The sequence below is a fragment of the Rattus rattus genome, chromosome 1 (genome assembly GCF_011064425.1).
Source record: "Rattus rattus isolate New Zealand chromosome 1, Rrattus_CSIRO_v1, whole genome shotgun sequence".
Lineage (NCBI taxonomy): Eukaryota > Metazoa > Chordata > Mammalia > Rodentia > Muridae > Rattus > Rattus rattus.
The window spans coordinates 148,224,589-148,293,303 of NC_046154.1; the positions used below are offsets into that span (position 1 = coordinate 148,224,589).

A 68,715-nucleotide genomic window follows, 5' to 3' on the forward strand; every position below is an offset into this window, starting at 1 on the left:
GAATTATTAATTATTATTAACTCCCCCACCCACTCCATCACCCTTTGAGATTACATAATTTCTTCGAGTATATACGCTGCAACTTAGGATGCAGTGTTGTCACTGCGGATCAGACTGGCAGGGGATGACACAGACGGGGAGGTGGACCCAACAACTGAACAAGCACACTGACTGCTGTGTTCACGGAAAGCACGGGATACCCTGGCTCTGACCTCCCCACTGGGGTAGTCTGAAACCCCGAAGCTTATGGAACCTTAACTCAAAATGGAGTTTTTAAAAACCTTACTAAGTGCCCCAGGACTGAGTTAATGTTTCTCTGATGAGAGAGCAGTTTTACAAAGTGATGAATAGCAGAGAAAGGAAAACAGGAAGTGTAGACAAACGCTTTTAAGAGGTTTATCTTCAGGTGGATGAGATGGCTCAGTGCGTAAAGGAAGGTGGAACACAAACCTGGAGACCCAGTCAATTCCCAGAACCCATGTAGAGGTGGATGGGGAGAGTGGAGTCCACAAAGCTCTTCTGGTTTGCACACGCACACGGTGGCAGTGTTCAGTCCCTAGCCCAGCGTTGGTTGACAGGTTTTGATTGGTTCTTGCATTTTACTGGTGACATTGAATTGGGTTGGGGTTTGTTTACCTGGGGTCTCCAGGTGCTGGAAGCAGCACAGGTTAATGGCTTCCTGAGTGTGTCGGGAGAGTCCAAAGAACAGTGCCTGTAAGAAGGGGAAAGGAAGAAGGCCGGAAGGGCAGGGATGATCATGTGGAGATCACAGAATGGTTTGGAGAGGGAGGAATCTGTCAGCCATACCCCAGACAGTAAGACCTCAAGGTAGCCCAAGTTTGAGAGACAGGAGCAGTATTCATTCAACAGGGACAAAGGAGACTGATACTTGACTGGAGGCCCAGGACACGGTAGGGACATCTTGGAAGTAAGTTTTGGTGTACTGGTGGAGGACAGAGAGGACACAGTTTTCTTCTTCTTTTCTCGATGGCCTAGGTTATTTTGGTTGCAATCCCTTTAGCTGTGACTGAAAGGGGCAGATATTGGACCAAAATTTAGGAGTCAAAAGAAAAGCTGCAGGAGCCAGGATGTATTATGGATTTCGAGAATTAGAACACTACATTTGAACTCACCTAGCTCTCTCGCTCCTCCCTTCTCACTTCCCTCTCTTTTCTCAGGTCTCTCTTTCCATTTGGCTTCATTTTTATCCCTGTATAGACTTTATTTACATAGCAGAATATAAAATCACTTTGGAGCGCCATCAAGCATTTAAAGGCTTGCACTTCTTTGGCCTGAGGTGTGGCTGACTGGAACAGCATCTGGTTGATTTATTCTGTCACTTTTTCCCCTGGCTTCATAGAAGCCACTCTTGCAATACATTTTCTTTTGGGATTAAGTTCCTCAAAACAATTATTGTCCCTTTCTTCTTCCCATCTTACTACTTGACTTATCCAATACGTCTTTAATGCATTTCAGATTCAGAGGACATGACTTGTATTAACACTGTCATTTGGACTAAGCACAATGACATTGGAGCCAAAAATAAACCAGTTGTTAGGATTCTAGCAGGAAAGACTATTGTAGCTTTAAGGAGCTTGACCATCCAGGCTTTTGGAGATTTATAAGAATCTATTGTTTGAAAATAATTGCTATTAAAGTGCCACACACATGATTAAGCACCCACAACATGGTGCACTAACCTCATCGCTTTTCTTTCTCTTTTCACCCCATCAAGAGCTGCCGCCGTTCATATTAGTGGCGTTGAGTATATTGCTGGGCGGAGCCATGTCCACATGTGTACCATGGGTCTGGAATCGCTCATCAGCGCCCTGGGCCTAGAGCTTATGCCTGCTCTCTCCAGGGCCCCTTTGTTCGGCTGGCTTCTAACACCAGACAGAAGCATGAGGAAACCCAGTCCCCTTAAAACCGAAATCTTGGAGGTAGCTAGAGGGTAAGGGTGATTTCCATGGTTAGGGGTGACTGCCGCCACACCTCACAACCTGGGTTCAGTCCCTGGAACTTACGTGGTTGAAAGGACTGACTCTTAGAAGTCGTCTCCTGACCTCCACAGGAGGCACCGTGGTGCGCGCACCTTCCTACCCCACTAAATAGATAACTTAATTTTTTAAAATGGAAATCTTTAGCTTACCCCACCATCTCATGTCCCTGAACCTGTCTTTGGGGCCACGCTGTTGGATAGATGGTACTCAGGGATGTTCCACATCTCCGGCTCAGCTAGTTTTCCAGGAGGCACACTTCGCTGAGGTGGCTGATCATATTATGTGAAGATGGAGGCTGAAGGCAGTTTCCAAGGTAACGCTGGAGGGCGTGGCTGACGGATGAGGGTGGTACACACCTGGAGGACTGAAAATGGCCCCACAGTGGCCAGACCTGTGGTTTTCTCAGCTTGGAGGGTTTACTTCTGTTCTTCTCTAAGCTAGTACTTTTTTTTTCCAACAAGAGAACATGGATTTATTTGAGACTAAACCAACCAGTCCACCTTTGCTTTTCAAAAAGCTCCTAATAGATTGAGGAAGGCGAATGGCCCTTTCTTATTAAGATAGACTACAACTTTAGCAGTCCCCTGTTAGTTCCTTACTGTGGTTTCAATTATCTGACGTCAACAGCAGTTTGAAAATACTACATGGAAAACCCCAGAAGTTAAAAAAAAAACAAAACAAAAACAAAAACCTTTAAGTATTTAGCTGGATCCATTCCGACTAAGTTGAAGTAACTTTGTGCTGCTGTACACGCTGGGGACGTCTGACGGGTGTGAGTCATTTTTGTGCAGTGTTTCCATGCAGTACACACTACTCATCCATCAGTGACTCGGCTCTTCTGTTCATCAGATCATCAGAACTTGTGCTCAAGTAGCCCTAAGTTTGTTTTCTAACGGCCCTAATTTGCATGAGAAATAATTCTGGGAGTTTAGATATTCCACAGGAAAGTCAACTGCCACCATCCCTGCAACAGGCAAGAGGGTAAAAGAAACGTGTGCTAGTGTTGCTGAGTCAGGACAGCAGAGCTGTGGCTCTAGTGTGTGAGAAGAGCTTATGAAGATGGAAAACATGTGAGGCCTTTCGCTTCCTATGCAAACTACAATAATACTTGAGCGCTCTTTTTCTACAAATGAGGGATTGATTTGCCAGATACTGTTACTAACCAGGTACCACGGTTACCATGATGAATGCTACGCAAAGGGAAATAAATCATACAAAAGTCCAATTTATCATAGGGGATATGTTACAAGAATTCAGTGTATACCTGTAACCATGGATGGTTTGGAGTGCTTTGTCCCCAGATGGTCCTTAGTGCTGTGGGTAGGATACAGATCAGTGGGCCGATAAGTTCATTAGAATATGGGGCCCGCTTGGAGGAAGTATGCCATTGGGCTGTGCCTTTGAAAGGAAGGTCTACCTTGTCTTTGGTCCCATGCCCTGTTTTTCTGCGTCCTTGCTGCCATAAGATGAGACCCTCTGCTGCTCTGCCTCAGCTCAGCCACACACAGTCATGAGCCCGGGCCACCAATGGACTGAAGCCTTTGAAACCAGGGGCCAAGATACAGGTCTCCTCTTTTAGTTTTCTCAAGAAAAACTAATGCAGAAAACTGGTACCAGAAGTAGGGTCGCTGCTGTGACCAGACAGTGTCTTGTGTGGGTCAGAAGATTTTCAAATTTGGAAAGGCCTGGGGAAACCGGATAGGAAAATATAAAAATGTTGTAGGCGACTCTTAGTGAGTTGCTCTGAGCGAGCTCAGATGCACACAGGACTACAGATGCTGAGGCCCTGACTGTGAGGTGTCAGACAGGTGGCTGCTTTTGCCTGGATTAATGGAGAAAACCACAGCCTCAGAAACAGCATGGAATGCTTCGTAAAGCTTGTGCTGGTTGGAGGACAAGCACGTTTAAAGCAAAGAATCCTGGGGCTACTGAGATTAGTGCCAGCAAAGACCACAGCTTACAAACACACCAGGAAGCCCTGCCAGGCTCAGGCGCCAGGGTTCAGTGGAAGAAGGAAACTCTGTCTTCTGCCTGTTTGCTCTCACGCTCCCTAGCAAGTCCATGTGCCTTCTTGCTCAGCCATTCCTTCCCCTATGTTACTAGAATTGAGTGCCTCAGGATTTCAGCACAGACCGAAGACCAGCAGCGCTCCATGGATCCTCCAGGCCTACAGCAGCAGATTAGGGCTGATGAGACATCCAGCCTAGTGAGCTGAACACTGGCTTCTCAGACTCCCCAGTGCAGGCAGCCATTGTTGGATTACTCAGACTACATGTGTAAGCCAGTCTAACAAATCCCCCTTTAAGACAAAAGGATGAGTGTTGTGTCTTACAAAAAGATGAGGACAGAGAGAATATGTTTGGTGGATGTGCAGTCAGGTGTGGGGGAAGGGGTGCCTCTGCGAGAGAGAGAGAGAGAGAGAGAGAGAGAGAGAGAGAGAGAGAGAGAGAGAGAGAGAGGCTGGCCATGAACATGTGGAGAGAGAGGGGGAAGGGAAAAGGGAGAGGGGGTGTGGCAGAGGACAGGGCTGGAGCAAGAAGGCAAGAGCAAGAGAGAGAGGAGGGGCCAAGCAGCCCCTTTGATGGTGAGTCAGGCAAACCTGGCTGTTGCCAGGTAACAGTGGGGCAGAGCTTAGACAAAATGCTAACATTCCCCTGTTTCAGTTTAATTAAAAAAGGGAAAAAATTAGAAAGAGGTATTGGTGGAGCAGAAATATGGTCATCATGATCTTTAGCTGCTTCCTGCTGACTTAGGGGTGACGTGTCTCTAGGAAACCTAGGCAAATGGATATGGCCCATCTTAGGAGGGTCGCCTGTTTCCTTGCTGTCCAGGGTCTGCTGACCATGGAGGATAGATCAGAAGGAGCAGGTGCAGCAGAAGTGTCCGTGTCTGTGAGAGAAGATTAGAGCAACTGCAGGTTGCTTCTCTGGAGCCGTCCTGGATGCAATAAATGCCTAGGCTTGACAAGATGCTAACACACACACACACACACACACACACACACACACACACACACACACAATTATAGGTAGAGAATAAAGGTCAGACGTTTGGGAGAAAAAATTTCTTAGGTGTACACTTGGAAGTTTAGGTGTGCATTTGAAAGTACATTTGAAACTCTTAGGTCTTAGTGGTTGGGTAGGGGCACGGGAGAGGAACCCCACCCTCTGGGATGGGTAGTAAGTCGGAACTAGGCTATTGATTGGCAGGTGTACTTAGCTGGATGGAGTCTGTTTGGTCCATGAGAGGAAGATCTGAGTGGGTGTCTTGTAACAAAAGGGATACATTTGTAACAGTCCTTAAGATGAGGTTAGGCAAGACAAAAACCTTTCACGGAGCAGAAGGAACAAGCAGGACTTTTTCCTTTTGTCTGGGAGACTGAATACATATCACTTTAAATTTAGTTAAAAGACAAAGGAAACTTAAATTTTAAATTTGTGCTTATATAGTTGGATCGTATAGGGGAAATGTTTATTAGAGTTAGACAAATTTATAAGAACTTAACTAATGTTGGGACAGTGGCACAGCAAGAAGAGGAAACGTGAAGCATTTAGTTGCTGGAAACCGAATCTAGGTAAGGAAGTAACAGGCTACATCTGTGAAAGCTTCCATCTGAACTAGTGTATCGGTTATTATGAGGTCCGGAAGAAATCAGGCAGTCTTAGCCAGGGAACAAATTGACCAGTGAGTTAATACAGGGGGAGATCACCTCAGGGTAAGGAACTAGGTCTGTTTGCTAGCTGTCAAGCCACAGTTACCTTAGCTGTCAATGTACTCAGAATCTGGGGAAGAATAAATTATAATCTAGGAGTCATGTATTAATTAAAAACGACAAAGTTCATCTGTAGTCCACTACCTAAACAGTTCCCAGGTCCCTGTGGTCTCCATGGCAACTTGGGCAGAGTCAGTCTGGCTTTCAAGCCCAGAAGATGAAAAGCCTTTTCTCTGTGGAATAGATACATGAGAAATGAGAAATGACTCACCTTGATTTAGACAATGTGAGTCATTTGACTCTTAGGGTATCCAGTTTTATCCACCAGGTAGACCAAGCCCAGACAGGGCAATGGTGGTGCTCTCAGTGGTTTTCAAACCACAATCCATGTAGTCTCTTGTAGCTGTGTCTATTATCTTCTGAGACCTTTGTAAACTGTTAGGCTTTGAGAGTGTGTCTGTTATAAGCTTAAATATATTAGCAGACTTCTGACAAGATTGAGAGCTGTGTCTATTGTTCATATCTGAGTTAGACAATACACACTATAATTTAATGGCAGTAGCAAAAATCATTATTTACCAAGGCAGGATAGTAACAAAAATCTTAATTGTTAAGTGACTTTGACAGGTTCCATTCATTAGTAGAGAAGAACACATTTTTGCACTTGCGTTAGCAGAGAAACACTTGTCTTAGAGTTGGCATGAAGCAGAATGGAAAGCGATCAGAGAGCTAACAGAGGTGGTATGAGACGGTGGTGACATTAAGTAGGTCTGAACAGGTTCAGGCCTGTGCCGTGAACTGAGCAGGCAAGCACGCAGCTGTGAGAACAGGCAAGGGCTGTGTTGTGGCATACATGGGAGTCCTGATGCGTCATCGTTGTTTCTGTGCTGTGGGGCCCTGAGGTTGCAGGATCAAGGGAGCGCAGTGCATGTAGCAAGCAAGTGGGGGGGGGCCCAGTAGCATAGCTTTCTGCCTCCACCCAGGTAGTGTGAGAGAACTCTGACACCAAACGCAGAAGGAGAAGCCGCACGAGACACCGGAGGCGAGTGCCTGCAGCAGTCCCATGAGAGAGAGAGAGATGGAGAGAGAGAGAGAGAGAGAGAGAGAGCGCTCCTGTGCGTATGTGTTTGTGGGGGAGGTGGGGGTAGGGGAAGCAGTGCAGCGTCTTTGTGCATGCGCATGAGAGAGCACAAGTGGAGGGGCAGATGGTTGCACATGTGCATGCAGGAAAGCAGAGTCTCAGCAGAGTCCCTGGCAGGACGCAAGGAGTGGGACCAGACCTGCTTTTCACGAGGATAACAGGGAGCAGAGCAAATGGTGAGAGAATGAGGGAAGGGGGAGGGGGAAGCTTACGCTACAGAACACTAACAAGAGAGTTGGTTTAAAATGCCAGTTTAGTGGCCATCTAGAGATACTGCCTGCTGTGTACTGTAAAGGAGATGGGGCGGTCCCTGTAAGTAGGGACAAGGTGGCGAAAACCAACCTGTCGGTGAGGGTAGAGTTATTATTTACCCCTACAAGCGTCCTGAGGATACAATTGATGTCCAGAGAGAATGACAGCCAGGCCAGATCACGAGGTCATCACGTGGTGATCTGAGGGCTAACTTCTGGACCAGTGCTCTAAGGCATGGAGGGAGAGCAGTTCATGTAGGCCTAGGATTTCACAGGAGCAAGAGAGGATCCACCACAGAGGAGAGAGGAAAATCTCGCCCAAGGGACAATGTCCTAGAACAAGGGTCAGTGAAAAGACTGAGTATCTCTCTTCTCAAGAGCATCACAGGGGTAGCTCTGAGCTCAAGAACTTTCTGCTGGGACCATGGGGACATTTACTCTGACCGGTGTGGGGGAGGGGGCTTACCAATTCTCTGAAGTTTGGGCTAGTGAGCAATGGCTCTCCCTGGGGTAGCCCTGGGGAAGTGAACCTGTGGAGTTTCTAAGTCCAAGTCTTGGCACTAAATGTTGTGTTTTATAAAAAGATAAGGAGAGAGAATATGTTTAGTGGATGTACAGACAGGTGGGGGGGGGAAGGGAGCACCCATGGTTTGAGTAGGCTTGGCTACTACTAAAGCTGGCAGCAGAACTTGGTGTTCTTTTTGCACACAGGCATAGGCAAGAGCTGAGGAGGCTTCCTCCCTGATCTCCGAGGGAGGGCTGGGATGCACAAGGCACAGAAAGGTTAGGAAACCTCTGGAAACAAAGCTGAGGCATCAGCAGAAACAGCAAGGAATAGCCCATGGAAGGAACATGTATATCTTCTAAGGGAAGCCACGGGCAGTAACCAGGACCATCCAAGACAAGTGGCCACGCGGGCTACAGTAACCGGCAAGTCTTTAGGGTGGGGTGGCCTGGAACTTGATCATGATGATGTGGTGGGTCCTGCTGTCCCACACAGAATGACAGGGGGTCTCAGTCTGCTCATTTCATGTTGGAAGCCTGCTACTTACGGCTGTTTTGAATTTTATAGGGACTATAACAATTTGCCTTGGGTCCCAGAGAGGCCTTGTTTAGACTTGGCAGTGTTGAGAACTGTTGGGCTGTTTGAGTTCCTCTTCCTGTTGCTGTGATAATATACTGTGCTTTGATGCTGGTGGCACTTTAGTGACGACATCAATGGATGAATCAAAGCATTCAAAGTGGAATGGTTGTTAGAGTTGGGAGGGGTGTGACTTTAGGAGGTGGATCCCCTGAGAATGCCTCTGCAGAGTAGAGCCTGTACTTGGGCCTTTCTCAGTGCTCTGCCCTGGCTCTCCCGAGGTGAGCAGCTTTCCTGCAGTACGTCTGTCCGTTCACTCTGCTGACTGTATTCCTCCACAGGACTAAGCAGCCAGAGAAGCTACCCCAACCCAGGGTTGAGACCTCTGAGACGAGCATGGAGCCTTTAACTCTTAAAGTGCTTCATTTCAGTGTTTACCACAAGGGTGAGAAGCTCACGGACCTCGCTTAATAAATATCGTATTAAATAGGCGGTTTCAGGTGCTTAGCATGGGCATCAGATGTTGACGTCACACTGTTTTTAACAGTGCATTCACATAGCCCTTTATGATAATTTCACTTTAACTTATGTAACTAACTGCCACGAAATATAATATTCACCTGTGTTGGGGTTGGGGATTTAGCTCAGTGGTAGAGCGCTTGCCTAGCAAGCACAAGGCCCTGAGTTCGGTCCCCAGCTCTGAAAAAAAGAAAAGAAAAAAAAAATATTCACCTGTGTTAGGGTTTACTGCTGTGAACAGGCACCATGACCAAGGCAAGTCTAACAAAGGACAACATTTAATTGGGCTGGCTTACAGGTTCACAGGTTCAGTCCAGTATCCTCAAGGTTGGACTAGGGCAGCATCTAGGCAGGTATGAGGCAGGCAGAGCTGAGAGTTCTACATCTTCATCTGAAGGCTGCTAGTGGAAGACTGGCTTCCAGGCAGCTAGGATGGAGGGTCTTAAGCCCATGCCCACAGTGGCACACTTAGTCCAACAAGGCTACACCTCCTGGACCAAGCAGACAGAAACCATCACACTACTGTTTCATAAAGTCCTACTGACCTTTACCAACTTGTACAAACTTCACATTCTTCATGCTGGAAGGTAAAAGTTAATACAATAGTTGTAAGGCCTTAAACAAGGGATTTCACTGTGCCTGTGCTCTTGTTTGAAACAGGGACAACAGTCTGTGACCATTCCATCCCTAACAACCTCCACATTGCCTGAAATAGGGGTGATATCAGGATACTGTGTCAAGTATTGTGGTCCACCCTAGTCATGAACTTGACTCGTTCAGTAAAATGTAGAGGAGGGAGTGTTGGGAAAATTAGAACAAGAGCATCATTGGTGTCTCAAGGAAAATGGGTTCCAGAGGGAAAGCAACAGTGAGAAGTAGGTAGATCAGGGAGTAAAATAGTTGCTGTAAAATGAACATGAGGAAGCCAAAGAAAGGAGTGAACAACTTAGATCTGAGGAAAATGGCAGAGGGAGTGGATGTACGTGGAAGGGTGGATCTGCAAGACAAAGGGCCATCACATAGACCTTAGTTTGATTTGGTTTCTTTTAAGAAAGCCCTGCATAGAGAAAACAGGAAAATGGTGGTGGATAATTGCTTCCTGTGGAGGCTGGCACATGCTGGAGGCAGCAGCAGCAGCTTCTAGAGAAGGTAAGTGAGCACTTGTTCCTGCCACAGAGGTTATCTCATAGGTCACCGTCATCCCAACTAACACGATGTGTATCATTCTCTGCAGAATGCTTCCCCAGACTGGCTCTGAAGTGAGGAGGAATTTTGCCTCTGGAACTTATGAGTTGTGGAATGAAGCAGATATCTTTTAATCATCAACAACAATAACCCCCTCCCCCACGCAACGGTACACAGCTCAGAGCCTAGTAGAAGTGAGGTCTTGGCAGCCCACATATTATTGGAATACTTCCCTTGTTCGCATCAGCCTGTGAGCTCTAAGACAAAACTCACAGCACACACACACACACACACACACACACACACACACACACACACACACACACAAACGAATTAAAGTACACTTGTTTCTTTGAAGAACATTTCATACACATCACTAGTTTTAAGCTCATTATCAATGTAGAATGTGTTATCCCCATCAAATGAGGGAATGTAGGGCTAAGTGTAGCATGTAATTATTAAAAAACAATCCATGCTATTGCCAGCTAGGCACCTGCGGTGTTGGTCTGTTTCCAGCCCGGTATACAGCCTGTGACTGAAACTGCATGTTTCTCCTAACCCACACCTTTCCCACAAACACTGACTCTGCCTCTTCAGAACTCTTTATTGCTCTCTAAGTCCCCATGGCCAGCCCAAGTTTATGAGTAGCTAGCTGGGGGCACACTCTCGCCAGCCCACACTCTGCTATGGTTACCTCTACCCTGGAGCTCAGTCCCTGCCCGATTTTCCCCTTCTAAAACCTGGCCACATTCCACCATGGCTAAATTCTTTCCCTCCAGCCTACCTGAGTCACCAAGAATGAAAAACACCAGACAATTTTAGTTTAAAATCAACCAATAACACAACCACTGGGCGCAGAATTTATCACCCTCAACCATTCTATGTTAGAAATCGTCATCCCAGGAATGCAAGGATGGTCCAATATATGGAAATTCATCACCGTAATCCACTAACTATATAAACAAACTCAAGGGAAAAAACGCCACATGATCATCTCATTAGATGCTGAGAGAGCATTTGACAAAATTCAACATCCCTTCATGTTAAAAGTCTTGGAAAGATCAGGAATTTAAGGCCCATACTTAAACATAGTAAAAGCAATATACAGCAAACCAGTAGCCAACATCAAATTAAATGAAGAGAAACTTGAAGCAATCCCACTAAAATCAGGGACTAGGCAAGGCTGCCCACTCTCTCCCTACTATTCAAAATAGTACCCCAAGTCCTAGCCAGAGCAATCAGACAGCAAAAGGAGGTCAAAGGGATACAGAAGTAAAAATTTCACTATTTGCTGATGATATGATTGTACACTTAAGTAGCCCCCAAAATTCCACCAGAGAACTCCTACAGTTGATAAACAACTTTAGCAAAGTGGCTGGATATAAAATTAACTCAAACAAATCAGTAGCTTTCCTCTACTCAAAGGATAAACAGACTGAGAAAGAAATTATGGAAACGGCACCCTTCACAATAGTCACAAACAATATAAAATACCTGACTCTAACCAAGCAAGTATCTATATGACAAGAACTTCAAGTCTCTGAAGAAAGTAATTGAAGAAGATCTCAGAAGGTAGAAAGATCTCTCATGCTCATGGGTTGGCAGGATTAATATAGTAAAGATGGCCATTTTGCCAAAGACAATCTACAGATTCAATGCAATCCCCAACAAAATTCCAACTCAATTCTTCATAGAATTAGAAAGAGCAATTTGCAAATTCATTTGGAATAGCAAAAAAGCCCAGGATAGTGAAAACTATTCTCAACAATGAAAATACTTTGGGGAAATCACCATACCTGACCTTAAGCAATCATGCATGGTATTGGTACAGAGACAGGCAGGTAGATAAATGGAATAAAATTGAAGACCCAGAAATGAACCCACACACCTATGGTCACTTGATCTTTGACAAAGGAGCTAAAACTACCCAAGGGAAAAAAGACAACATTTTGAACAAATGGTGCTGGTTCAACAGGTGGTCAGCATTTAGAAGAATGTAAATCTATCTATTTTTATCTCCTCAAGTCCAAGTGGATCAAAGACCTCCACGTAAAACCAGATACACTGAAACTAATAGAAGGAAAGCAGGGAAAAGCCTCAAACACATAGGCACAAGGGAAAATTTCCTGAATAGAACACAAATGGCTTCTACCATAAGATCAAAAATCAACAAATGGGACCTCATAAAATTGCAAAGCTTCTGTAAGGCAAAGGACACTGTCATTAGGACAAAAACAGCAACCAACATTGGGAAAATGTCTTTAAGAGGACTATTATCTAATATACAAAGAACTCAAGAAGTTAGACTCTAGAGAATCAAATAATCCTATTAAAAAAAATGGGAACACAGAGCTAAACAAAGAATTCTCAACTGAGGAATATTGAATGACTGAGAAGCACCTAAAGAAATGTTCAACATCCTTAGTCACCAGTGAAATGCAAATCAAGACAACCCTGAGATACCACCTCACACCAGTCAGAATGGCTAAGATCAAAATCTTAGGTGACAAGAGATGCTGGTGAGGATGTGGAGAAAGAGGAGCACTCTTCCCTTGGTGAGATTGCAGACTGGTACAATTATTCTGGAAATCAATCTGGAGGTTCCTTGGAAAATTGGACATAATACTACCTGAGGACCCAGCTAAACCACTCCTGGGCATATACCCAAAAGATTCTCCAACATATAACAAGGGAATATGCTCCACTATGTTCATAGCAGCCTTATTTATAATAGCCAGAAGCTGGAAACAACCCAGATGTCTTTCAACAGAGGAATGGATACAGAAAATGTGGTACATTTACACAATGGAGTACTACTCAACTATTAAAAACAATGACCACATGAAATTCTTAGGCAAATGGATGGAACTAGAAAATATCTTCCTGAGTGAGGTAACCCAGTCACAAAGGAACACACATGGTATGGACTCACTGATAAATGGATATTAGCCCAAAGGTTTGGAATAACTAAGAAAAAATTCACAGATCATATGAAGCCCAAGAAGAAGAAAGACCAAAATGTGGATTTTTCATTCCTTTTTAGAAGGGAGAACAAAATATTCACAGGAGGAAATACAGAGACAAAGAGTGGAGTGGGGACAGAAGGGAAGGTCATCCAGAGACTGCCCTATCTGGGGATCCATTCCATATGCAACCACTGAAGCCAGTCACTATTGCTGTTACCAAGAAGTGCTTGCTGACAGGAGCCTGACATGGGTGTCTCCTGAGAGGCTCTGCCCGAGCCCTACTGATACAGATGAGGATGGTTGCAGCTAACCATTGGACTGAACAAAGGGACGCCAAATGAGGAGTTAGAGAAAAGACTGAAGGAGCTGAAGGGGTTTGCAGCCCCATAGCTTCCTATGGGAATATAATTTCAACTGTTTTCCCTTGTATGTTCAAACAGACACCCTATTGCTTCACTCCTCTAATCCCTGGTGATCACCCTATTGCTTCACTCCTTTGAACCTTGGGGATCTCTCTTTGAAGCCCCCTTCCTCCTGCCTTAATCTGGATCTGACCAACCAGACCCCACCAGAGCTTCCAGGGACTAAATCACCAACCAATGAGTACACATGGAGGGACCTATGACTCTAGCCGCATATGTAGCAGAGAATGGCATTGTCCAGCATCAATAGAAGGATAAGTCTTTGGTTCTGTGAAGGCTCATTTCCCCAATGTAGGTAATACCAGGGTGTTGAGGTTGGAGTGGGTGGGAGTGAGAGCATCTTCATAGAAGCAGGGGTATGGGAGTAGGGAAAAGGGAATAACATTTGAAATGCAAATACATAAAATATCCAAGAAAAATAAAAAATAAAAAAGAAATCTTCCAGTGGTGGAATCCACCATCAGATTTAACAGTTTCCTATCTACATCTTGCTTGCTTCCTTGCCATACCAAAATACTCTCCCTTCCTCTGTGTCCCCTCTTCCTCTCTTGAACCTGGAGGCCCTCCTTCTCCTTCTTACCCAGTGACTGGCTTCTTGTTGTCTTTATTATCTAATTAATTAACTAGGGAAAAATTCTACTACACCACACCTTTTCTGTCAAAAAAATTCCCTCTTCTCTCAGATATGAGTGAAAAAAGTCATGACAAGTAAATTACATAGTATGAGGTACAAATGACATCCAGTCCATCAATCTGTCAGTTTAGGTAAAGCACTCTACCGTCTAACTTAAAAGGCTTATAATTTTACACTTGAGTTATGTGTTGGTTTTAGATTGTATACCTTCTGAAAACCATCCTCTCAAATCTATATCATCTTTCTCAATGCTATACAGATTGGGTTGGCTATAAGACTACAACCAGTCTTCAACCCCATCAGAAATCTGAAAACAAGTAATATTACCTGAAAATATAAGGAACACAAAATATAGCTTCCTAAACTTAGCCAATTTATAGAGACCACTGATCACCTCATTCCTCAAAACGTTGGAATATCAGTCTTCAGCCTTCTGGCCCAGGATCATCTGACAGATCTTTGTAATGCAGAATTCTGAAGGACTCATGACCCTGTCTTGGCAGAGATTATCAGTGGACTGTTCTGCACAGTGTGTCCTTTTTCTGGACAGTATTTGTCTGTAGATGAATTGAGGCTATTTCTGCCCAGTGACTACCTTGCCACCACGTACAACCTCACTTGGAGGTATAGATGCTCAGTTTCTTCTTTGAATCCAAGAATGTGGTACTGTCAGGAACAGATATGTCTCAACAACAAATGATTAAATAACATTAAATGTAATTTTCTGTGGACTTCTGATGTTTGAAAACTATCTATCTACGCAAAATAATCTGGTCCTTTACGTATTCTCAGCTATTTTTAATTAAAATATCTTGAAAACATGCTAACAATTAACTCAGAGCCCTGCATTTGCTATCTGGCTCTTAACTCCTATGCTTAGTCATCTAAAATCAGTTTGTAATGGCAATTAGAGGAGGACTGGGTCTAAGCTTGGTATTCTTAAAAGTTTTGTATCAATAGAAGAAATTTATACCAATGAAAACCTTAAATCTATATTGAAATAAATTCTGTACCAATGTAAGAAGTTATAACTTCAATTTATAAGATTTCTACCAAATGAGATTATGGCTACACAGTCAATTCTAGCTATTTCCTCCCTGTTCAAATCATGACTGTTTCTAAATTCTCCAGAAAGACAACCTAGAATAACCACCTCCAGACCCCCAAATCCAGGGAATCAGGATGATGACAATTATTAAATTTCTTCCTGCTGAATATGGGTGCTGAGAGATCTATGAATGGGGGAGGTTAGGGAAAATGGGGTAGCTGGTTTGGCCTTAAGAAGGCCATGCCAAGAGCTATTAGTCTCTGATGTCTGCATTCTGACTGAATACATCTGTACATCCACGACATCAGGAGTTTGAGCAGGTCAGGTAAGCATGTCTGACAATGAGTCTCACCAAAGCTGTGCACTCTGCAATATGCAAAGCTCAAAACAAAAGCTAAGGACCAGCAAGACAGCTGTATGGATTGTGTTAGTCTGTGTAGGGTGTACAGATGAAATTCTGCTCTTTGTTCAGGCTCGTGAAAGACAGCCTTTTTTATGAGCCAATTTTAATAATAACTGATCATAAGTCTTCATTCGTACCGTTTGATGGATGGAACAAAAATCTTTACCTTTTCTCTTCCATTCTCTTGAATCTAGTTCTTCAGGGGGTTTTCCTCTGTCATATCTGATCCATTTAACTCTGGAAGGTGTCCAGAGTCTAATCACCTATTCTAAAAACACAAAGACAAAGCCTTTCTCCCAAATCAGTATGCCCTTTGGCCAGTAACCAGGAACACTTTTAGCTTGACCTCTCTCTCAGGGGAATAGTAAAATAACCACAAAACTCAAAATCACCCACTTTGATAATCAAAACAATTTAAAAAATGAGGTAAACTGAACACATGTTGTATGAGTTTGCTTAGGCTTTCCTCATCTGTCACGCCAGGACATCAACCCAGAATTCCCGTGGAGCCCACGTTTGAAGAATGAGTTATCCTGCAGGACTTTTGTTTTTGATTTTTTAGTTTTCTAGAGAGTTTTTTTTTTTTACCATCTTTAAAATAATTAAATCAGATTTCTATTAATTAAGGGGAAATTAATTAGGTGAACATTCCACTTCAGCTAAGGAAATTCACTTGTTTAAGGTTTGGGAATGATTCTACTAAGTTTTCAATATGGTGACTGTACATTTTATATCATAAAGTGAGGATAAAATTTCACTGATGGCTAAATGTGTCACTTTGTAGCTTTTAGCTCCAACACAAATGGGAATCACCATCAGTGCACATGTTTATATAAGGCTAAGAATGAAGACAGAAGACAGGCAGCTAAACATTGTTAGGTACTGTGGGATGATGTCACGCAGGTGAGGCAGGTGCAAGATAGAACGAGGCCTGTCATTGGATGAGAAGGAAGGATGGGAAGGAGAAAACTTTGAGGGAAGAGGAGGAGACTGAAATGGAAGGAAATGCGGGAGGCAGAGAAGCCACGGAGAGAACATGGAGGCTGACATTGATTCCACTCTGTGTATTTACAGGTTGTTATGAAAATTCTTAAGGGATGGATGTTTCTTAAGGACCTTGTATGTTTAGGTGGGCAATTATTACTTATCAATTGGATCAGAGGTTATTGTGTTCTTTCATGTAGCAATTTAAGTTTAAGATAGTGTGTGGCGGTTAGAGACAGTAAATTGCCACGGAATTGGGATGTGTGTTTCTGGCAAGATATCTACCAGATATAGTGGGGCACATATGGTGCCGGATCTAGTGGGGGTAAAAGACAGCATTTTAATTTTTATAATTTTACAGCAACAAGGTACCAACCTCCTGGGCTAGTCACAGCAAGTTACTCCTCACAAACAACGAATTGTTGAAAGAAGTACTGTAGTTGGCTGTACTGTACAGGTGAGGAGTTGGCTGGACAGACAGATTGCCACTACTATGATAAGTAGTAACAGAAACAGGCTACATGAAGATTCACTGACCAGTCGTTTAGTTGGGAATGGAGCATTAGCCTAGGGAAGGAGAGAGGAAATACGTTAACTTTTAAGATATCTATCTATCTATCTATCTATCTATCTATCTATCTATCTATCTATCTACCTACCTACCTACCTACCTACCTACCTACCTACCTACCTACCTATCTCTATCTCTATCTATCTATCTATCTATCTATCTATCTATCTATCTATCTATCTATCTATCTATCCATCCTGGCACAATTTCACAGACTTGGGATCGTCCCTTTGTTAAAGTTTCTATTGCTGTGACAAAACACCAGGAACAAAAAGCAGGTTGGGGGAGGAAAGGGTTTACTTGGCTTTTACTTCCACATTGTAGTCCATCATTGAAGGAAGCTGAGGCAGGATCCTGGAGGCAGGAACTGGTGTAGAGGCCATGGAAGGTGCTGCTTCCTGGCTTGATCCCCCTAACTTGCTCAGCCTGCTTCCCTATAGAACCTGTGACCACCAGCCCAGGGATGGCACCACACACAATGGGAGGGTCCCATCGATCACTAATTGAGAAAACACCCCACTGGCTTGTCTACAGTCTACTCATATGAGGCATTTTCCCATTTGAGGTCCCCTCCTCTCTGCTGACTCTAGTTTGTGTCTTGTTGACACACAAGTATCCAACACAGAGAGATATAAATTTGCTTTTTAGTTCTGGAGGTCTGGAATTCTAGGCACATGGTGACGACTTCTTGCTAGCAGAGTTTAAAGGCAGGACAGGACATTACATTGCAAGGTGCTGTATGTATGTCTGTCTCTGGTCTCTCACCATAAATCCTTCACAGTCTGATGATGCGGATTCCACCCTAGTGAGCCGTGTCTCCAGTTCTAACAGCTATGTCTTGGTTTGCCAATTTTAGGCTTCCTATTATTATAGGAGATAATAAAAAATTACAAAACTCCATTTTTTGTAATAAAATCTTGTTATTTTATTGTTACTATTTTCCCTTGTATGTTCAAACAGACGCCCTCTAGCTTCACTCTTCTAACCCCTGGGGATCACCCTATTGCTTCACTCCTCTGAACCTTGGGGATCTCTCTTTGAAGCCCCTTCCTCCTGCCTTAATCTGGATCTGACTTTGGGCATGTGATGATGGGCTGAGAATGAAATTCCCCCAAAGGTCTACACACTGAGGGCTCAGCAGCCAATGGGGAGATGGTTGAGCCTTTATGACGTGGGGTCTACTGGGACAAAGTCAGATCACTTTTCCATTGAAAGCTGGGCCACAATCGGCCATTTCTTCTAACGGCTTAATCACAAAACGAGAACAATGGAGACCTGACACACGTTAGTGATCGTCCTCCTGACAAAACGCTTGCTTGCATATGTGCGTGCATATGTCTGTGTGCATGTATACATTGCTATTTTCTCTTTTCATCCAGGATCTAAAGAGATGGTGCATGACTGGTAGATCTTCTATTCCTTTCATTCACACATGATTAGCTAGTTGACTAAATATTTCTAGTATGCACGTAATTCTCCTTCTAAGAAAAGTAGCACCATCCTTATTATGCTTCTTTGTGATTCCAAGTCCCCAACTTAGAGTCTTCAACAGGCCTCTTCTTACTTAATTTCTTAACATTTTTAATGGTGTGACTTGGATGGATTGTGTCTTTCTGTCACATCACTGGATCCTACATAAACCCTTCTAGTTTAAAACCATGTTCTACAGTTCTGGGAAATGTCCTCATCCTTATTTTTCAGGTATTTCCATCTCTATTTTCAGGTGTTCCCCCAGGTGTGAAGTTCCTATCCCTTCAATGTTACTATTTGTTTTTCTCCTAAGGCTTTCTATCTTTTCTAGTTTTCACATCTTTTTTTCTTGTTCTAAATTTTGAAAAAAAATGCAACTTTATTTCCCAAAAATCTTATTCGTTTTGGTTAACTTTGCTTTCTAGTGATTTTTGAATGGAGCCATTTTTATACTATACTTCTTTTATGAATTTTTATACTTTTTTATACATTTTTATACTTCTTTTATGAATGTCTTTCACTCTGAAGGTACTAATTAAAATGTTCCTCTGCACTGTCAGTTTCACTTACAGCTTGTTTTATGTTTGTGTATCTGTTACTCTTTGGTTTTGCAATGCTAAAATTTTTATGGGGATTTCTGTCAACCGGTAGGTGTTCCTGTAGAGGAGTGGGGCATTCTATTAGAGAAGACATGACTGTATGTGAAGGAACACCCACTTTTGGTACAGGATTATTTTCTATATTCAATCTGGCATTCACATACTTGCAAGTCAATATTCTGGCCATTGGTAAATTAAGGAGAATGGAATTCTATTCTTCTTTCACAGTCTTTACTCACACCTTGTGTGGGTGTTTAAAGTGGTGTCGGTCAGTCCGCACAGCAGTGGTAAGGCGATGTGGAGATATGTTCTACACAGAGGCTTTCAAGAATCCTGCAGATCAGAATCATCTGCAGGGCGAGCGCCTCCGTGTTCGGATCTCCAGGCCTAGGTGGAGTGAGTTGTTCTCTTGTGGACCACAGGAATATGTCTTGTGTAAGGTAAGCAGTTCCTCTATCACGTGCTCCCCTACGAAGCATGGACTGAACCCTAAAACACTGCCACTTCTTCTTTTAATTTGAATGAACTTAGTTTACTGGTTACAGTGATGGGAAACTAATGCCATACCCATAACTTCTACTGCTGCTTTTTATATAAGTGCAAACCTTTATTTACTCACAGTTTCTTTTTGGTGGTGGTTGGGATTGAACCCAGAATCTCAAGCACTCCTGAGACCTCTGCCATGGAACTCTCGCCAAAGCCCACTGACTGACTGTTTTTGAGCAGATCTCAGACAGGAGTAATGATAAACATGTGACCAATCTGTTGTAAATAATCATTAGCAAAGAGTTGAAATTTCCAAGGAAAATGCCCAATAATTTATCTTTCTTCCCCAGACACCAGGTACACCTTGCTGCAGTTGCCTGGTCCCAGTTAAGTCTTTCTAAATCTCCCAGGGCTTTGCCTGCGTAGCCACTGCCAGACTGTCTACACGAACTCACCCATTACTTTAAGTGCAGTCCCATAATGCACTATCCCCTCGATCTCTGATCCAGAACTCTTTCATTGGCTTCTCAGTACCTCAATACCGTGTGTGTGTGTGTGTGTGTGTGTGTGTGTGTGTGTGTGTGCGCGTGCGCGCGCTCATGATCCATTTTCCCATAGGTCATGTACTTTCCCACTGCTGTGGATGAAGATCTTTTTCATTAGATTCCACAGAGCCAGGTGAAGGTAGGTGAAAGACCAGGCTAGAGCCTGTGATTGGACAGCAGAAAGGAGGGCAGGCTGAGGGGTTTGAGAGGCAGGAGAGATAGGAAGGAGAGAGGAAGGAAGGAGGGAAGGAAGAGAAAGTGATCCGGATTTTGCGTGGCTTTAAATAGCCACAGGTAGCTATGAATATCTTATAAGCAATGGATAATTTCAGGACAATTTGTCTTATCTAGGTGGGCAGTTTATATCAACATCAACTGGCTCTGAGTTTATTGTTTGAACATTTTGTGGGGTGAGAATTTTTTTCTTTTTCCTTTTATTGGATATTTTTTATTTATTTACATTTCAAATGTTATCCCCTTTCCTGGTTTCCTGTCCATAAACTCCCTACCCCATCCCTCTCCCCCTTCTTCTATAAGGCTGTTCCCCAACCCATCCACCCACCCCTTCCTGCCTCCTTACCCTGACATTCCCCTGCACTGGGGGGGTCGAGCCTTGGCAGGACCAAGGGCTTCTCCTCCCATTGATGCCCAGCAAGGTCATCCTCTGCTACATATGCAGCTGGAGCCATGTGTCTGTCCATGTGTACTCTTTGGATGGTTTAGTCCCTGGGAGTGCTGGTTGGTTGTTATTGTCCTTCTGGGGTTGCAAACACCTTTAGCTCCTTAAATCCTTTCTCTAGCTCCTCTAATGGGGACACAGTTCTTAGTTCAATGTTGACTGTGAGCTTCTGTGTCTGTATTTGTCGTGTTCTGGCAGAGCCTCTCAGGAGACAGCTACATAAGGCTCGGGCCAGCATTTACTTCTTGGCATCAGCAATATTGTCTAGGTTTGGTGGCTGTATGTATGTGTGTGTATATATGTGTGTGTGTGTGTGTGTGTGTGTGTGTGTGTGTGTGTGTGTGTATTTATGTGGTGGCGTAGGGTCTGAATGGCCATTTCTTCAATCTCTGCTCCAAACTTTGTCTCCATATCCCCTCCTATGAATATTTTTCCTCCTTATAAGAAGGAATGAAGCATCCACACTTTGGTCTCCCTTCTTCTTGAGCTTCATGTGGTCTGTAGATTGTATCTTGGGTAATCTGAGCTTTTGTGCTAATATCCACTTACCAGTGAGTGCATACCATGTGTGGTTTTTTGTGATTGGGTTACCTCACTCAGGATGATATTTTCCAGTTCCAACCATTTGCCTATGAATTTCATAAAGTCATTGTTTTTGATAGCTGAGTAATATTCCATTGTGTAGGTGTACTACATTTTCTGTATCCATTCCTCTGTTGAAGGGCATCTGGGTTCTTTCCAGCTTCTGGCTGTTATAAATAAGGCTGTTATGAAAATAGTGGAGCATGTGTCTTTGTTATATGTTGGGGCATCTTTTGGGTATATGTCCAAGAGAGGTATAGCTGGGTCCTCAGGCAGTTCAATGTCCAATTTTCAGAGGAAACTCCAGACTGATTTCCAGAATGGTTGTACAGTTTGCAATCCCACCAACAATGGAGGAATGTTCCTCTTTCTCAACATCCTCGATAGGATCTGCTGTCACCTGAGTTTTGACCTTAGCCATTCTCACTGGTGTGAGGTGGAATCTCAGGGTTGTTATGATTTGCACTTCCCTGATGACTAAGGATGTTGAACATTTCTTTAGGTGCTTCTCAGTCATTCAATATTCTTCAGTTGAGAACCCCATTTTTAATAGGGTTATTTGATTCTCTGGATTCTAACTTCTTGAGTTCTTTATATGTATTGGATATTAGCCGTTTATCAGATGTGGGATTGGTAAAGATCTTTTCCCAATCTGTTAATTGCTGTTTTTTCCTAATGACAGTGTCCTTTGCCTTATAGAAGGCAATTTTATGAGGTCCCATTTGTTGATTCTTGATCTTAGAGTATAAACCATTGATGTTCTGTTCAGGAAATTTTCCCCAGTGCCCATGTGTTTGAGGCTCTGCCCCACTCTTTCTTCTAATAGTTTGAGTGTATCTGGTTTTATTTGGAGGACCTTGATCCATTTGGACTTGAGCTTTGTTCAGGGCAATACGAATGGGTTGATTTCTATTCTTTTGCATGCTGACCTCCAGTTGAACCAGCACCATTTGTTGAAAATGCTGTGTTTTTTTCCATTGGATGGTTTTAGCTCCTTTGTCAAAGATCAGGTGACCATAGGTGTGTGGGTTGATTTCTGGGTCTTCAATTCTGTTCCACTGATCTATCTGCCTGTCTCTGTACCAATACCATACAGTTTTTATCACTATTGCTCTGTAATACTGCTTGAGTTCAGGGATAGTGATTCCCCAGAAGTTCTTTTATTGTTGAGGATAGTTGTCACTATCCTGGATTTTTTGTTATTCCAAATGAATTTGCAAATTGCTCTTTCTATCTCTATGAAGAATTGAGTTGGAATTTTGATGGGGATTGCATTGAATCTGTAGATTGCTTTTGGCAAGATGGCCATTTTTAATATGTTAATCCTGCCAATCCGTGAGCATGGGAGATCTTTCCATCTTCTGAGATCTTCTTTGACTTCTTTCTTCAGAGTTGAAGTTATTGTCATACAGATCTTTCACTTGCTTGGCTAAAGTCACACCGAGGTATTTTATATTATTTGTGACTATTGTGAAGGATGTCATTTCCCTAATTTCTGTCTCAGTCTGTTTATCCTTTGAGTAGAAGAAGGCTACTGATTTGTTTGAGTTAATTTTGTACCCAGTCACTTTGCTGAAGTTGTTTATTAGCTGTAGGAGTTCTCTGGTGGAACTTTTGGGGTTACTTAAGTATCCTACCATATTGTCTGCAAATAGTGACATTTTTATTTCTTCCTTTCCAATTTGTATCCCTTTGGCCTCCTTTCCTTGTCTGATTGCTCTGGCTATGACTTCGAGTACTATATTGAATAAGTAGGGAGAGAATGGGCAGCCTTGCCCAGTCCCTGATTTTAGTGGGATTGCTTCAAGTTTCTTTCCATTTAGTTTGATGTTAGCTACTGGTTTGCTGTATTTTGTTTTTACTATGTTTAGGTATGGGCCTTGAATTCCTGATCTTTCCAAGACTTTTAACATCAAGTGGCATTGGATTTTGTCAAATGCTTTCTCAGCATCTAATGAGATGATCATGTGGGTTTTCTCTTTGAGTTTGTTTATATAATGGATGGATATATATTGATGGATTTCCATATATTGTACCATCCCTCTATGACTGGGATGAAGCCTACTTGATCATGATGGATGATTGTTTTGATGTATTCTTGGATTCAGTTTGCAATAATTTTATTGAGTGTTTTTGCATCGATATTCATAAGGGAAATTGTTCTGAAGTCCTCTTTCTTTGTTGGGTCTTCCTGTGGTTTACGTATAAGGGTAATTAAGTATTACCCTTAATTATGTATAAGGGTGTAGCTTCATAGAAGGAATTGGGTAGTGCTCCTTCTGTTTCTATTTTGTGGAACAGTTTGGACAGGATTAGTGTTAGGTCTTCTATGAAGGTTTGATAGAATTCTGCACTAATCCCGTCTGGTCCTGGGCTACTTCTATTTTTTTTTGGGGGGGGGAGGAGTTATGGGCCTGTTCAAATGGTTTATCTGATCCTGATTTATCTTTGGTACTTGGCAAAGTATCTGCCTAGAAAATTGTCCATTTCCTTCAGATTTCTCAGTTTTGTTGAGTGTAGGATTTTGTAGTAGGATCTGATTTTTTGAAATTCCCCAGTTTCTCTTGTTGTCTCTTTCTTTTCATTCCTGATTTTGTTAATTTGGATACATTCTCTATGCCCTCTGGTTAGTTTGGCTAAGGTTTTATCTATCTTGTTGATTTTCTCAAAGAACCAGCTCCTGGTTTTGTTGATTCTTTGTATAGTTCTTTTTATTTCTACTTGGTTGATTTTAGCCCTGAGTTTGATTATTTCCTGTGGGCGTATTTGCTTCTTTTTGTTCTACAACTTTTAGGTGTGCTGTCAAGCTGCTAATGTATGCTCTCTCCAGTTTCTTTTTGGAGGCACTCAGAGCTACAAGTTTTCCTCTTAGCACTGCTTTCATTGTGTCCCATAAGTTTGGGTATATTGTGCCTTCATTATTATTAAATTCTAAAAAGTTTTTAATTTCTTTATTTCTTCCTTGACCAAGTTATCGTTTAGCAAAACATCTAGGTACAGAATCTGTGGGGTGAGAATTTACTGATATAAATCTGATTGACAAATTACAAGCCTCCACAGTTTTGATTTGACTGGGTTATGGGGATTTTTGACCCAACCACAAAGGGTGGATGTCTGGGAATGTGAGCATTGGTGGTTACTACATGGTGCTAGCCATGGAGGCGGTGGTACTACAGGGGCCAGAAGTAGCTAGTGTTAGTGTGGGTTGGTGCATTTTTATTTTATTTTATTTCCTGCTACAGTGGGTCGGTTTGTCTGCTTATTTAATAAAGTCTTATGTAGTAGTCACACTAGGCTCACTTGTGAGCTTCCTTCTCAGCCTCTGGAGTACTGACTGGGTGAAGCAGCCATTGTACCTGGATGTGCCTCTTATTTTGATTAAAATATGTTGATATTTATATTTTAAATATAAAATACACAAAACAATTAAAAATTGAAAATGCTAAACAAGTGTATGCTGTAAAGTTTCCAGTGCCACCTTCTTTCTTTTAGCTACCTGTAAGGTTTTCTGAGGTGTAACCAATGCTATTTTTCCTTGATAGTTTTGGTGGGTTTTCAAAGATAGTACTCATATAGAAGCAAATGCATCTGGCATGCATGGGGCCCTGGGTCTCATTCCGTCATGGCATAAAATTGGTGTGTTAGCACAGACATCTTCTAATGTAACCCTCGGGAGGTAGACACAGGAGGATCAGAAGATCAAGGTCATCCTCAGCTACATAGTATGTTCTCAAAGGCAAAACAAAACAAACAGCAAACACACTTAGTACCCCCCCCCCCACAAGGTTCTCATTTTCACTCCTAATTTGTCTGTTCATGTAGTATCTTTGCTAGGGTTTCTATTTCTGTAACGAGACACTATGACCAGGACAAGTGTTATAGAGAAAACCATCTAACTGGGGACTATCTTACAGTTTCAGAGGCTTATTGGTCTATGATACCATCATGGCAGGCAGCACGGCAGCATGCAGGTAGACATGCTGCTGGAGGAGGAGCTGAAACTTTGACATCTGGCTTGGCAGGCAGCAGGAAGAGAAAATGCCACGTGGGGCTTGGCTTGAGCATCTGAGACCTCAGATTGTGGCCCAGTGACATAACTGCCTTCAAGCATGTCACGCCTACCACAGCAAGACCATGTCTCCTAGCAGTGCACTCCCTGCGGGCCTGCGTGGGCCATTTTCTTTCTAACCCCCGCATGCAGAACTGATTTTCTTTTTTTTTTTTAAAAGGATGTTTATTTATGCCTGTGTGTGTGCCTGCATGTATGTCTGTGCAACTACAAGCACGCAGTGCCAGCAACGGCCAGACCAGGCCATCCGGTCACTCAGGACTGGAGTTACAGATGGTTGTGAGCCACCATATGGGTGCTAGTAATCAGAGCCTGTCCTCTTGTGCTTTTAACCACGGAGCCATTTCTCTGGTCTCAAGGTAAAACTGATTTTCTTGGTTAGTGCTTCAAATTCTGTACTGTTTTCCCAACTAAAAGAAAACACCCCAACACTATAAAAACCCGAATCCAGTAGAAAGACTGGTAACAATGAATCCTCAGTGGATTCCAACATTGCCTAGAAGCTGGTAGAAAGTTTCATTCTGGTTCGTCCCTTTGACCAGCATGCAGACTTGTGAGAGAGGGGCGTGGGTAACGGAGAGGATTCAGATTCATTACACATGCATCTCTCCTCATTGCTTTCAGGATTCTAGCTTTCCACTATCAGCCCTGTCACAGACTTTTCCTGAAGTGACAACCTAGACATAGACATGCTCAAAGTCCCTCAGAAGAGTAGAGTTGCCGAGCCAGGCCTGGTGACACACGCTTGTAGTCCAGTACTCAGAGGTTGAGTGAGGCCTGAGGAACAGTGTCTGGCCAGCCTCGGCCTGAACTCGAACAGTTCAAGATCAGCTGGCGTTACATAAATGACCCTGTCTTAAGAAAGGCTCAGGCTGCCTAGTCACTGAGCTACAGCATATGACTGACCTATGAAGTATTGTTCACACATTCAGAAAGGAAACCTACGAGGCAAGCATTGTTTCTGAGAGGGTGCCTTCCTCACTCCAGCCATAAGGCTGGGTGTGATGCTAAAATGGCACCTGTTTTCTTGGCCTCATGTGCTGACCTGAAGAATGGGTAGTGAGCCTATATAAACCACTGAATAGCTTCCATAAGACCTTTTCATACTGAAGCTGGAAAAGCCAGCCATTCCGGCTGGCAGGGTGGCCACAGCCAACACCCCAGTCTTGTGCATAAGCCCACTGGAGTCTTTGATGAGGAAAATAGCAAGGGAGGGGAGACAGACTCTGGTCTTCAGTCTGGCCGCCTCTCATCTCAGTGGTCAGTTACCCACACTGACCAACCTTTTGCCTGAACAATTTAACAAGAACATTCAGTCAGTAATAAGCTACACTTCGTCCACTTAATTCCGTTTCTAAATGCTTATGCTGCCTCAGGCCAGGGGTTCTCACGTACATTGGACTTGGGTCTGTAGTGAAATTCGTCTTTCCTCTCTTCCACACAGTATGCAGCAGGATTCGTTCTGTGCCTTCACCTACTGCGTATCAACAGCATCTTGGGGTCAAACCAGACATGGCAGTTTCCTTACACTTCTTTCTACCTGACTCCCACTTTCAGAGATCAAACAGGTGTTTGGGTACTATTTCTTCTATTTCTTTCTTTTTCTTTTCTTCTCTTCTCTCTTCTTCTCCCTCCACTTTTTCTTTTAATGTGTACCTAGGGTTGTCTGACCATATGGCAGCTAGAGGTTGGTTTTGGGCAAAACCCCCCACCCCCAACACACACACACAATCTGTTCTCTGTCCTATATCTCAGACATGGAGCCCAAAACTGAATAGACCTGCTAGCCAGTGGACTTTAAGGGGCTTTCTGCCTTTCTGTCTCCTTCAGTGCTGGGAGCTGCACACCACCATGCCTTCTTTTTTACGTAGCTGCTGGGGATCCAAATTCCAGGTTTCATGCTTTGCCGTTGAGCCGTGCCGCAACCTCCCTGGTGCAATTCCTCCTTTTATCCTTTTAAGTAGCGCTCATGTTTGCAGTTCTCCATTTAGAAATTCCTCTCTGCTTGTGTCTTTCCATGCTGCACTGCAAAATCAAATTGCAAAGCGTCACTATGCCCAGTGCTCCTGTTTATAAGATTCTGGGCAGATGGCTGCTCAGAACAGTTATTACAAGGGCTGGCCAATAACGTAAGAGAACATGGCAAAAACTCAGGGTAATTACCTGCTTAGGTGTTCCTCTCAGTTCCGTGTGAGACACAGAGAGCTGCTCACTGACACACACGCCTCGGTTGTAATAGCGAGAAGGCAGAGGTGCTGTCAGCGACTATGAAATCCTGAGGAAACAGAAAATGAGGAATTTAGAGCTACTGGGTATATTGAATGGGGGAATAAGGTTCTTGAAACAGAGGGATGGCATTTCTGTAACGGCAGGAGACGAACATTTGCTACTGAGGCAAAGTAATACTAGATAATTCTCCAAACCATGCTAGGCCCTGGGACCTGACCTGCATGCAGTTCTGAGTAATGAGGGAAACTGAAAATGTCATGTTCTGAGCAGCTCAGAGCATGAGTCATCCTGCACTCCATTGATGTGCACTGTGTGTGTCACGACTGTTACTCACTCAGGAGCCCTGGGGATCGTCAGCGCTACAGGAATGTGGCCAGCACTTGGATGCAGGTAACCTTTGGTTTTACTTAATCCTGTTCAAAGCACAAATGGAGTTATGTTGGCAACTCAGATATGACCAAGAGGAGCTGGACAGGGTGTCTCATGAGAAAACACACTAAGATACTTGGAGGAAGGGGACAGCGCACTTATTTTTTTCCTTCTTTTGAATAGGGCCTCATTATGTAGCCCTGGCTGGCCTGAACTCCATGGCGGCCTCAAACACAGAGATTGGTGTACCATTACCTGCAAGTGCTGGGATCAGAGGCATGTGTCATCGCAGCTGGCTGTGCACATAGCCCTTTTATCCTACGTGGGATTAGTGTATTGCTAGTCATTGCCAATGCCTTACTGTGTCTTTTATGAATCAAACTATTAGAGGTGTGTGTGTGTGTGTGTGTGTGTGTGTGTGTGTGTGTGTAGGATTTAATATCATCTGTGGTATCAGGTATCCACTGGAGGTACTGTATTCCCTAGAGCTAAAGATTACTCCATTGGGCAAAGCATGAGTGAAATTAATATGCACATAATTATCTATCTATCTATCTATCTATCTATCTATCTATCTATCTATCTATCTGACAACCCATCCCCATTTATTTATTTATTTATTTTTTGGTTCTTTTTTTCGGAGCTGGGGATCGAACCCAGGGACTTGCGCTTCCTAGGCAAGCGCCCTACCACTGAGCTAAATCCCCAACCCCTCCATTTATTTTTGAGATGAAGAATTCACTATATGCCCCAGGCTGGCCTAGAAGTAGAAATCCTCTAGCTTCGTACTCCTGAGTAGCCCTGGGGTTATAGCTAGGACCCCTTGTCTGTGACTCCAGTACACTGGTTCCTGCGTGATGTTAATGCTCTCATGAAGTTCCGATTAGCTCTGTGACTCAATCACAAGTACGAGATTCCGATGGTAGAAATAGTTCGCACAGGATGCTTTTCTCTGGTTAGGAGCACAGGCAGTTTATTCCAAGGGGAATAATTTTTCTCATCTAAACAAATACTGCATTTCCTTCTGGCTACCACTTCCTTTGTAAGACTGGGTGCGGGCTTCTGTCAGCCGACTACTATAGGCCAACTGGCTCGGAGAGTCTTCTTTACTCCCAACAAGCACGATGGTACGCACATCACCTTGTTAACAAGGCCGAGAGCTCGCTCATGCCCTGATGCTGCTTCGTTCACCATTGTGGTCTGTATCTGGCACAGTCCCCAGTGAAAAGCATTTAATATATGTCATAGCTTTTGTTATAGCTCTGTTGCTAGGCTTTTAAAATGACTAAGATTTAGTAGCTCCCCATCCTTCCCCTTCTTCGAAAAGATCTACTTGCAAAGTGCAGTATCTGAAGTGGGCTGTGGCAATGTCACAATTGCATGGCTTTTTATTTTATTAAAACTCTTTTTTATTTTCAAGACAGGGTCGCTCTGTATAACCCTGGCTGTCCTGAAATGTACTCTGTAGACCAGGCTGGCCTCAAACTCAGAGAGAGATGCCTGCCTCATCCTCCTGAGTGCTCGATGAAGGCGTGTGCCACCCCGCCTGGCTTTTCATGTATTTCTCTGAGATTTTCTCAGCTCAGAATGCCCTTTTTTTTTTTTTTTTTGGTTTTTTTTTTTCGGAGCTGGGGACCGAACCCAGGGCCTTGCCCTTCCTAGGTAAGCGCCCTACCACTGAGCTAAATCCCCAGCCCAGAATGCCCTTTTAAATCTTCGTCCCCACAAGAGGTAGCAGGCATTGTACTAGTTCAGGAGGGAAGGATGATGGCTAGGGCCAAGACTGGCTGAGGGTGATGAACTCTGGAGGTAGAATAGGGAACACTTGGACGGTAGATGAAGGCAAACCAAGAGGGATTATCTTTAATTTTCTGATTTGACCAACTGAATGGTGTTTGTATTCAACCCTCTGGGAAAGAAGAGAAGCTAAGAGGTAAGTTAATTTATTCACATGCCAATGAAATTAAAGACTCCAAATTTGATTATGTGTTCCATTTTTTAAAAAAATTTTTGGTGGTAGCATCATGGAAGACACTTACAGTTATTACTGATCACTTTAGGGACATGACTTGGCCTTAACGAAGCTTCCAGACTTAGTGTTTTTGTGATCAGCATCACCATTCATACCCAGAACTTTTTACACGGTTCCTTACTGGAACTTAAGTCTCCATTCCTTTTCCTCCAAATCACTGCATTCACAGTTCTTTTCGTCTATGAATTTCCCTATTGTAGGTGCTTCATATAAGTGCAACCATGGTGTTCATCTTTGCTGTCTTGACTCATGTAGCATTATGGAATTCATGCACCATCTGTCAGGTTTCCCTGTTTTTAAGATTTTTTTTTTTTTTAATCAGCCCCACAGATACCTGCTTAAGTCAGGTTTTCGGAATGATTCTCAGAAGTAGAACTGCTCGGTCACACTGTAATTGTTTTATTTTTCAGTTTATCAACTCACTGTAAAGGTTCATTTCTTGGTACCTCAGCAGCTGCCCTCTTCTTATTTTCAGAAAACAGCAGCTATCCAAATTGGCAGGAAGCCGGACCCTGTGGTTCTGATCTGTGCTTGGCTTTGTGTTGCTTTTCACTTAGGCATCCTCTTTGGAGAAACGTTCATTGTCCATTTGTGAACTGACTGGGTCATTGGCTTTTAATTGTTGAGTTTCTATAGTTATTTTGTAGTATGGAACATGTCTGGGTATATGCCATGTTTCCATGGAACAAGAAAAAATGTGTTAAGTTTGCATAAAAATGTATTACTGAAAAGCCCATTCCAGTGGGGGTGTTGACTCATGACAGCCATATTCCTGGAGCTCCCGTTATCACTTGTAGGCAGCTCAATAAGGTGAGAAAGTCCCTTCTCTCCAGCAATCAATATTGCTGGGATAACTTTGGAGAAGGACCTGGTGAATTATTTAAGTTTCAGGAACTTTTTGAGACTTGTGAGTTATTTATTTCCTGAGCCCCGTAAGTTTCATTTACTTCCCGAGTCTTAGGAGTCTCTCTCCAGGACTGAATGTTTTGATTTGGAGGAAATTACTATGCAGTACCAGGAATCTAACCATTATTTAAGAATGTTATTTATATATTTAAAAGACCTAGCTTGCCATCTTCAAATTAAAAGCCAACACTTCCTAGTATATATTCATATATAAATGGATGACTATTTCTATACCAAAATCTAAAATTGCAGAGCATGTCGTTGTGGGCTGGGGAGATGATTCAGCAGTTCAGAGCAATGACTGACTGTTCTTCTAGAGGACCTGGTTTGATTCTGGGCCCACACATGGTGACTAACATCTGTCACTCCAGTTCCAGGGGATCCAGCGCCCCCTTCTGGCCTCCATGCACACTGTATGCATGTAGTGCACAAATACTCTTATAGGCAAAATATTCATACACATCAAATAAAAACACATTTTAAAGAATTACTTATTATTAATCACATAATATTTCAAGTTAGTCTATTTAATATTTTTTAATGATCAACTTATGCATTGTTTATGGGATACCATTATAAGAAAATAAACAGCATAGAGTTGTAGAATCAATAAATGATATAATTGATAGAAAAGTGAAATAAACTTGGTATGTACAAGGTATAGACAAGGGTTGAAGAAAAGAAATGAGTATGCAGATATCCGTGCTGTGATTGAAGTAGCTAAAGAAAACAGTATTACTGGCAAATGCTAACAAATAACTGTGGGGTGTGAATTGGTGGCCCCCACACACTCCTGAGTTTGAATGCTTGGCTCACAGGAGTGGCACTGTTAGGAGGTGGCCTCCTTGGAGGAAGTGCGTCACTGTGGGGGTGGGCTCTGGAGGTCTCCTCCTTCGCTCAGGCTCCACCACATGTGGGGAGAGCTTCCTCTTGGCTTCCTGTAGAAGACAGTCTCTTTTTGACTGCCTTTGGATCAAGATGTAGAACTCTCAGCTCTTTCTCCAGCACCATTGATAGAAAGCCTGGATGCTGCCATGCTTGCCCACCTTGATGATAATGGACGGAACCTCTGAAACTGGAGCCTGCTCCAATTAAATGTTTTTCTTGTTAGAGTTGCCTTGGATGGTATTTTTACTGCACTAGAAACTCTAAGACAATAACCAAACTCTATAAAGTATTAACTGGTTTGAATTATTCAACATTTATTACCCTTAAGTAACCACTGTACTTAATCCCTAGGAAAGTGATAAAGTGCTAGATTCTGAATTTCTGGTAAAACCTTCCAAGACCAAGGTTAGATCAGTATCCTGTCCTACATACATAAAACGTAATTTACATATTTCACAAAGGTGTTAAAAGTTATTTTCAAAGTTGTACATTTGATATTTTCTATAAATACGTAATTTATAGCTAAAAGAAAATACCATCTTCTAAAAGCAAAACGAGAACTTTATTGATCTGAAACTAAAGGGAGGCTCTCCATTTCTTGGCAGGACTTGCGATGGAAACTGTAGGAAAAGAAACAGAGAGTAAAAACAAGATATAAGTATATCACTGGATTTCAAATTCTTTTATAGTAAGAAAAGGTGCACCTTCCATAAAAGAATTTTGTTGATGACGATAAAGTAGTTTCTTCTTGTAGGTAAACACATGGCTGGGGCTTCTAGACAAAATTCAAGCTTTGACTCACTTCTTGATTTTAAGGACTCGACTGCCTGATTTGACAAGTTCATCTACCCTTAGGAAATAGCTATCGAGCTCCTACTTTACTGTTTCTGACTTCACTGTTTCTATCAGCTTACGACCGTGCCTGTCCTCACGTCCCACAGCCAGTGTCCTTGGCCTTGGCATCCAGGAGAGGGCTGTCCTCCCAGGCACCGAGTCACTATGGCGCAGGGCGTGGACCCTACTTCTCCACCGAATGTGGTATTTAAGGAGACCTCAGATGAGCACTGTTCTACCTAAAAACAAACTCAAGCACCTGCACACGTTTAAATGCTGGTAGAAAGTGCATTAAAGTTCAGAAGGATACGTACATATTTTCCCATCTTTCTCTAGTTTCCTCAAGTGAAGCAAGAGATTATGCTCCGCCATCTTATGTAAATTCTCTGGAACGTTCTGAAAGGAGAAAGGATAACGGAGTCTTAGTTCTAAATACTTAATTGTTTAGAATCTTTAAAGCAAGACACAGCAGAGAAGAAGTTAACCTGAGCACACTACACTGCTAACCTAAGTCAGGCTGAGGCTCGGCTGACAGCCTTCCTACCTACAGCCCCACCCCGGCACATAAACTGGGAGAGCACAGGAAATCCAGGCACTCAGGAGCTGGAGGCAGGACGGCCACATGTTCAAGGTCATCCTTGGCCACTGTGAGTTTGAAACCAGCTTGTCATAATGAGATCCTGCCTCAAAAAAAGCAAAAATCAAATAAAAAATATAATACCAGCGTAAGCAATTTCTACCTTGAAAATGGTCTTGTTTTAGAATACTATTCTCTTATGTTTCTATAGATAAAATAGTTAAATGCCACAAATTTTGTTCACTATGGAATTCCTAGTGTTTAGCATACTGACACTCAGTAGAAACTCATTAATATTTATAAACAAGGAGTGAGTGTAAAGATTTAGTTCTGCATAATCGTAAATTGGCTTTATGCTCTTTTGGGTATATGATATCTGTATCTTATGACTTACAGCTTTCCTTTACTCTTGGATAAAATAATGTAATATTGACATGTTTCAATAAGGAGAAATTTCATTTTATTATTTAAATAAGGATTACAGTTCTGAAGCCAATTTTCTTGACTAAACTCACTTTGTCTGTGGCCTAGTTAGTTTTAATTGTCATGGTGACACAGTCCAGAGACATGGGACAGTAGAGGGTCAGTTGAAGAACTGCCTAAATCAGACTGTCCTGCAGGTGTGACTGTGGACAGTGTCTTGATTATTAATTGATCTAGAAGGGTCCAGCTTACTGTGAGGGGCACCATGCCTAGGCTTCTGTGTCTAGCACGACTCCATTTCTCTTCCAATCTGGCCTAGAAAGTGCTTACTCCTCCTTTAGATAAAACCCATCACTCTGTATCTTCTCTACGTAAAACTGACGTCAAATTTTGTGTCAGCATATGGTGTATAGAACCTGAAGGTAGGAGTGAAAAATATATGACTTGGATATTCCCAATGCTCCAACACGTGGGCCTTTGGAGTACTGGAGTGTTCTGGACTAAAGTACTCAACCTATAAAAACCATGTAGCGTGTATGGAGGTAATGGTCACGACAACCTGTCTTCACTAATCCTTGGATCCATTGAAGCCAAAGGCTTGTGCTTATGTATGTATTTCTGCACACACTGTAGCATGTGACTTATCAAATATTTAACGAGTGCTGAATGACTTACTCACTCTAGGCTGTCAGTCCACACGCAGGAGGTGTATATACAGTACCTCTGTGTACGCACAGAACACACTCCTGCTCTGTGTGTGCACAGGACACACTCCTGCTCTGTGTTTATAGAGAACACACTCCTGCTCTGTGTGCGCACAGGACACACTCCTGCTCTGTGTGCGCACAGGACACACTCCTGCTCTGTGTGCGCACAGGACACACTCCTGCTCTGTGTGTGCACAGAACACACTCCTGCTCTGTGTGTGCACAGAACACACTCATGGATGAAGAAGCACTGTTTGTTTAGGCATGAGCAGTTATGTAAGGAGTAAGCTGTGACAGGGTAGAGAGTTTTGCTGGCTGTTCTTAGGTTAGGGAAAGAAAGCCCTCAGTGTAGCAGTGTATAGGTTAGAGTGGCTACACACTAGTATTAGAGAGGTAATGAGCTCTTACACACAACTTTTAAGCTTTTTTTAGTGTGTGTGCACGCACACACATGCATACTGAAGCTACATGTTGACCTCGGGTATTTTACTTGATTGCTTTCCACCTTATGTTTTGAAAAAGGCTCCCTCAGTGACTCTAGAGCTCATGGATTCTTTGTCCCCAGCACTGGCACATAATATGACTTTTACCTGATGGAAATGGAATCTGTCCTCATGGGTGCACTGTGGGCACTCTAGTGACCGACCTATCTCTCAGTCCCAAAGAAAGAAAGTACTTGTATTAATTTTTCCAACGAGCTTTTCTCCTAGTAGTGCCAGGAATCCCAACCCAGAGGGTTGAATATGCTAGGCTGGCTAACTCTACTCCTGAGTCACCCCACCCGTCCCATCAGAGGTGACTGTCACCTATCATCTTTGTCTGCAGAGGTGAGGCACAGTGGAGTGTGACTTAGCAGTCTGCAGGGTACCCTAGGGTAGCCTCTAACTGGGTAAGTGCTGAGGCTGTGTGTGCTACTGTGTCCACCCTGGAGGGACTTGTAAAACTACTGAGCTACTCTAGCTGCACGGCAGACACTCGCTTTGCTAAAACCCGGAGCAACATTAACTGAGCCACACAGTGGGGCAGGAATGTGCCCAGAGGCCACACTGAGTCTGGAGTCCTTCCTGTAGAAAGGGTTCTATTCATGCGTTTTGATGCACATGTTCCCATTATTAGGCTACAATTTCCCATTGCTATGACCCTCAGGTGTTCTTTACTTTGTTTTTGCTTTAAGGTCACTCTCTTTGTCACCAGGTAACCAAGAGGGCTGGATGTCATTACAAACTAGGCAGGGCAGCTCTGGTGGAGTCACGTGTGGTTACAGTGGCTCAGCATGGCCACCTTCACTCTCTCTCTAGACACTTCTCTCTCCTAGCTGTTGGTCGTAGGTGTAGACAGCTGGCAGTACTTAGAGAATGAAAACGCTGGTACACCTGGGATGTATGCAGTTTACCGCCCCGCTTACTCAAGTGCACTGTACTAAAGAGTAGCCGTGCACAGATAAGATCTAAGACTCACCTTGTAAATCATCTTCCTGAGTTCGCTCACTGAGAATGATTCCTCGAGGTTATCACGGAATAAGGTGATAATTTGTTCTTCTCGGTTATTTCGGTGAGAAATATATTCCAGAATTTTAGCTTCGGCATTATGGATCACTGGGCCATGTCCTGAATTAAAAGAGGAATACAAATTAGTGAGACCATATAAGAAACACGAAGAAAAAGCTGAGCTACTCTACTTAAACATAGTTCATACGCTCACTAAAAAGCACTCTAAGTGCACACATATTCGTTGCCCGGAAAGAGCACAGGTCTAGCACATGAAGACTGCACACAGGGCCTTCCGTTGGGCCTGTCACAGAGAGTGATGGGAGGAGGTCTCCAGATTCCCACCTCTCCCTGAGGATCGGCCATGCTAAGGTTGCAGCAGAGGAAGAGGCAGCTCAGCTCAGTAGTGCAGCCACTCCGACTGCCGAGACTCCTCTTGTAAACAATTCTCACCCCTGCTCCTGTAAGCAACCCTGATAAACTCATTGGCTTACCGTAGAGAGACATTAAAGTAGAAAGGGGAGGGGTATTTGGGAAGAAGAAAGGGATCAGTGGGGATGGAAGGGGTATAAGAAATGTATTGGGTAAAAATAATCAATATTTATTGATTATTTTAAATATTTAATCCCTTCCACAGGTATGTGTGTCTGTGAATGGGTACATGGGTGCCTATAGAGCCAGAGAGGATAACTGGCTCTTTCTGGAGATGGTGTCACGGGTTCTTGGGAGCCACTAGACTGGGACTGGAACGTCCATCACTGAAAGAGCAGCACACACTCTTAACCACTGAGCCCTCTCTCCAGCCCTCAAACACACTACATAAGCCTATGGAAATGTCATAAGGAAACTGAGTATTATGTATAATTAACGTATGCTAATAAAAAGCACTACATTACAGACAGCCTGGGGAAAAATTAAGCTTTGATGGCAACAATGAAAAATTGTGTATAATGCCAAAAACCTTTAGCAAATTATATCAAATGAAAATATTATTATGTTCCTTAAAATACAAGATTGATTTAGCAATAGCATATGCACTCACACAGTAGCCACGGTAATAGCGGGTAACACATAAGTGCTCACCAGGCGCTCGACATTGTTTCTCATACATGAAGTACCCTGTGCTTACAAGGATCCCATGAGGTAGGTACTCTTACCACCCACAGGGAAGGAACATAACCTGCCTACAGCTATATAGCTAACAAGGGTGGAGCTGAGATTCCCACTAGGCAGTTCTAACCACTATGGGTGCGTCTTAACTGGCGCAGCGAGCTTACTAACAAAAGAGTGAGAAAGTACACAAAAGCAGGCTACGGCCCACAGTAGAACTGAAAGCTTACAGCCAATGCAGCAGCTCAGAACTTGCGACAACCCAGATGCAGTTCCACTGAGAATGCCTGCTCTTTAAACAGTGCATGCAGCATGGTGCAGAAGTCCACAAAAGGGACATTTAAAATGTTTGAGAACAAAGCATCCAGCAGCAGGCTAACCTAGGATCACATGACCAACACTGGACTTTGCTTTGTGACAGGCTGTCCTTTCTTATCCCTGTGAGGAAAAGTGTGAGTGTCTCTGACCTGTTCCTGCAGCTGTGCAGTCATGACATCCCTGCTTTACAGAGCTTTGTTAAGCACAGATATAAAGGCCTCTGTGTGATACCTGCAGGGATGCAGTCTTTACTATATGGTAACTATGGTGACAGCATAATTTACATAAAAACTGCGTCCTTGCTAACAATACAAGAGGTTTACTGGGTGAGAACACTCCAAGACCCTTTGTAGGGAGCCTTCTCGGTCTCTAGCTCACGAGGGCCCAAGCAGCTGCTCCTTGTATTACAGAGAGCCCTAAGTGCCTACTCTGCCCATGTCATGGTATTACACATGGCAGCCACATGGTGCATTTACTATTCCTGAGCATGGAGAGCTCATGGGAGACTGCAGGTGAGCTGACAGATCTTCCCATAGCTGTTTTGTTAGGAGCAAGTTAGATAACTAAGTAATTCCCCCTTCCCTCTGGGACTCTAGCTGGATTCCTCCTCGGCTCCTGTGACAGAAAGAACATCCACACTGTAACCAGTGCAGTGACATCTGACATATAACAGTTTCCTCTTCTGGAGATCAGATACGTACCAGTTCACAGTTACTATGGAAACGTGCATATCAACACTGTGAGTTAAAAGAGTTCAGAGGACAAGTGTTACCCAAGGTTTGACAGCTAAAATGTTGTTTATGAGAGAAGTCAGAGTGAGCTAATAAAGACGACAGACATTGAGGCATCTTCCTGTCCCCACGTAACCTTGCTTTGTTGCAACACTTTTGTCAACAGCTGTGTGGATGCTGAAGAAAACGCCTTACAGAAAACTCTATGGAGCGGAGGAACCTAGAGATGGTGTGGAGCGGCCAGCAGGAGCTCCGCCTCTTTAGCTTCCTGGGTGAGAAGTCAGGGTAACAGACCCAACTGCACTGAAGGAAAAGGAAGACAGGAGCCTGGACACTAAGAAAGAGGTAAGGACTTGTAAGACGCACGGACAGACACACAGGGAAGGGGCAGTCCTGATGTCAGCAGACTGGCAGGCCCAGCTGTAGGACAGATCCACAATTTACCGTAGGGATCTGGTGTGACTGAGACGTCTATGTTTTAGCCGATGGAGAAGCATCGGTCCACATTTTGAAGTGCTACAGCCCAGGGCAGTCTTGAGAGGGGCTTCCTGCTTGAGAATGAGCTATACCGGTGATGTCACAGTACATTCAGTGATGTCACAGCAGGATTTCCAAGACCCGTCCCCCTAAGAAGACCCTGTGGCCAGAAAACAGCCTTTCCATGTCAGAGTATGGCACAGTTTAAGAATCCCGAAGCTGTGCAGACCATGTCAGGTTACAGAGGAAACGTCAGGGTAAGAGCAGACTATCAGCAGGACCCGAGGCCTGCAACAGACTAAGTCACTGCCGTTCACATGAGCTTGTTATCACCCAGTGATGTGATCCTTTACAGAGTTCCCATTGCATTTCGAGCATGAACTAAAGCAATCCGCATCTCTTCAGGAGAAGTCACACAACAGCTATCAAAGCTCTACACTGAAAAGTCAGAGAGGAAGCCAGGTAGTGGTGGCACACAGCTTTAATCCCAGCATTCAGAAGGCGGAGGCAGGCAGATTTCGAGGCCAGCAGAGTTCGAGGCCAGCTTGGTCTACAGAAGGAGTTCTAGGTCAGCCAAGGTTACACAGAGAAACCTGGTCTCAAAAAACCAAAAAAACAAAACAAAACAAAACAAAAAAACAAAAACAAAAACAAAAACCAAAAACAAACAAACAAAACCAGAGAGGAGCTGGTAAGCTGGCTCAGTGCTCACTGGATAGTGGCACGTGACGTTAAGCCTGATAACCTGAGTTGAAGCCCCGGAGCCCACATGGTGGAAGGAGAGAACCAACCCCTGAAAGTTGTCCTCTGACCTCCACTTGTGTCACACACACACACACACACACACACACACACACACACACACACGAATGTAAAGAAACATAGAAAATCCATAGATTTAGATGAAATAAGCAAATTAAGTGCCCCAACATCTTAAAGTAAGAGTAAGTCACACCCAAGACTGATAAATTGAAGGAACAGTTCAGAGAGTAGTGAGTTCAGAGAGGACAGGACTGCAGCCACAGAACTGCCTTTCTATTTATTACAAGTGCATCCTATTGGGAACTAACTGAATTCGCCAGAATACTGAGATTAAAGTAGTGAAGATGTTACTATATATTGAAAACTACACTTATTACAAGCTCGTACTATTGGGAACTAACAGAATTTGCCAAGATCTGAGATTCCACTAGTGAACATTTTGTTATATCTTGAAACGTGCACTTATTACAAGTCTGTTCATGAAAATGTTGCTATATCTTGAAAAGGAGAGTTATTACAAGCACGTCCTATTGGGAACTAACTGAATTTGTCAAGAAGTTTAGATTATATTCGTGAAAATTTTTCTATATTTTGTAAAGTACACTTATCACAAGCATGTCCTATTGGGAACTAACTGAATTCGCCAAGTAACTGAGATTCTGTTCGTGAAATTTTGCTAAACCTTTAAAGGATAAGGTTCCCAAACTCTCAGCCAAACTAACCAAAAGGAGGAGAAAAGGATTTAACACAATTGAACACCAAAAAGAGAATACTGCAGGAGACTCCTGAACTTCAGATCACTGCACAGGATTCTGTAAATTCAGTCTGTTAAACTGGAACATCAAAAAGAAATGGATGAGTTTTCTAGTATATGTGACGTATCGACATTGAAACGAGAAGATAGAAACAAGCAAACATCTGTAGTGGGGAATAGGACTGAAGGACCACCATGGGCCTCCACAAAGAGGAGTCCAGCACCGGAATTCACGGCCGCAGAGCACCAGACGGTTAAGGAAAGAGGACCAATGATTCTCAGACTGTCCCACAAGGCAGAGGAGACCCAGGATGCTCATCTAGTGTTGCCTTGCTCCTGGTGTTGTTGGACAACGATCCAACAACAAAGGCAACAAGGCCCATGTCCTTGATGAATGTCTCATCAGAAGAAAGCAAGCTGACAAAATTCAGCGCCCTTCATGACAAAAGCTCTTCAGAATGCAGGCCGGGAGCATAATAAAGGCAATTATGACAGGTCTAGTGGCTAACCCACACACTGGGGAAAACAAAGCACGTCCTCTAAATTCAAGACCCTACTCTAATTCAATGCAGTCATTGAATTCTTTTGTTTGTTTGGTTTTTAGAAAGACTGGGTGTCTCTGTGTAGATTTGCCTGTCCTGAAACTCCCACTATGGAGCAGGCTGGCCTTGAACTCACAGAGATACGCCTGCCTCTGCCTTCCAAGTGCTGGGACTGAAGGCATAGCAGCACCACCTCCAGCTGGCCACAGTGTTTGAATTCTTAGCTGGGTCAGTAAGCAAAGAGAAAGCTATGCAGGTGAGATTTGAATGTGACATTCCCACAGGCTTGTCCTGTGAGCTCTGGTCTCCAGCTAGTGCTGCTTTCCTCGGGAGCACGAAGGATCTTTCAGAGGTGGGCTATGGAGCAGGAATCAGTCACTAGGAGGTGCCCCAGCCATTTATGGCTCATGGTTCTTGGCACCTTCTGCTTCCCAGGTGTGACTATTCTCTGCTGTACAGTCGTGTACGGGGAGGAGCTGGTATGTCAATAAAGATGGCAGAAGCCAATCGCTGGTCGAAGATACAGAGGTGGGATTTCCGGGTCCCAGGAGGAAGAGGAGGCCACCCCCGTGCCCCACCTCCAGCCGGGCTTTTCAGAGAGGAGGACAGGCGCCGTGTAAGGCCAACTAGAACCCATGGCGCTTCCGGGAAGAACAGCTGTTGGCAGCTTAGTAAAGCCAAAGGAAAGGAACTGGCGGAACTCTCGGGAAACGCCAGCTGGCAACATGGCCGCAGCTGTTCTCCGAGCATAGCCGGGATCTCGGGGAGAGCTCCCAAGAAAGAGTAAGCGTGTTATAAAATTACCCGCAACATGTTCTGGCTGCCATGGACTGAGTTGGCCCACTAGGTCTTCCCTGCCTTGATGGCCTAAAACCCTCTACAACTAGAAGTCAAAATAAGTCTTTATCTCTTGTTTCTGCCAGGTACCATGGTCCCAGTGCAACAAGTAAGTATGTGAAAGAACATGCAAACGTAAAGGAGGACCCCGCTTACCCTCCCTCGAAGACAATACGGATCAGATAAATAACCAGGAAAACAATCTCCTTCACAGTAACCGCTTCCCTGCTCTCGGTTGACAAAAACAGCAGCAGCAGCAGCAGCAGCAGCAGCAGCAGCAGCAGCAGCAGCAGCAGCAGCAGCAGCAAAAAGACAACAAAAACACACCAAACCCTAGGAATAAACCTAACGGAAGACATGAAAGATCTCTATAATGAAAACTATAAAGCACTGTAGAAATAACTGGAAAAAGATAGAAATCTGTGTTCATGGATTGGCAGAGTTAATACTGTGAAAACAGCCATATTACCCAAAATGGTAAACAGATTCAGTGCAAATCCCCATCAAAATTCTGATAACATCTTTTATCTAACCCGAAGGCATAGTTATCAAGATTATTAACAAAAGACCCAAATAATCAAAGCAACTTTGAGCAATGCTGGATAGTATCATAGTATCTGATTTCAAACTACACTGCAGAGCTACTGCAGACAAAAGGTTTGGTTCTAACACAAAGCTTGGCACCCAGCCTCACCCCAAAGTGAAGCCCATAGCTGTGCTTCGAAGGCAAACAATGTTGTGAAGGCAGCCGCTCAGCAAGCAGTGTGGGAACCTGGACGGTACACACATGTGAAATGAAACAAAATACCAGGCTCTCACTTTGTACCAAAAAACAAAACAAAGGTAAAAAACCAAACCATACTACCCCAAATGGATCAAGGAAGGATCTTGTTGTATAACTTGGACCTTTGAAACCACTCAAGTTAAACATGGGGCAAATAGTTTAAAAGGAAAACATGGAGAGACGTCTGAAAAGGACTCTACAGCTTGAAAAAATGGGCAAGAACTGATGAAGAGGTGAGATTAGAAACCTCTGTGGCAGCTGGGCAGTGGGGCGCACACCTTTATTCCAGCACCTGGGAGGCAGAGGCAGGTGGATCTCTGAGTTTGAGGCCAACCTGGTCTACAGAGTGAGTTCCAGGACATCCAGGGCTTCAGAGAGAAGCCCCGTCTCAAGAACAAATAAACCCTGCCAATAAGGGAGCAATCAGTGGAGTGAGGAAAGCCTGCAGACTGAGAGGAACTCGCCAGCCACTGATCTGGCACGGGTTGGATTAGTCAATTTCTTAATATCTCTCATATGTACACACACACACACACACACACACACACACACACACACACTATAAAAACACCAAAAGAATAATGCAGTCAGTGGGAAAATGAATTGCCCTAGTTAGCATCTGCTGTTGTTACTGAAGCTAGCCTTGAATTTATAGTAATTTATCATGTAATCCTCCTACCTTAAGTACTAGGTTGCAGCACAAATCATACCCAAAACTGCCTCAAAGAAGCAATTTTCAAAAAAGGTACAAATAGCTAATACATGAAAAGAATATTTAATACTGTCAGCCACCAGAGAAATGCAAATCCAGACTACATTGAGATTTTAGTTCATTCCAGTCAGAAGCACTATCTTCAGAAAACAAAAACAAAAATAAAAATGAGAAATGCTAGTTAGGATATAGGGAAAGAGAACCTTTAAACACTGCTAATGAAACTACAAATTGGTATGATAAATACAGAAATAAGCAAGATGGTTCCCCATGAAATGAAAAACAGAGCTGGGATATAGCTTGAAGGTAGTGTACTTGCTTATCATGTACAAGTCCCTGGGTTCCATCCTCAATACTGTAAGACAAAGCCAACCAACTAACCAACTACCAGCCAAGCAACCCAACTGAACCCAAATGAGCCAACCAAACAACCAACTCCAGTGAACCAACCAACTCAATATAACCAACCAACCAACCAACCAACCAACCAACCAACCAAACCAACCAACCAAACCAACCAAACCAACCAACCAACCAACCAAACCAAACCAAACCAACCCAACCAAACAAACCAACCAACCCAACCAACCAACCAACCAACCCAATCAAACCAACCCAACCAACCACCAACCAACCAACCAAACAAACAAACCAACCAAATATATCAAACCAACCCAATCAACTAACCAAACCAACCAACCAACCAACCAAACCAACCAAATATACCAACCCAACCAAACCAAACCAACCAACCAACCAAACCAAACCAACCACCCAAACCAACCAACCAACCAACCAACCAACCAACCAACCAAACCAACCACACCAACCAACCAAACAAACCAACCAAACCAACCAACCAACCAAACCAACCAACCAACCAACCAACCAACCAACCAACCAACCAAACCAACCAACCAACTAACCAACCAACAGCCAACCAACTTGCAAACAGTACTATCGCTTGATCTAGGTGTACTACTGTTGGCTATACCCAAAGAAACTAACAGTTTCGTGCAAGAGCCATACCTAAATGCTTCCTGTGTCCTGGTGGAAGCTAAGTTGAGTAAGGCAGGGCGTAAATGTCCATGTTATCCTGGCTCTAATTGCAATAGCAAGTTCTTTAAAGAGCCTAAGTGCTTGTCAATGCATGAAGAAAGTAAAAAGTACTTATATACAACAACATTATTATTCTATAAAGAGTGAAATATTATCTTCTGGAGAATGGATGGATCATTATGTCAAAGTCAACTATCACGTTTCACTCTTATGTAGAATCTAGATGTAAAAAAAAAGGCACTGAGGGGGTCTGGAGAGATTGTTCAGAACATGTATGACTGTTACAGAAGAAAGTCTGGAGGGATGATGGCTTACAGGGTCAGAACATGTACAACTGCTACAGAAGATTTAGGTTCATTTTCTGCACGCAAGCCTGCAGCTCCAGTTCTAGGGGACCTGACACCCTCTTCCGACCTCCATGTGCACTGCACTAATACGCACGCCCTAAAACAAATATTATAAAAAAATAAAATCTTTAAGAAATGGAAGTTGCAGATTAGAACAGTGACGGGATAATATGCAGGCAAGTCCGCTCAAGGTCTGCTGTATAATACATGCATGGAAATGCCATCACAAAACCTAGCACTCAGTTAGTATATGCGAATACAAAACCTCCATGCTCTCTATTTCAACTCAGAGGTAAGTCAAATGGACACTCCTTATCATGGGAAAAGAATGGTTTACTAGACCAAAGGACATCACTCACCTGGATATATAATGTTGGCTTTGACTTTTAGTAAGTCTTTTAGGGAGTTCATGTAATCAGAGAGGTCTTCAAATATCGTTGTCCCTTCTCCTAGGATGCAATCCCCAGAAAAGATGGCATTTTCCTCTTCCAGGAGTAAAGCCATGTGATCATCAGTGTGGCCAGGAGTGTATAAAACTCTAGGCAAGAACACACATTATAAACCATAAGTCAACAAGTATGAACTCTTACACTTGGGCAAAATGTTGAGAAGTGAATAACTCGGTCACTGTAGACAAGACATCAACACATGCTGACAAGCAGGGGATTAACTTCCCCAGGGGCTGCTTGTGGAAAGCTGACTCCAGACAAAAATCTCCTATTATTAGATCATGTTTCTTATCCAGAAGTGCACATTTAATAACATATTTTTCTTATAAATAAGATGATTACAATAAAGTTGAAAACATGAAAATAGAAAAAAGAAAAATCAAGATTACTCAGAAACAATACTTTTAGCTAAGAATATAGCCTTTCAATTTTGTATACTAACAATTAAAAAACAACACTGCAGGCTTTGAAGTTTTCACTTATTTCATTGTATTTCTCTACATTATTAAATTTTCTACAGGTAAATACATAAGCTCTCTACATAATAGCTGGCATAATGCTACATTTCAAAATTAAATTTTACTCTAATAGTATTATATAAACATTTTAAAGAAACATTCTTAAATATATGTTTCCACATATTTTTTTAAGTAAGTGTAGAGGCTGGAGAGATGGCTTAGCAGTCAGGAGTGCCTGTTGCTCTCCAAGAGGATCCAGCACTCACTGGATTACAGTGCAACTCTGATCCAGGGAACCCAATGCCCTCTTCTGGCCTCTGCTGGCGCCAGGCATGCATACAGTACACATACATACATGAAAATAAAACACTCAAACAGATTTGAAAACATTAAACAAGGGGTTGGGGATTTAGCTCAGTGGTAGAGCACTTGCCTAGCAAGCGCAAGGCCCTGGGTTCAGTCCCCAGCTCTGGGAAAAAAAAAAAAAAAAAAAAAAAAAAGAAAAGAAAACATCAAACAAAGTGCCAATTAATGTTAAGAGTATTTGTAGCCATATAAGTATTTAAAACAACGTGCTATAGAAACAAAGATAAACAAGCCTTTAGAAGAAAGTAAAAGCCTTAACCAAGTCTAATTATGGATATATAGAACCTGACTTATGCTTTTCTTTGGCCACTAATTTGGTTGCCTGAACTCTAACCTCTCATCCATGCTCCTGTATGCAATCCTATATACACGCATGCACGCATGCATGCACAGACTGGTAGCTGGGATGGAGAGAAGATATGGAGGGAGGGGACTAGTTGGCAGGAGGAAAGGATCAGCACAATGGAACAGGAAACGAGAGAGGACAGATGATGTAAGAGGGTGAATATGAAATTATATACATGGGTGTAAATGTCATAATGAAACCCAGGGTGACCTGTAATTAATATTTGGTAACAAATACCCCTTAAACTTACAAACTGATTATGAACCTATTACCAGTCATGAGACAAATGTCTTTAAGAGCTTTTATTTATATTAAGTTTTGTAGCCATACCAATAGTAAATGAAGAGCTAAGTCTAAATAATTTGTTCGGCAAAGCATCTCTTCATGCGCCAAGAGCCACTCCAACAGCCACATGAAGGTTTAACCGTCTGCGCTGGGGCACTTTCCCTGTTTTCCTGGTGCACCGTGAACCGCACTTGCACTCTGTGGGTCGCGTCTTGTTTTACTTGTTTACCATTCAGGCTCTGGACCTGCAGGACCCTTCTTACTTTCTGCTGTCTACTTGCAGTTCTCAGCTCTCGGTGGCATCCAGTTTTACAACACAGCTTTTCCATGTCGTGGCACTGGCTCAGCCGCTTGTAGTTAATGCACGTCTAACGCTGACACAGCTCTGGGGCGGGTACTACCTTTCCGTCTTACACGAGAGAATCACAGAAGACAGCAGTAAATGCTGATAAATACTGCTCAAACTTAATTTTATTTATAAGAGAATAACTCAATTACCCTTTTCTGCCTGACTTAGATTGATTTATAGGTTCTTGAAATATTTTAAATAAAACTCTCAATAATGACCTATTTAGGGGAATAGGGCAAATATAACTGCATATTTACATTTAATACTTAGGGACTCAATATAGGTTTTGGTTAAAGACAGTAGAGTGCACATCTACATACCCTTCTCCTTCTAAACCCCCAGAGAAGGTGTTTGTTTTGTTTTTGGTAAAGATGTAACCCCAAGAGGGATGAAAAGAACATACGGAGACCGCAGCTAAAAGACAGCAGGTGACAAGGGAGTCAGCAGTCACCACACGGCTGAGAGCTAACCAGTCAGGGAGAGCCAAGCATCAACTAGATTACTGGAAGACGTCCCCGAAGGCTAAGGAGTCGGGTATCAGCAATCTGGAAGGAGAGGGGGCACTGGGGGAAAGGTGGTTAAAACAATATTGGGAACACATTTAACAAATATCCAGGCTGTGACTGTAGCTCAGTTCGGGTAGAACATGTGAATGTGGAGGCTCTGGACTCAGTCCTCCATACCAAAATCCCCAACAAAAACCCAATCAGAATTGACACCTGTCACATACATGAGTGAGTGTTATTCTTTGGTCTGTCTGACAAGTACCCAAAGCCGGTTGACGGAACATTAAGACTTTTTAAACCTCATTGAGTATAAAACCATCAGCAAGAAAAAAAAAAAAGAAATGTCAACCAAACCCCAAACTAGGCTGGTGGGGAGGCGGGACAGAGAGTGCGGGACAGAGAGTGCGGGACAGAGAGTGCGGGACAAAGCAGCACAGCCCAGGTGCCCAGGTGTAGTGGAGAGTACGTGGTGGGTGGACACTGAGGGGTGGGCGGAGACTGCGGGCAATGAGTGACGCTCTGACCAAACAGCCAGACTGTTAGTAGGTCAACCACGGGAACAGGGAGAGAAGCACTCACACGCAACCTCGAGACAGTTTTCTAGAATTGAAAGCCCTATTTCCAGACTAAACTGTCCTATTTGGGGTTGACCAAGATCCTATGGTGAGAACTTTGGTCAGGGTCCCATGAGTTCTTTATTTTTTTTTTAAATTGTTCTAGTGCCCACAGCATTCAAAGCACAGGGTAGGAGTCCCTAGAGCTTGGCTTGCAGGGGGCTGAGCCATTATGCGGGTGATGGGAACCATCCCAGATCAGCTGCAAGAGCAGCAGGTGCTCTAACCGCTGAACTGCCTCTCCAACCTCCAGTTCTTCCAACGACAGGGCTAGGGGCAGGCTACTTTGAAGCATGGCACCTCCGGCATATGGTGTGGGCAAGGTAGAGGGCATGAGGGAGAACAGAAGGAGCAGGCCCAATGCCATCTTCCCCTTAACTCGTTTTCAAACCCAGGGATTCGCTGCCTTTCCTGAGGCACCAGCTTCATACTCAGGTAAAGGTAGCCTCACTTTGATGGAAGTCTAAGCAGAGGCCGGCAGAATTCCCTAGGCTGACGCCCTAGCTCCTGTGTGGTCACACTTCCCTGTGTCTACACCAAACAGCACGAAAGTAGGTAGCTCCCCGGTACTCTGGGTCTCTGATTCTGAAGACTCGACTGCCTCATAAAAACATTAAGCTATTTTTTCAATCTGTCTTTGTCAATTCTATTTTCCAACCTAGCCAGGGGCTCTAGGAAGATGGAGGACACCTCCCTGCTATGCTGGCTTGGCCTGACCCTGAGCTTCCTGTGTTCTGGTGGAAGGTAAGTTGAGTAAGGCAGGTCAGCAGAAATGCTCTGAGTGACAGCAAAGCCCTCCATATCTCATCTGGGCCTTGGCGTCGGCAATGATCTGGTCAAGCTGGGCTGGTGGAAATCTCCTTATGACTGGGTTCCTCTTAGTCACTTCCCAGGTGCTGATCCTCAGCTTGTGTCCCACTGGTCCTCAGTAAGCTGTGGCGGAGCCCAACCCCTCTCTTCCACGGTGAGACCCCCACAGGAATGGTCCCTGCTTCTATGTTCATGGCTCCCTTAAAGTAATGCTTGTCCACATTAACAAAGGTCATGAGTGGGTTTCTCTTTATCAGGACATAGAACTGCAAACGCATTAAGCATTTAACTGGAATTTCAGGAAAGGGTAAGAAGGACCTCCACATCTAATCCTCTACACCCCAGCACAGGAAAGAATAGATAACAAACAAGTTCGGGACTCGGAAAGGCCTGTTTTATCAAATATATGTATAATAATTAAGGTTAAACATTTAATTTCAGAAACACGATCATTTATGATAAAAGCATTTAAAATCCTTTCAAATACACTGTACATCACAGCCTGTAGCCATCTTGCTGGGTAACACACCAAAGCTTCTTACTTCTACCTATAATGTGGAACTCATCCAGCAGATCTTAAACCAAGTTAGGTTTTAATTTTCCAAGGTCTTGTGCATGCCAGTCACTCCGGGAGTGACATCCCAGCCTAGAGTTGCATTTTCAAAGACACACTTAGATATGGAAGGGCTCAACAATTCACTCCATTTTCAGAAGTCACTGACATGAGTTTTCCAAAGGAAGTGGGTGCAGTAAAGCTGGGGGTCCCAGGAAGTTCCAGCATTGGGGGAGAATGAAGGTGGTTTGGAGTGACAGTGCCGGAGGCCTGCAGGAAAGCCATGCAGACACGAAGCACACCAGGAGTTAGGGGCTCAGAGGGAAGATGCATCTGGAAGCTATGGCCGAGGGAATCCACATTACACAACCTGGAAGACCTGTGTAACCAGAGTTGAATTACTGGAAGGTACACAGAAAACTGCCCAAGAGGACCATGGGTAACTGCAGGAGAAGGGTAAGTAAGCGTGGTTTACCAGCTGGTTCAGTTATATACAGTGCCTATTCTTGTAATGATGTAACCACTGAAGAAGTAGCCCCTCTCTCCTCCTTCTGCTTTTACTCCACCCACACACTTTATTTTTTCAAGGCAAAGTTTTGCTGCATAGCCCTGGCTGTCTTGCAACTTACTCTGTAGACCAGGCTGGCCTCAAACTCAGTTCCAACTGTTCATGCCCCTCCTCCCGTTCTGGGATTAAAAGCATTCCTTACCACCATCTTGCTCCTCTCCCTTTCATAAAGCATCAGGCATTTCCTCAATGTCCTTTCCATGAGGACCTTCTCCTGGTCTTACCTTCCAACATGCTCCATCCTGTCTGGACCAGCTTTTCTCTAATCAGTCAACCCTCTCCTGTCACTTTTACGTGGGCCTTCCCACACCACTGCTGACTTTTAAATAAATTTTATTCTAACAAATTTTTACTCTGTGTCTTTGAAGAATCTTGACTAGTATATTACCCAACTCATTAGTACTATTACAAAGTAGTAACAGATAAATTAGCAAACAGAATGAAAACACATTGAGTCAATAAAATATAGAAAAGTTCAAGTGTTTCAGTACTGTACAAATGCAGAGACACACTGAAGCAATGGAGAAAACCAACAAGCTATCTCTTTAGAATTTGTAGGACATTTGACAAATTAGCTATTAAATAACAGTATTTAAGAAAATGAAATAAGTCAGAGTTCCTCCTTTGCCAAAAAATAAAAATTAACCAAATCTTTAATATTAAATATTGTAACTATAAAGGCTATAAAAAGCTGGGTATGGTAGTATACGCCTTTAGTCCCAGAATGTGGGAGGCAGGGGCAGGGGCAGGGGCAGGGGCAGGCGGGCAGAGAGGCGGAGGCAGAGGCAGAGGCATAGAGGAAGAGAGGCAGAGGCAGAGGAGGGGGCGGAGGCGGGGGCGGGAGCGGATCTCTATGAGTTTGAGGCCAGCCTGGTCTATAGAGTGAGTTCCAGGACAGCCAGGATTACAGAGAGAAACCCTGTCGTCAAGATCAAAAAAGAAGACTGCTTGGAGGACATACTGGCAGAGCTTTTTCTGCTTCCTATTTGCAGACCAGGATGTAGGCCCTCTGTTGTCCTGGCCTCTATGCCTTTGCTCTGCCATCTTGGACTCTAACCCCCTGAAAACAAGCTGAGTTACATGTTTTCTTCTAACTTGCCGTGGCCATACTGTTGTCACAGCAAGAGAAAAAGACAATGCTTATTCCCCTTTAGTATTACGAGAAAATTCAGTCAACTACCTACCTATCTGTTATATATTTTGTTGTTATTGGTTTTGTTTTTCCTGTAGCACTAGGAATTAAAGAGGCAGAGGCCGCTTAGACGCTCAGCAAATACCATGCTGCTGAGCCGTGTGTGTGTGTGTGTGTGTGTGTGTGTGTGTGTGTGTGTGTGCGCGCGCGTGCGCATGTGTTTGCACAGGTGTGTTATTTTTAAGAAACCTACCCCAAGCTAGCTGTATATAAATTATAGCAGTCAGTTTTAAAACTGGCACCTTGGCACATAGAGGACACTGGTTTGGAAGAGTGCAGTGGACACTCATTTCATTCCCCCTTCACGTTCAACAGTGTGCCGCTTGCCTACTTAGACACTACTTGTAGGAACTCAGTGCCTTCCATGTGCAGGCCCTCATGAGGATATAAAGGTGAACCTGGACTATCCCTACTGTCTTAGTTTGGGTTTCATTGCTGTGAAGGGACACCATGACCAAGACAACTCTTACAGAGGCAAACATTAAATTGCGGCTGGCTTACAGGTTCATAGGTTTAGTCCACTATCATCATGGTGGGAAGCATGGCACAATGTGTGCAGATGTGGTGCTGGAGAAGCTGAGGGTTCTAGGCCGACTTGAGCATATATAGGAGACTTCAAAGCCCTGCCTCCATAGTGACACACTTCCTCTAACAAGGCCTCACCTACTCCAGAAAGGCCACACCTCCTAATAGTGCCGCTTCCCAGGGGCCAAGCACATTCGCCCAGCACGCCTGTGTAGGAAGATGACTAGCTAATTACCAGTGCCACTTACTTCTTCTCTTGGGCATGAAGTTAAACTATATGACCCCGAGTCTCTACAATCAGGTATGAAACATGACTGAACGTATAGCTAATGCAACAGGAACCTACAACATGAAAACTATGACAAACCTTCTTGTTCTTTTTATGTACTGTACTGAGTTCCCTGTGTGGACCTTGGAAGCCAAGTGCAGAGGAGTATGGAATCACAAGATCAAAGCCACCCACAGCCCAGGTCCACTGAGCACCTGGTGGCCACTCACAAACCAGGAAGCTTTTGTTTGACGTCATGTGCCTGAGAAATGTCTTTGCTATTTGAACCACTGAGTTCCTGATTAGCTAGTTGTGGCAACTGGCATTAATTAGCCACCACTGTGCCTTGTCAGAGCTGAGACGACACCTACTCACATACACAGAGTGCTTTAACGAAACAGCAAGAACTGTATGAGACCTGGAGAGAGGAAGTAATTCTGCTCAGAAGGGATTCAAAATCATTGGTGAACTGGGAAGTACCTTTTACCAGGAGAAAGGCCTGTGAAGGGATCGAGGCCCAGGGAAAGGGAAGACAAAGACAAAGGCGGATGGACGCGCATGCCACAGGGATCTACACACAGTTCATCTGCCGTGAGAAGAGTAGATGGAGCTAAGACCAGAGATGTTGTTTGGGGCTAGACCATGGAACTGTGAGGACAGTAAACATCTTGTGGCTGGCAGGAATCAGCAAAGGTTCGAGTGACGGGGGTACAGAGAAGACCAGACAGGGGAAGGCTGGAGACAGCCGGTTAGGAAGGCTGCCAAAGCAGGAGGCAGGGGAAGGGACAGTGCCAGCGAGTGCTTTGTCTTAATTGTTTTTAATTACATGTTTATTTATATGTGGGTGCTGGGTTGGGGCATGGTGTCTATGGAGGTAGGAGGACATCTTCTGGGAGCTGGTTCTCTCCTTCTATTATGTACCCTGAGTGACTCAACGCAGGTCATCAATCTTAGTAGCAAATGTTTTTACTCACTGAGCATCTTGGGCCCCTGACTTTTGAGGCAAAATCTGATTTTGATGAGGGGTCAGGGAAAGGGAAAGGTGAAAAACAGTTAAAAGTTAGAAAGTAATCCTGCATAATGTCCCAGTGCGGAGAGCAGTGGGCAGGAACAGACGAGGAGGCAGAGGACTGCCATTAGTTCAGCTTCAGAAAATCAGAGCAGGAAACACTTTATCTCTGAAACAGGTCGACCCAGGGTGAGAACATTGAGAAAATCCTACAATGAGGTTCAGGTAGTCCCCTGATTCACCCACGGAGGAAATGTTAACTTTTAAAATAAATACATTTGCTGTTTTGAGACAGGGTCTTCTGCTGTAACCAAGCCGACCTGGAGTTTATTAGGCAGCACTGACTGGCCTCGAACTCATGGCAGCACTCCTGACTCAGCCTCCCACGTTGATGAGCAATCGTGCTTGCGCCCAGTCTTTTCAAGTTTGTATTTCTGAACAGTGGAATTTAAACAACACAAGAACAATCAGAGAGCTGATGGAGTGAAGGGTCCTCGTTTTCTGGTTTTGCAAGCAAGCCCTTTCTTGCCCTTTTCTGAGAGCTCAGTGTGTCATATTTCTTCTGTACTCATGATTCTTCGCACATACAGGCAGACATCCCTGTACAACCCTTTATAGCACGTGTGCACAGCTGTAGGTCAGGGCTGTTTACTTACCTGAGCGTGGCTCCCTCAGTCTTGACCAAGTCTCCATCTTCTATATAGACATAGTGCTGTTCTCCACTTCCTATAATTTCTTCTTTCTGAGGATTCCGTCGAAGTTTTTTGATGCAATAAGTGGCATCTAGTCATAAAACGTGTATATATATTAGGTCATACTCTGAATAGTTCATCTTTTTAAGAGACCAGCCCTCGCACAGGCGACACCCACTAATGGCTGCATAAAACCCTAGCATCAGGACGACAGGACAACAGAATTAAAGCATTGTATCTCTGTGATGGAACCAGGTCACATAAAAGCTGCTATGACTTTCTAGTCATTTCTATTCTGTTGTCCTTCATAATCTCAGCTAGCTTTTGACTCCGGGAGGTTACAGGGAGACAATCTGATAGAGCGTGAGCACCTTTCTCTAGGGGCCTGCTTAACAGTGAGCAAGTCATGGCGTCATGGCAGTCCTCAACAGTAAGGCCACTGCGCTGTGAGTGCTCACAGGGGTCCCAGAGACTCTAACCCTGAAAGTTAAGATACAAGACTGCTCATCAGTGGAAAGAAAACCAATGCTTTACCACTCAGCAGTGTCAGCCATTTCACCAGGACAGCAGCTACAGTGGATAAAGGCAACAGTCGGACATAGCTGGGAGAGTGAAACTGTCAAACGGAATGAAGACCATAGTGGATATTCCTGGAGCTGAAGAGACAGCTCAGCCAGGAGAGGACTGGGGATGGGGCAGCAGCTGAGACATGACTTACACAACAAGCAGGGTGGGTAAAGACAGGCGAGAGCTGGTGGGGAGAGGAGCAGCATTAGGAGAGGTCTGGGAAATGTGTGTGCTGTGGCTGTGACAATGCTGCCATCTTGTCTAATGAAAACTCTGTCTGGGAAGGATGGAGAAAGTTGTATAGGTGAGATGGTTCGGCTGACAGGAGAGTGGATGTTAAACTTGGCCACTGTGGCCACTAGACAGTTTTTAGTAAGATCTGTGACAGTATTAACAGGACGGTCAATATGGCAGCTCTAAGTGGTGGGGGTGGAAGTGGGAGTGGGGGTGGGGGTAGGGGTGGGGGTGGGGGTGGGTGGAGATCAAACAGAACCTGGACGGGATAGCTGCCCACAGTCCAACTGGATGTTATAAAGGTTAGGGCAGCGGTGCTGAGAACAGAGGGAGAAATTACGTTTGCAAGTTATACTGACTTTTTCCCCTCTTCCGAGACAGGGTTTCTCTGTGTCGCCCTGGATGTCCTAGAACTCCCTCTGTAGACCAGGCTGGCCTTGAACTCAGAGATCCATTTGCCTCTGACTCCCAAGTTCTGTGAGTAAAGGTGTGATTCATACTGACTGTTTTTACTTTGAAGATTTTGTTTTTACTTATATGCTAATGTAATGTATGCTAAATGTGTGTAATGACCACAGGGCCCAGAAGGCACCGTCTGATCCTCTGGAGCCAGAGTCACAGGTGGTTGTGAACTGCCTGACATAGGTTCATCATGCTGCGACCCAAACTCAGGTTCTCTGGAAGGCTAGGACACACTTTAACCACTGAATAAAATCTCTGGCCCTAAACTGGTTGGTTTTGAAAAAAGTCTATGGCCTATTAAAAATACACATAGCTTAAAAAAATACAAGTAGCCAGCACTGGGAATTACTGGAGCCATACCTGCCCTACCAGCAACTAAACAGTAAAATAACACGAAGAAGACAACTACAGCACAACGGGAAGGAACAAGCGTAGCCACTGGGGGTGCAGGGGAGAACCACGCAGAAGCAGAGCGCCTCGGAACCATTTGGATGCCAAACTAAGTCTGTGCACAGGCCCAGAAGGGCAGACAGCAGCAAGATCTTTCTCAAAAACAGGACTAACATTTTAGTAGCTATAAAGAGCTTTGTCAAATTTCTCTTCTACTTTCTTTGTATCATCTGAATGGTAATTATGCAATTTTTTTTTTTTTTGTAGAACCTAGAACTTTTTCTCTCGGGAAATCCCAAAGGTAACTTTATGCAGTGCTTTCAGGGTGTCTGTATTTGACTGTCATCTCTCACGTGGGGTCCGGTATGGGACTCCTGACACACAGCAGGAGCCTGGATGGTCAATGGCTGCCTTAGTCTAAGACTGTGATGGCAGAGTAAAGGATGAAGAGGACAGGAAAGGCGTCAGTGCTAAGTAGGTGTCAGGGAGAGAGAACTATCGAGATACTGACACAGTGCTTGGATCTCTTAGCAGCTGTCGCAGAGCTGCCTTACGGCCTCAGGTGGTCTGCTTGGGAACAGACACTAACAGCATCAACCTTCCAGTCCCCTGGGAAGTGTTCGGTGCAGCACCTGATGGACAGGAAGTGCTCAGCAGCTGTGAAAGGCGGGGCTGCGCTGGTCAGAGCCTAAAGCTTAGCTTCATCACTGGCCAAAGGGAGAAAGGAGTTGAAGGAAAAGTTTCCCATGTCACCTTTGCTAAAATCGACAGTATTCATGCTGTATCAATTAAAAAACATCAATATAGTCAAAGGCTTAAACTATAAATGATTTCTCAAGCGTAGCTAACCATGGTTTTCTGCTTACCGTTACTGATGTTTTTACAAATGTCTACGATGCCTCCAGAATGATCTTGGTGCCAGTGAGTCACCAGGATTTCCTGGATTGCGGTGTCAAACTCAACCAAGGCCTGCTTTAAACAGCTGATATATTCTGGAACTGACGGCTCTCCCGTGTCAATGAGGATCCTCCTACAAACGACAGGGAGGACGATCATGTCGGAACCTGTGACTCACATTAGCTTTCCTTTACGTAGATAACGTGCATCAAATTAAAGAAAATACGAACTTTTGCTTTGAACATATTGCTTCAGTTTAAAGCAGTATTTTCCTGTAAGGAAGTTCTTGGAAAGAAACTATGGCTAAATGTAAATGTGAACTGCGGTCGGAAGGGCCTCGGGCACCCGAGTAGCAGTTACAGTTCACACAGCACCATTAGGAGCTCTTTCTCAGGCCTTTTGTCTTACATTCGGAGGTTAAATGACTTGCCTAGGGTTACTCTGCAGTAAAATGGTAGGATCAGCATTCACTCTGATACGCTGACACCAGAGTATGTGCTCTTATGAATTCTGCCCACCAAATGGGTTATAAATCCAAGGACTAGAATTTATCACACCCTTACAGACATGTGGTCTTAGCTGTGGATGAGACAGCATGTGCTGGTTGTTGTTAAGCTCATGCTGCTTTAGTAAATTGCAGGCTGTACATTCTCCTCCTATAACCATAGCTTCACCAGCTCTGAGATGGTAGCTAGGTTTCCAGTTCCAGGCACAGCATTCCTCTTGTTGAGTGGCTTTACACCCACAGATAAACACCCCTCATCGAGCAAACTGCTCTTCTCCACAGACAGGGACCACGACAGAAACCACAACCAATGGAGACAGAGTCCTGGAGCCCAGCCCCACGCAACCACGGCAGGCTCAGGGAACACTGTGGAAGACAGAGTGGGAAGACTGTAGGAGCTTCCCGTGAGGAAACGTCAGAGCTACACCTCACAAAGTCTCACCACTTAACCACCCAAACACGGGCTGAACAAAGGTGACACCAATAGCCATGAACAACTGGTTGAGGAAAGCCCATGAGGCTTCAGCCCAACAGAACTATAGGCAAGTGAGGAGAGCTGGGCACCGAGAGGTGGTCTTCTCCAGGGAAGAAAACATTAACTGGCTGTCCAGTGCCAGGCAGCCTGAAAACGCACATACGAGTATATTACAGAAACTGAACAGATTATACTTAGGAGTACACAGGTGTATATATATACATATATGCATGCTATAACGATTAGTGAAAAAAGAGGCCATGACTTTGAAAGACAGTGGGGACGGGTATGTGGGAGGGGGGGGAGAAAAAGAGTAGAAGGAGGGGGAGGGAAGAGGAAGAAGAAGAGGAGGAGGTGGTGGTGGTTACAGATGGCAAATTAGAGACATTTTGGAGGGAAGATGAGACGGCATGGGCCACTCTAGCTATGGCAACAGAAATGGCCGCTGGTCATATTTTGTGCAGTCAAGAAGTGGAAAGGAGGGTGGACAAATTCTTGGTGCTCTGTTTGCATTTTCTTTTTACAAATTCAGTTTAGGTCTTGAGTACACGGTGTGTTCTTGCTGTTCAGAGAAGGGCTTCCTATCTTGGGGAAATCTTTCTTGAAATTCCCTCTAAAAGTTTATATTCTAGGTAAATCCAATAAAGTCGACGGTCACGACTACTTATCAGAAGAAGTCAGGAGCAAGCAGGTGAGAGGGCTCAGCAGTAAGGGTGCTTGCTGTCAAGCCAGACAACCAGTGTGATCCTCAGGGTCAACAGGGTGAGAGGAAAACAACTGCGCCCTGTACGTTATCTTCTGATTTCAATGGTCCAGTCATGGTGTGTGAGAGAGCTTGCCCGAGAGCACACATCGCACAAGCGCGTGTGTGCGCCTAAGGTAGGATCGCGTTCAGAGGAGTGCAGAGCTCTGATAAAGATGGAGAGTGAGAGAACAGCAGCTCGAGAGCATGTTGTTAGCGAGGAGGGACTGGTCAATGAGCCCCAACGTTAGCAGAGACAGAAGCATAAAAATCCCATTGAGGTCAACAATACAGCACCGCCTATAACCTTAGACCTCTTTGTGAGGTGGAACACACAAGTCTTGGAACATCTGATTTGGACCCAGGAAACGTTTGTCTCTAATCACCCTTTAGTTTGAGTAGCACCATCAGCACATTAATGATTTCGGTGTTACTGATTAAATATTCTATAGAAATAAAATTATCACTTAAGTAGAATATGTGATTCCACTGGACATTCCTGCTTAGTAACTATTCATCTTAGTAGTTTCTTAATCCGATTTTCATAGGAACACAGCCATCGATTTTTAATCCTCGAAGAAAAGCAGGCTGTGTTGAATTTATTGGGACCGTCTGCAACCTTCAGCAGGGCATTCTCCAGGGTTTTTCAGACTATCTGCAATTTCTGGCTTAGGAGCTGACTTCAGTATGAGTTTAAAATGACACAGAGAAGAGACTGCCGTGGGCCGAGGAAGTACAGCTCAGACTACACTCTAGCGGTTAGGCGCTCTGCTGCTAAACGAGTGCAGGAAGCCTAAAGGTCTGGCACTTTACCCTGGCCTTATTCACTCTGGGCTTGACCTGTTATGTCTACTTGGAATTCTTCCATTTCCCAATAGTCACATGCTTGTAAATGTCCTTTACTCTAGAAGGGTAAATTAATAGGGACTTGAAATGCAAACGAGCTATGCTTGTCATACACGACCAGAAGGAAAAGGAAAATGAGTTACTCTCCCCTATACACAGGCTGGGGTGCTCTTTTGGGTTTAGATTTGGGTTGAAATGGAAGAAACTTCTGCCCTCTACTGTAAGAGAATGGATTCAGCATAGTGAATAGCTTTCACGATGGGAGGCTCTGGGCAAAACAAAATCGAAGAAGCAAATACTGTAAACTTTTGGGGGACTGGGAATAAGGGCCTTGCTATACGACCCAATCAAGCCTGAAACTGACTATGCAGACTAGGATGGCCTCGAACTTGGGGCGACCCCTCTGCTTCTGCATTCTAAATACTGGGTTTCAAGTGTGCACCAACACACAGGCTCCCTTAAACTCACTGAGTCACCTCCTGCAGGCAGCAGAACAGCAAGTAAACCGGATTCAGCCGTGGGAAGCCTGTGCTTTTCTTATGTTCTCCGCTCTCCGCGGAGCTCGGGGGCTCGCTGGGGGCTAGCCTGGTCTCTCGCTGCCTCCGGGTCACGCGAGTGTGTGAGCCGGGGGTTCAGGGGTGGCGTTTACCTGCTGCCGGTTCCCACCAGGTACGTGTTGGTGCCTTGCAGGGTCATGGGACCCGGGTTACAGCCCAGCACGCGCACCACCCGACTGGACAGCTGCTCGATGCGCTGCAGAGCGGCAGCCATTTCTACCTCGGTGACCGCCGGCGCCTAAATTTTAAGTCACTCGGCCAGCAGCGGCCCCAGGCAGGGAGGGCTTGGGCGGCGGTCACGTGACACCGCACCGATCACGTGAGGCTTCGCGCATTGACCCGGAACGGATTGGCAGCCGCCATAGGGTGACTCGCCCGCCTGCGGAGCAGCCAAGGGGTGGCGGGATGTGTGCGTCGTGGCTGTGGCGTGAGGTGAACTGATGTGACCTAAGGTCTCCTGAGTTGGCCTGACCCGCCCGCACTGGCCTAAGCCAGCTCTGTCGCAGAGCTTCGTGTGTCTCTGGACCTTGTTCCCAAGTAGCCAAGCATATCCATAACGAGTGCAGAGATGGGGAGGGAGGGTCCTAAGTGTAGGCAGGTGTGGGGTAGTTACTGAGTCACCAACCTAGGAAGGAATGGCATGCCGGGTTAAGTGGCACTTTAATCTGAAGAATAGCTTACCTTTCATAATAAATGATACAACCAACATTTACTTATACCTGTGTGCTTCTTGCTAAGGGCCACCTCCGAATATTCCTTTTTAATCCTCAACAACAGGGAAAAAAAAAGAAAGAAAAAATGTGACTGTGTACACTCGTACCTGTGGAAGCCAGAGGAGAACTGGAAGTGCATCAGGCGTGGACCTTCACCAGGCGCGGAGGCCACTTAGGCCACACTGGCCGGCTGCTGACCGCCCCAGGGACTCCCGTCTCCATCTCCCCAGTATAGGCATTATAAAAACGAGACACCATGCTCCACATTTTTACATAGGTTCTGGGGGGGGGGGTCAAACTCGGGTTGTGGTGTCTGTAAGGCAAGCCTTTACTAACTGATCTATCTCCCCAACTCCCATTGTCAACTCTTAAACTCCCACGCTTCTTTAACTCTTAACAGGCACAAATATCCCCCCACTTTATAAATGTAAAATGGAGTTCGGGAGCACCGAGGTCTGTTTTGGCCTCTGTTTCTACTCGTTTTGCATGTACACACGATTCCATCTGCAGACCGGAGGAGCTTGTTCGTCTTCCTCTCTATCCTACCCTTGCCAAGCACAATAAGTTGGTTTAGTGTCCATGGTGAAAGTGATGTAATTGCTCTGTCTTTTTCAATCAGCAAGTATTAACCATCTCTTCCCATTTAAAAATTTTGAGTTATAAGTTACTTATAAGAAAATGCACAGGTCTTATGATCTCCATCAAAATATGACAAATATATACAATAAAAGAGTTGTAGGGGTTGGGGATTTAGCTCAGTGGTAGCGCTTGCCTAGGAAGCGCAAGGCCCTGGGTTCGGGTCCCCAGCTCGAAAAAAAAAAAAAAAAAAAAGAACCAAAAAAAAAAAAAAAAGAATTGTATAGTTGGTTCACTATCTTAGCCTTCTCCTTTCAGGAACAATTGAGCAGTTGATATTTCTGATACTTCAGTCTCATTTTTTTTAGGAGAGTTTTTATTTATTTATTTATTTTTAGGAGAGTCATTTTAAATCATTCATTCTTTCCGGAAGAAATGGCTTTACAAGTGAACAGCTCAACATTTCAGAGTAGCTGAAATAATGTATTTGCTGCACGCGAGAAATTTCTGCTTTGTGTCACAGGAATGAGCTTCATTAAAAAGTGCTACTGAAATTACCACATGTCATTTTTATTTTTTTTGTGATTGTACGTACATACAACGTGTCCTTTAAAAAGTCCTCGGAGTCCTCATCGACTCGTTTATGTCAGGTGTTTTCACCCCGCCACATCTTTTTCTGTAGTTGGCAGATCAGAGTCATCCCTCTGTTGGGGGTGGGGCTTTCTACTGCTGCGGCTACTTCTGAGTCATCCCTGCTTCTTGTAAGTAACCTCTTACTGATACCCAGTTAAAACAAACAACAACAAAACCTCATTGGTTCATCAAGTTGGTCATTGATGTGGTTGTTCCTTTGGGCTGTTATGTTGTGTCACACAGCACTTTCCTCTGGATCCATGGCCTGACAGAACCACAGATGAGTTGGGGCGGCGTGGACCTGGCTACAGAGCAGCGCGGCATGCAAATGAGGCGTAGCAGCCTGGGCGGAGAACATCCATGGAGAAACTCCACTAGAGCTGTCCTTGTGTACATGTTGTGTCTTAACGTACCTCTAGATATGCTACTGAGAGGCTAGGAGTTAGACAGACTCTCTGCTAGGCACACACATAGGGCAGAGGGTCATGGCTAGGGAATGAAGGTGGCGAGTTTCCAAGATGGCCGGCTTCTTCCTCCCCTTTCTGACTCGAGACAAAAGCCTGGCAACTGAAAACAATATTCCTGGGAGCTTCTGTCTCCCACCAGCAGGTCTCAGCGGATGGACTTGCTCAACAGGTCACTGCTGGGTCAGGACATGCTACACAGCAGTTCTGGACCAATCGATCGATCATCCTGTCCGTCTTCAAACTGGCCACCCCCGGATTAGGGGAGGAAAGCTCTTCAGAGACTTTAAGACCCTGCCCTTGAGAGAAACGGGACTTTCTGAGTCTCCCCTCCACTTTGCAGTCTCTGCTGTGTGTCTGTGCATGTGTGTGTTTTCTTACCACCAAAAACCTCTTTCGCCAACTGCTGATTCTGCTTGTGGTGCCTGGGGTCTGTCTGCTGCTGCCTGCTGCACTTCAGGTTTTTCCTGCCTTTTAATAAGTTAACTGCTGGAGAAAACGAACTGAATCAATACCCCTGGGCTGTGTCACACATGGTCACTTGGCTTTGCTACAGGCAATGAGCTAGGCAACTAAGGCTGAGGCATCAGGGTCTGGAGTGTCCACAGGAAGACCCTCAATATGGCGGCCGTTTCACACACTGTATGGAATAGTGTGCCTTCCTGACATGTCAGTGGTTACGTGGTTCCTCCAGCAAATGCTGAAGCACACAACCAAGATTGAATTCGCTGTGAAGAAGAAAAATCTGGGTGGACAGTCTGGGAGGACCCCATCGAGGCTGTCTTTTTCTGTGAAGTATGGGATGGTATGCCTACTAGAGTGGACTATAGTGCATGGATATCTGCTGGCCTGCATCCGACGGGCATGGCCTCTTGGGGAGTTTGACTGCTCTTACTGCTGCTGGAGTGGTTGCTGGGCTGACGGAAGCACTGAGACACAACTCTGCTCCAGAGGTGGGAAAGCAAAGCCTGAACTGATTTGGGGGTCCCCAGGCCTGCTGGGGCCATGGGTTCTCAGACTCTTGGACAGCCAGCCACCACTGGGAGTCATGAAAGAGCCAAGATCAGAGTTGGGGGCCCACAAGGTTGGGGACAGTGTCTAACCCGGGGCAGGGGTTCGGGGTGGGGGTCCGACTTTGTCTCATGGGTGATTGATTGCTCTTAGCTTGGCAGAGTCAGACCTCATGGAGGTTGTGACTGGGAGTACAGAGGCCTTCTTTGGGAGAGTTAAGTTGTGGCTCTGTAATTGAAGGGCTTCTTCATGGCTCCCCCCATAGTGAATCTTGATAAAAGAGGCAGTCCATGGTTCTAAACAGTTTATTGTCATGGCAGAAAATGAATGCCTAAGACTATACCCATTTCTCAGAGATGGGCCTGAAATTAAATACCTTTTGTAGAGAGGAATGTCTGGGAAGGGAAAATTATTGGCTAAGCCTTCAGGGCCTCTAGGTACCTCATTAGCATGGAGAACTCTGTTTCTGGGTCCACATGACATCACATGACACGTCACATTTCCTTATGTGAGGAGTGTGGCACATGTTCCAGGCCAGGAGTCTGGCAGGGAGCAGGGAGCCACCCAAGCCTCAGGTGTGAGCCCACCAAGTTTCTGGGTCTCAACCTGCTCTACCTTACCAAACTCCCTGGTATGGTTTTACATCCTACAGCTATAGCGGTCCTGAAAAGTTGAAAGATTTAGAACAAATTTTGAGGTCTCTAAGAGCAATATGTAAAGAATAATCAAGTCAGTATGCTGCCACAGCTGTGTAGCCTCTGCTTTGTATTGTGAAAACTGTTTCAGGCTGCCTGACGGAACTGTAGGGGAAGGGTTAGGAACTTCTGGAGGAGGCATGTTGCCGGGCTTGAGCCTCGAGATTTCAGAAGACCTGTGCCATTTGGAGTTAGTTTCGTTCTGCATCATGTTTGTGTGTTGAGACGTGAGCCCTCAGCTGCTGCCCCAGCGACTTGCCACCTTGCCTTTTTTTTTTTTTGGTCCACCATCACGGACTCTAACTCTCTGCAACTGTAACTCAAATAAATTTTTTTTACGTCACTTTGGTCATGGTGTTTCATCATAGCAATGCAACTTATGTAAAAATTAATACTGAAAGTGAGTTTCTGCTCCGATGGACCTGGGTATGTTGTTTTCAGAGGACTGTGGATGCTCTGGGACTTTGAAATAGAAAACTGGTTGGTTGAATATTGAAGTAGAGCCTAATGGGCCATCTTGGTAGGAGTTTAGAAGACAGTGCGGAGGGTTATACCTGGAGTTCTAGCTCAAAAATAGGAAGTATTAGAATCTGGGCTATCAATTCGTGTGATTTTGGCAAAGAAGGTGGCTGATTTCTGCCCACTTCCTAAGAATGAAGCTAAATTGAAAAGTAGTGGACTAATTTCCTTGGTAGAAGAGATTTCAAGAGAGCTGAATATTGACTCTCCCATTTGGTTATTAGTAATCACTCCAATGTAATATAAAAAGCAAGAGAGGCAAAAAGACACACAAAATGGTTTGAAGAGAAAAAGAGCATCAGGAAATCAAACGTTGGACCCAAGGTTTGTGCTGAAAGATTAAGGAGAGGTCTGATTCCTATTAGAAGAAAGGGAGAGTGCCCTCAGGGCGGGAGGCCCCAGCTAAGACTCATTTGTGAAAGGAAAAAGCCTAAGGAACTTCTGCTCCTAAAAAGCAGCGACAGATCAAAGCTGCTGCAAATGTGATTCAAGGGGACCAAGGATTCTCCCCAGTTTGATAACCAACCTTGGCAGCCAAAGGATGTTGCCGTTAGAGTCTTGAAGGGGTCCTGGAATCTTCCTCCATTTTCAGAGAGATGCCGAGGCTAAGCTAGTGGCACAGGAGTCCCTGCATGGAGGGTTGGAAAGGCAATTGAGTGGAGCCTTGGAGAGCCTCAAGACTGCGAAGATGCCACACAGTCACAAGACACCTGCCAAAGCAGCAGTAGGCAGGGAGTGGAACCAGCTCGAGAGAGAAAAGTATATTGCTAGTAACAAAGCTGGAGAGACAGCGATCTAAACCCCTCGACCTCAGACGTACTGCTACAGGACTGGGAATGTTCCTTGCTAGGTTTTGGCCTTCCTTTAATCCAGTACTTCCTTACTGTGCCACAGTCCTTCCCTTTTTGAATAGTAATGTGTATCCTGTACTGTAATATGTATGCAATTTGCTTTGGCGTTTTGACCTTACAGAGCCTCAGAAGAGAGGTTGGACTTTGGATTTTGACTTTTAAAGAGTATCCGAGACTGTGAAAGACTGTGGGGATTTTTGAAGTTGGCCTAAATATATTTTGTGTTAAGATATGGTAGGGTCTATGAGGTCCAGGAAGTAGAATGTGGTGATTTGAATGAGAACTGCCTTCCTTGGCTTGTGTGTTTGAATACCTGGTCCCGTTGATGGAACTGTTTGTGAAGGATTAGAAGGTGTGGCCTTTTGGTGTAGGTGTGTCACTGGGGTTGGACTTTGAAAGGTTCAAAAGGCTCATGTCATTCTCAGTTGGTTTTATCTGCCTCCTGCTTGTGCTTAAACCACCTGCCACCATGCCTTTGCTCTGCCATTATAGATGCTAACCTCCTGAAACTGCAAGCCCAGTTAAGAACCTTCTTTTATAAGTTGCCTTGGCCATGATTTCTTATTGCAGCAATATGGAAGTAACTAATGAAAACATGCCAGTGTGTCTGTGGTGTGTGGACTTAGATTCCTTCAGTTTATATGCCTGACAGCTTCATGTTTGAGAGTTATATGGTAGTTTCACTTTCAGTTTTTGAGGAGCTTCTGTACTGGTTTCCATGGTGTCTGGAGGACTTTATATACCCACTAGGAACAAGTAAGAGCCCCTCTTTCCCCACATCTTCCCCAGCACCTGTTGTTATGTATATGTAACAATTCCGCTGGGCTGGAATGCTCAGGGTAGATGGTGGGGTATGCTAGCCATACCCGGTAACAGATTGGAACTGAGGGATACGAGGGCAAATAGGCACCTCAGCCATTTGTCTGAGGTCAGAGTTGAAGACTTAATAGTTTCATCTGTCTACTTGTGGAAATCCAGTTTTCTCAGTACCATTTTTACCCCAACACAGAGTTTCTCTGTGTAGTTCTGACTGTCCTGCAGCTCACTCTGTGAACCAGGCTGGCCTTGAATTCAGAGATCTGAATCCCAGCCTCCTGAGTGCTGGGGTTAAAGGGGTTGTGCCACCAACGCCCTGCTCAGCACCATAGTTAAAGAGATTGTCTTTTCTCCAAGTTATGCTGTCACTGTGGGTTTACTCTGAGGTTATCCACTCTACCATTGGTCTGCATGCCTGTTTCTGTGTTCACTCCACACTGTGCATTACTATTATGAATGATATAATTTGAGTTCAGATATCGTGACATCTCTAGCACTATTCCTTTTTCTTTAACTATATGCTGCCCTTTGTGCTTCTATGTGAATTTTAGGATTTTTACCTAATTCTGAAAAGAGACCACTGGGCCTTGGATGGGTGTACATTGAATTTGTAGATCATTTTTTGGTTAATATAGAGACATTTTCACAATTATATCTGCCTATCAGTGAGCATGAACACTCTATCCATTTTCCAGTGTCTTCATGTCTTTATTGTAGAATTCATTCAGTCAGTTGCTTGGTCAGGTTTGCTTCCAGGAATATTATATTATATTATTTTATTTTATTTTATTTTGAAGCTGTTGTGAATAGGACACACTCCCTCAGATTATATTTCCTTAACTATTAAATGGTAAATATGTTAAAGGTGGGTGTCTAACCATAAAGAAGGAAGCATACTATGTCTCCTCAGTGAGGGTTGGAAGAGGTGCCCTGCCATTGCTTGTACAGACTCCTATCAGCAGATAGAGGGGACATGTGACTAACAGGTGACTTCAGTTTCATTTTAATATTTGATCCTAAAGTGTTCGACAGTGAAGAAATAAAACTCATATGCTGACGACTTCCAAGAAGGGACATTGAATTAAAGAAGGCTTTTATATTTGTCACAGGTAAGTCTAGTTTTACATGAATGGTTTGGCTGACTAAGTGAAACTTTCCCAGTTTTCATTTCTTTTAGCTATCTGCTTTATTGCAGAACAATCATGTGCTAGGGCAAAGATTATATATTTTGGCTGGCAGCCAGCTTGCCATACAGCTGGGCTGCTCTCTCAATGAAATGCGTCGAACTGTCTTACTACGTCCGTAAGTAGAAGCCACATTTTGTCAGTGGTGTTATTTTTACTCGGGTGTTATTGGAACAGTGATCAACTGTGGGGCTAGAGATGAACTATCTGTAATACAAAAGTTATAAAACTGTGTAATTATTCAGAGAGGTTGTGCGGTGTTTATAAGATGGCTACATTGTTTACTGTGTAGGTTTACTTCCTGTTGGACTTTTTTTCTGCCGGACCAAAGTAAGAATGCGAACATTGTATGTTAACAAATGTATTAAGTCAAATGTTCTGGTAATAATACAGTTTCTGTTTCTTAGAAACGACTCTATAGAAAAAACGACCTGGGTTTTCCTTAGTTTAATCATGTCAGACTCCGGGAGTTCCTTTTGTGGATGGCGTCATAAGTGTATACACAGACTCCTTGGGTATAATAGCCTATAAGTCAGTTACTTACATTAAAAGTTCTATGTAAAATTTCAGTTCAACTATTGTAGTTTGGTTTGAATATTCTGAAATCACTTGATTTCTGCTGAAAGAGTCTGGAAAATGAATTAAAGATTTTTTTAACTCATGCTTCATAGGTAGAATAAAATACAACCTAGGATTATTCTGTAGACTAGTAAACAAAATGTTTATAGGTGGAAAAAGGACATAGAACAGCAGGCCGTAGTTTGCATGCGCGTTTTTTTTTTTTTTTTTTTTTTTGTAATGCTCCCCACCCCCACCCTCACCCCCAGACTTTTAGAGATTGAGCGTTCTTTATAAAGAACACTGTGTCAGCTCCAGTGGTTCACAGTTAGAACACCACAGACTCATCAGATTACAATTGGTTTTTATCACAGTTTTAGAGACCAAAGTCCAGGGTCAAGGTGCTGGCGAGGGTGCTTTCTGGAGATGCTCGCTCTCCTCCAATTGCAGATGGCAGTTTCTTAGCTGTGTCCTCTACTCTAACTTCTGAAACAAAGTTACTATTTTTCTTTACGACTGTATCATTTGACTAGAAGTAAGTGTCACAGTTATTGACCCAGGCCTCGCATTCATGCGGTATGATTAGAAGAGAGTATATCCCTCTGCCTATCCATAAACATAACCCTAGGTGGGAAGACTGCTTGCAATTTCCAAGTAAAATGGATATTAGAAATTTATACAGCTATTATTATGTTGTTAAATGTATTTTGATAATTTTAATAGTCTTATATTTATTATATATCATATATTATGCATTTATTATATTTATTTTATATTTATTATAAAGAATGATACCTAAGAGGGGATTATTTTTAACAATAGGAAGAATGAAAATATCTGATGCCCTGTCTTCCAGTCTACTTATTTCAGATATGTGCATGTGAGATTAGAAATAATTAGCTGTCTCTAATTTACAGAAATCATTAATGCTGTTCTTTCGCATGCTTATCATACATGTTGATCTAGTTCACTCCCATAAGCACTTCCTTTTTCCGCCTCACCGCTCCTATTTCCCTTTTCTCTTTCACAATTGTACTCCTTCTGCTTTCGAATATTGTTTTAAAGCCTGCATTCTGCAGGTGAGAAAAAGCATGCAATGTTTGGCTTTCTGAGGCTGCTTTAACTTAACATGATAATCTGTGACTTCACTCCTTTCCTTGCAAATGGCAACTATGATTAGCCATTCCACATCTTCTTCATCCGTTCGCTCATTGGTAGACATCTACGTGATGCCTAGACGAGGAGCTGGCATACTGGTTTCTGTAGTGAGCACAGAGATTTATATCTGTACTCATAGTGTACAAAGGTTTCTTCCATGCCATGTCCGCACCAGCATTGTCTGCTGCTTGGATACCTGATGATTAATGTTCTGATGGAATGCGATGCACTCTCAATGTAGGTATTTATTTATTGCAGATCTAGTCTTTATTTTTAAGTGTGTGTGTGTGTGTGTGTGTGTGTGTGTGTGTGTGTGTGTGTGGTGTTATGTTGCCATGAAGTAAGAGTATTAAATCCCCTGGAACTGAAGTTGACAAGCAGTTGCCAATTGCCTGATACAAGTGTTGGGAACTGATAGGTGCTGGGACTCGAACTCGGCTCCCTTGCTGGAGCAGCAGTACGTGCTCTTACTGGCTGAGCTCTCTCTTTAGCCTGCCAGTGTAGTTTTGATGAATGTTTCCATAAATAAACAGATGTGTTTGACTTGTGTAAATGTTTATTGACTGGTTTTATTTGCTATTTTGGGAGCTCTCTGTTCAATTCACTTGTCTATTCTATCTATCTATCTATCTATCTATCT

At 43.9% G+C, this 68,715-nt stretch overlaps 1 protein-coding gene across 1 annotated transcript; it reads right to left on the reverse strand.

Annotated features, from left to right (window-relative positions):
• Positions 1-31,394: 31,394 nt before the first annotated feature.
• Lactb2 (lactamase beta 2) lies at positions 31,395-59,215 on the reverse strand. The gene is made up of 7 exons (XM_032906803.1): positions 58,990-59,215; positions 55,742-55,905; positions 53,187-53,313; positions 44,592-44,770; positions 35,771-35,919; positions 32,920-33,001; positions 31,395-32,391 (listed from the first exon to the last, which is right to left on the reverse strand). Exons 1-7 carry the CDS (start codon positions 59,109-59,111, stop codon positions 32,348-32,350), a joined length of 867 nt encoding a protein of 288 aa, XP_032762694.1. The 5' UTR covers positions 59,112-59,215; the 3' UTR covers positions 31,395-32,347.
• Between the last annotated feature and the right edge of the window lie 9,500 nt (positions 59,216-68,715).

Excerpts from the sequence above, each read along its gene's own strand:
- Lactb2 (XM_032906803.1), bottom strand. The coding sequence starts at position 59,111 with ATGGCTGCCGCTCTGCAGCGCATCGAGCAGCTGTCCAGTCGGGTGGTG. Across the intron at positions 53,314-55,741 it reads TTGTAAAAACATCAGTAACG|ATGCCACTTATTGCATCAAA; the intron begins GTAAGCAGAAAA and ends TTTTATGACTAG. Across the intron at positions 44,771-53,186 it reads ACTGAGGGAGCCACGCTCAG|AGTTTTATACACTCCTGGCC; the intron begins GTAAGTAAACAG and ends GTTCTTGCCTAG.